Source organism: Xenopus tropicalis, chromosome 3, assembly GCF_000004195.4.
Source record: "Xenopus tropicalis strain Nigerian chromosome 3, UCB_Xtro_10.0, whole genome shotgun sequence".
Lineage (NCBI taxonomy): Eukaryota > Metazoa > Chordata > Amphibia > Anura > Pipidae > Xenopus > Xenopus tropicalis.
In genome coordinates this window covers 56431303-56503391 of record NC_030679.2, presented here as the reverse complement: position 1 = coordinate 56503391, position 72089 = coordinate 56431303, and the positions used below count along the sequence as shown (strand labels likewise).

Sequence of the window (72089 nt, the reverse complement as noted above, 5' to 3'; positions counted from 1 at the left end):
TATATCTTTATATATCTATATATATATATATAGACGGGGGCACGGCAGATATTCCAGGCGATCAGACCAAAATACAGAGAGAACTACGACAACAGCCTCAACGGAGAACACGCAACAGATAGTTTTTAATCTATCTTCTGTGGAGCTAACATCTCACCAATTACAGGTTTTGGAACGAGGTTTGAACTTCTGTCCGACATCACAGCTTGACCCTTTTCAATTACAGGTTGATTTATATCGTTTTTTTCGGACTTTGAGATTGAAGGTTCATTTTTCACAAAATCTTACACTGGACAAAGGGGATGACTCAAAATGTGGTTTTGATATTGATAATATAGGTCTTAGAAATTGCAGTCGTTTTGTTCCACCAACTACATATCCTGCTGTTGAGACTTATATTCAAAAAGTACGTTCTGAGATTGAGTCTAATGTTCAACAGTTTACTTTTAAAGGTGCATATAATATGTCTAAAATTGAAATTGCTGCTCTGGTAGAACTTCAATCAATGTCCAATATTACCATTAAACCCTCTGATAAGGGAGGGGCGATAGTGATTTTGGACACTGACAAATATATTGCAGAAATAGAACGCCAATTATGTGATCCAAGTGTATACATTAAGTTAAGGGGTGACCCTACGGAACCATTTAAACGGGAGCTTAACCTTATGTTACAGGATGCAGTTCAATCCAATATTATTACCTTTTCCACCTTACAGTATATATGGGTAGAATTTCCTTTAGTTCCTTTGATATATATACTTCCTAAGATACATAAGGATCCCATTAATCCCCCTGGTAGACCTATAGTTGCTGGTGTGGGTTCTCTTACCAGTAGAGCAGCAGAGGTTCTGGATAAAGTGATAAGCCCTTTGGTACAACAAACCCGGTCATATGTTCGAGATACTACTGATTTCTTACAGAAATTATCTGAGATAGGACAGCTTTCTGATGAGTTTTTGCTGGCGACTTTTGATGTCACCAGCTTATATACATCAATACCCCATGTGGAAGGCATAAATGCAGTTAAAAAACTTTTACTTGAGTGTGGTCAATATAGTAGTATGGAGGTTAACTTTTTTGTGCAGATTCTGAGTTTCATTTTACATAAAAATTTCTTTAAATTTCAGGACAAGTTTCATCTACAGATACGGGGGACGGCCATGGGCTCCAAGGTCGCCCCAGCCTATGCCAACTCATTCATGAGTTGGTTTGAGGAGGAGCATGTGTATTCGAATGTACTCTTCACCAGGCACTGTCGGGCATTTTGGAGGTACATCGATGACGTGTTCCTACTGTGGCGGGGCGACCTGGAGTCCTTGTCCGTCTTCCGTGACGAGATAAACATGGCCCATCAGGACATAAAATTTACTATGACAGCAGATACCCACAAAATTGTATTTTTGGATGTTGAAATTACTAAAAATATTGACCGTTTCCACACACGTATATACACGAAACCCACTGACCGTAATCAATTACTCAGATATGATAGCTTTCATCCCTCATCAGTTAAAAAATCTGTTCCTATTAGTCAATTTACTCGGGTGTGCAGAATAGCTAATGATGAGGATACTGTCAACGATGATCTAAATAAAATGGAAAAGAAATTAGGAGATCGGGGTTACCCTAAAAAAGTATTACAAGAAGGTTTGTCTAAAGTGTCAAACTGTAGTGGTCCAAATAAAATGAATAAGAATCGGGTGGGCCAACGTGTGACTTTTGTCTCACAATATCATGCACATAGCCATCAGATACAGACTGTTTTGAGTAGACATTGGCACCTTTTGAGAGAGTCATATCCCTCTATTCCAATATTTCAACAACCACCTATGATGTCCTTTCGACGGGGTGGCACTATAGGCAGTAAGTTGGTACATGCTGAGGTTCCTCCTGCTCCAAAAAGGTTTACCTTCCTTGGTCCGCCAAAAGTAGGCATGTATAAATGTAAGGGCTGTGCCCAATGTCGTTTTGTATTGGTAGGTGCCAATTTCACGCACCCTGTTTCGGGGAAAGTTTATAATATCCGTAGCCACAATACTTGTGACACTAACTTTGTAGTGTACATGTTAGTGTGTCCATGTGATCTGATCTATGTCGGTGAAACCACCCAAAAGGTTCGGGATAGGTTTTCCCAACATAGATCAACTGTTAATACAGGTAACACCACTTTGCCCGTCTCTCGACATTGTCTTGAGATGGGGCACACATCAGAAGATTTAAGATTTCGTGTTATACAATATATCCCTCCTCCTAGACGAGGTGGAGATCGTGTCTCTATTTTAAAAAGAACTGAGGTTGAATGGATACATCGATTGAATACACTTGCCCCTATGGGGTTAAATAGAGATTTTGATTTACATTTGTTTCTGTAATTTTGACTTGTTATTTTTTTGTTTAGTTAATTATGCACTATGTTTTGCTACTTTTTAAGCTTTCTCTAATATGGAGGTTGCTATATGTTCATGCACTGCTAAGCTCTTTCCCTTATGATATATATGTCATTAATGAAAAACTTTATATTAGTCTTGTTAATGTATAAGCTATTTGATGGACGGGTGTATTGACTTCCATGTAGGCTGAACGCCTTGTTGTGTTTGGTCTCCATGGTGACTCGCTACGTCACTTCCGTCTTCTCTTTAAGTATAGAATGGCAAGTTGATATGCTTTGGAAAAAGTAAGATGGCCACGCTGCTGCGCTTGAGAAAGGGGGTACAAAGTTTCCCGAAACGTTGCGCTTAAGTGGTATGTCTAATTACTATTCATATTTGCTTTACTTGATGATACCATATGGAACTTTTTAAAGATTTGCAAATAAAAGATTCTTTTTAACGAATTTGGAGTGCGACTCGGTTGGAAAATTTGTATATACACGGAAGGACTCGCTGTGAATGGAGTATAATACGCACCCATACTTTTGGACTTAAACTGAGTGCACCGCAAGTTGGATTGTTTATATATATATATAGCTTGCCCTTTAACTCATTTTGTGATGTTGGTGCGGTCCCTTAGAGATCACCTGACAGGAAATATTGTAGATGCTAAAACCAATATGTGTAGGTGTAAAATACACAGTTTTGTCCATTAATTGGCTGATGTAACCTAACATGTATGTGTACCCTTGCCTTGGTTTCTGTCTGAATAGTACTTAGTGCTATTTTTTTCTTTTTGGATTATCCAATGTCACATATGAAAATACTTTATGCAGCGGAAACTTTTTTCCATATGGGCTGTTTTGTGGGCTGTTATAGAGACCTGCAATGTTAAAGGGTACAGTTTCCCTTTAAAATGGCAGCATGTCATTTTGGGATACACATTATTGTAAACATATATTTTTTTCAATTACAAAAAGCTTTATTTTTATTAAATAAAAAGAGTTTAAAATAAGGACTGTGATTACATATATTCTGTGTTTGTATGAGAGTTGTTTCCATTTAAAAAGCCTCTACAGTTTTTAAGAATCCTTCCTACATGAAATTACTTCTATGGACGTTTGACTAGGGTTTTTTGTACCTGCCACATATGGGGCAGTGCATGGACAACCAACGGGTTATAAGTCCTTTACTTGTCCATCATTTCTGAGGTACAAGGAGTGCCTGTGGCTTGTGCCTACTTACTGTAGAGAGTCATGAAATCACACTTAAATATTTGTATGCAGAACCAATATTCAGCAGCAGGCTTTTATGCAGACGTGAGTACACTGGAACCCTAGGCTCATGGCACACAGGACATTTTCCGTCAGCTTAAAAACACCTCAGATTGCCCATACTTTCTCCTCACTTGAATGGGAATTGCCTGACATTGTAAGTAATCTTTAGTAAGCATTTTTGGGCTGACAATCGCCAGTACTTGAGCTGTCAGGTCTTCCCATTAAAGTAAGTGGCAGCCTTATTTTGTTTCTGCAGTTTTGGTGATAGTAGCTATGATTAGATTACAGCTCTTATTTAAGGGAAAACATTAAGGGAGGTGGTAGAGAAGAGTTGCATTTTAATTTGCCCATTTACATTATTTTGATGAATTATTATGGTTGTATTTTATGAAACATTTGTGCCAATTTGAAACCTTATTATAGCACAAGTGTGATTGTAATGCTACAGGGCTGGCACATCCTTCCTGTAACACTTGTTACTTAATTTTTGACATAATTGTATATATTGTATAAACAGTCTGTACTATTAATATAAAGTGAGAAATGTACAGTTCTGTATTTAACAGTAGCAAAATGTAAATAAATATATGCACCATATTAAAGCTACAGTTGCTGTTTGACAAGGAGTAACATATGCCCTCATATGAAAAATGCAGAAATCATTACTCAGCAGAGCTGGGAAAACAGATGTGCATAGCTTTCTAAGAAATTAAATTGATACATGCTAATGGTCAGACAACTGTGACTACAGGGTTTGCATTTTGAGTATAAGGGTTTTTAATAGATGTTGAGCACAGAAATTATTTCACGTACAATCACACAATCACTAAGTCTGCTTTATTTCATTCACTATCATAAAGACAAAATACAGTGATGGCTAATGTTGGATAACATACATCCTTTCTGCTGAAGCCATTGGTCTATGGATCAGTTCTTTAACCTAGGGGCCCATTCATTAAAGCACGAATTTTCGCCAACTAAAAGCACAATTAGAAAAAATTCGGAGTAACCACGATAATTTCTGATGTGTGAAAATTGCACAAAAATTATTTTCTTGGTCGTACAAAAATATTGTTGTTGCGATCCGAAAGTCACAAAATTTTAATATTCGAGCAATCGTAAATGGAGCGAAAACCTGGCTTTGAAACTTCAATGCATGATTTTGGAAGCCTCCCATAGGACTCAATGGCACTCTGCAGCTCCAACCTGGCCAAAAGAAAATCATGATACCAAAGCTTTAATGAAATTTAAATAGTCATAGTCTTTGCGAAAAATATGTTTTTTTCATGGAATTTAATGAAAACCACGAAAAAGTCATACTATTTTAACGATATTACGAAAAGTTCTAAAAATGAGAAAAAACACACATTTTTCTCATTCATGGTCAATTGTGCTTTAATGAATGGGCCCCTTAATGTCCTTTCACAGAAATAGCAACCTTCCTGTAAGGCAATTTGCCAGTGTCTCTTAGGGCTGTGGCACACAGGGAAATTAGTCACCCGCGACAAATCTCTTCGATATGACATCCCCCCGGCAAGAATGGATGGCATACGCGGCGCCGGCGATTTGCCGAAATCGCTGAAGTTGCCTCAAGAGGCAACTTCAGTGATTTCGGCAAATCGCCGGCGCCGCATATGCCATCCCAGCAGCGATCTACATTCTCGCTGTGGGATGTCATATTGAGGAGATTAGTCGCCCGTGACAAGGGCGACTTCCTGAAGATGAGATCAAGTTTCTTAAAGTATCCTTTACATACCTGCAAACAAAAAAATACAGGCACTATTGTTTTTGTCCACAGCACAAGTATATTTATGTACAGTAGTTTTGCAAGTCACTAAATATGTATCTCCACTGACATTTTAAATAGCCCCCCAGTGTAAATTTATTTACATTTAGTTTCAGTTTATTGATGTCTTTTTATTTTACTCTTGTGTTTCTCTGAATAATCATAGTCAAGCTGTGCCAAAGATTTATATAAGTAAACCATTTTTATTTATTAAGGAAATGCCGTCTAAAGGATACATACCTACAGGTCTATAAAATACAATTCATCAATATGATTTTTTAACATAATAAAAATACATCAGTGCTGTATCACTGGGAATGCTTTAGCACAGTCTATATAGTTGCTGCTGTATGTACCTATACTAGTTGATATAAACACTGAATGCAAAAAAATAGATCTTTATCAATTTATTCTGGGCTCAGCATCAGTGTTCATGCCTATAAGTACCAAACCCACTGGGCAAAATTAAATCAATTCCCACTTGTGTTGCCACACAGCAATGTACTCACATAAGTAAAGGTCCTTTGCTAGTCATTTAATGTGTATGATATGCCATGGGCTAAAAAGAGGAGAAACCCCCCATCTCTGTAAGAAACATCAGTATTTACTACTTTTCTGTACATCTTTTAGGCCGAGGTTGTTTATTTATTGCCCCACCGGCTCTTTTGTGTTCAATGGAACCTTAGACAAATTATATTCATAGTCTGCTCCATGTTCTGACTAAATACACATTAGGTGCATTAGTATTACTGTGCTGCCATCACAATATAATATACAGAGTTGGATTAAGGGAGCATTGGTCCTGAACTGTACACAATAGTTGGTGAGTCCCAGCTATGTCTACATTAAAAAAATGAGTTACTCTGAGGGAACTCTAGAATGCTCAGGAAATCAGTTGCCTGCAGCAAGATGTGTGTGGCAACCTCCTGCCTTTATCTTACACAGTTAATAAAATAAAAAGTCTGATTGATTTAAATTACTGAACAGGGTACAGGACTGCCATACTACTACACCTCGGCTATTGCATTTTATTTAACTTACATTTTTTTACTTTTACTCTCAGCCTTTTTGGTAAGTGGCTCACTTTGGTCAAGATGAAATATTATTTATTTATTTATTTTTTGCACCAAACTATACTCTACCTATACCCTCACCCTTCATTCTTCTCTTTTTACTAAAAAATATAATTACCATGCATATTTTGTGTTTATGTTAAACTTGTTTTTTTACATTGCTTTTTTTGTTATACTATTTGTAAAAGTGTATAACCACTATTTGTAAAACTACTGTAATAGTTTATATTAATAGCTAATATTTATATTTTATTTTAAAGGACAAGAAAAGGTGAATTCATGATATAAGGCATCCGTTGCAAGGCCAATCACTATGTTTTTTCCCCAAGTCGCAGCTCTTTAAAAAAAAAAACAAACTGCACCAGCCCGTGGAAATAGCCAGAAGAGCTCTGTGTAAAGTGGAGCCCTAAAAATGCAGAATTGCAACAAAGGATATTCTTGTTGCTGAATTCCAAAAATAATTTTACTTTGGGCCTGGTTAGGGTTAAAAAAAAGTTAGCAGAGAAATTGTGAGGCTCAAGCGCTTAATTAAGGGATATAATAGAGCAATAACAGTAAAGGAGAGTGAAGACAATGCTTAAAGCAGAGGAGGGTAGAATGATGTAATGGGACATTAAAAAACTAATAATATTTTTGTTAAGAAGATTCTTTTTCCTGAGCTAATATAAAGTTATGCATCATTACTACTCTCAGACACAGGTGATGGATAGAGATGTGTCCAATTAGACAAAATAACAGCTATTTGGTCTAATCTGATCCCACTAGTTAATTAGGTCCTCATTATTTTTAATGTAAAATGTCACATTTATGGCTGTATGATCAAAGGCTTTATCCTTTTAGCTGTTAGAGGTTTCTGTTGCTAATGCCATGCAGAAGCCTTTGACTCATCGCAGGCTGCGAGGGAGCTGTCAAACACTTTACCTTGTCTGGTTGCCAGGTTTAAATATTTATTTTTCATTCTAGCCCTTTACAAAACACCTTCCTTTTATAAAAAAAAAGTTATGTGGATATACATACTAATAATAATTGGAAGGAACAGTAAAATGTACAGCCTGACTCTCAGCAAACAATCAATTAACTTTAACATGAATTCATTTACATAAACGGCATGCCAACATGCAGTGACACTCTGGGCCTTTTTGCCACTTTTCTTTCTGCTGAAGGTAATGCTAAAACCCCTAGGATTAGCGACAAATGATTGCTATGGGGGCCACCAGGTGCAGCAAACAGCCTGCTTTTTTGGGTGATAATTTCAGGCCATTAGCTTTGCATAGTGACAAAAGCCCCCAAAACAAAAAAGGGTACCATATATGTTAGAATAAGAGAGATGTTAATCAGAAGTGGGAAGTGCAGGGAATACTATATCAGAAATGATACAGCACATACAAAGTATATCTCAAAGTAGCAACATAATAGCAGGATTTTACTTACTGGAAACCAGTACTTCCTGAGGTGGTTTATAAAATTCCAGCCCTACGAGAGTTAGGGAATTGTGATTTGGCTGAAAAGCTTAGTTGTGCAATTACCTTTTAATTATTCTATAGTGAACGACTTAATAGGTAGAAATTAAAGCCACAATAAATGTGTTATATGAGGTTAAAAGATAAAAATCATAATGCCTGTTATTTAAAAAATGTTTATAGTTTATAATGAACTGGTTTTCAGATTTTTTCAGTTTGAGATTACTGTTAAGGTCATTTTGTCAGGACTCCCCTAATCTTATAACAAAGTTATCCAGTAAGTGTTCTCTCCAAATCTCACTTTAAGTAACATTACATCTAAACTATTAATGATGACAAATAGGGATTCTGTTTTAATGTATAACAAGTAGGAATTCTATAACTTACCGTATATACTCGAGTATAAGCCGATCCGAATATAAGCCGAGGTACCTAATTTTACCTAAGAAAACTGGAAAAACTTATTGACTCAAGTATAAGCCTAGGGTGGGAAATGCAGCCGCTACTACTAAGTTTCAATAATCACAATAAATACCAATAAAATGACATTAAATGAGTGGGGTATGTGTTTTTAAATATTTAATTAAACAGTAAACTAGCTCTAGTGGAGAAGAGGGTCAACAAAAACAATATGGTATCAATAATGCTACCTTAAGAGTACTACCCCCTTAGCTAAATCAGCCACCAAGCCAAAACACAAAGAGTTAAAATCCTTCAAAACTATATATAGTTTATATCAAATATAAAGTGCAATGCCTAGTGCAGAATGGGGCAGGTGAGGTTGGTAGATGAATATGAATTTGGGAGCAGGTCAGGGCACTGGGGGGTCTGGTTGTGGGGGGCCTAATTTGCACACAAAGGACAGAGGGATGCTAGTCTGGAGGGACCCATGGCTCCCGACTCGAGTATAAGCCGAGGGTGACTTTTTTCAGCACATTTTGGGTGCTGAAAAACTAGGCTTATACTCGAGTATATACAGTACTATTAAGAGCAGGGATCCCTTTGCATGCTACACATGGCCTCTGAGACAAATAAATTGTGTGTACATGACCACCCATTAGAATGTGGATGTAACTTGTATCTGATTTACAAATGGGTGCAAAAGCAGCCATACATTTTGTGGTACATTTGTTACATTGTGTTAAATTCCTGTTTTGTTTGGTTAGGTGGAATGGTGGATATCCCACCAGGTATCCAGGTAGAACAATAACACAAATACTATGCATATATATACTGCAAAACCTTTTTCAGATTGGATTTGGTAGGGGCCAGTTAAGTTTTTCCAGGTTTTACTATGATTTGGTGTTGGTAGCATTAGCATTATTCTTACCAAGTGTCTATATATTCATCATTTTCTAACTTAAAAGGTACTAGGTAACTTGTTTGCTAAATTTTCTATAGAGAGAAGCTGATCAATCATTTGAAAAAGAAGCCAACTCAGCAACCTTGCATTATTCCACTGAAAAATATCACCCTTTGCATTGTACTTCTTATAATTTCTGTTTATAGATTCATTGAAATTTGTATGAAAATATGTCAAGGTCTAATAATGTGTTCAGCTAGAACAGATGAACCTTAACTAGGATAAATGCACCTTTAAAGAAAAAAGTCTTTCACGTTGTTACAAAGAGTTTTCCATTCAGAATCATGCTGTTAATTATTCAAACAATAAGTTCTGTTCCTGCAAAGAACTGAAAGAAATGAATCATATGTTAAGGCAAATTTCAGCCTCTCTCCAAAACAAAAGCAGAACATAGCTTTCTATGAATGTGCAGCCAAAGGGTAACACAAGTAGCAAAGGAAACTTATTATACTATTATTTCTCAACAAAGGGGTTTATTCGGTTTTACAATCTCAGTGTTATTGTGAGTCAGTGTAAAAGTGAACACGAAGGTCCATTTAAAAAGAATTGCATTGTGAAATGTGATAAAATGGACATAAATTGCCATGTTTTTTTACTCATAATTTAGAGCTTTCCACAAAATTCAAGAGTTGTTGCAAATGCTTTATAAATAGCACACATTACAACTTTCTTGTACGTAAGATTCTTTAATAGGCGGCTTATTAAATATAATTAGATACAAACTATCTGTTGGTTAAACATTGATTCTGGAGGTATAGTTTTCCTTCAAAGGAAAAGCCTACCATGATTCCATGTTCTTTGACAATAAACCATAGAAAGTTCTAAGGGGATGCCTTTTTATAGGCACTGTATATGAGATCTTTAAAAACATGAAAATGGAACAAATAAAATATTTTGTAGGGTACGTGGTAACAAATTTGACTGTGGGCCATTTTATGGCATTGCTAACTAATATTTTGTAGCAATAAACAAAAGCAAATTGCTAAACTTACATGATCATTTCTCAGTCGCGCAATGTATGTTATTCTTACCTTCTAAAATACAGTGTATCCTGTTTCCTGATTTCTTTTTATAAGATTCACTTTTCCATTCCCTAACTAGGATGACAGCTTTAGTTTGTAGATTATCTCCCTTTCCTACAAAGTTGTTTGTAGATGGATGTTTCACTAAATTTCCATCCTCCCTAGCCAAGAAGTCTGGTTAAAGCTTATCAGTATGAACATTTATAGCAGTTTTCTTTAAATATAGACAGAGTTGTGATATCTGCTTTATCTTTGTATTTCAGTTGTACAAATGTATAAGACAGCTAGGATCTTGCTATAGGAGCTATTGAGATGTGTGAGATTATAAACCTGTTCTACAAACTGTACTTTTCTAAATATAGGTATCTTCATGGAAATCTAGCAGTGCTAGACATATATACTTTACTAGTAGACAAAGCAACGTTTGAAGATATTATATATGTATATAACCTTATCTCTTGAAATGTAACATTGCATGGTATTTACATCACACATGATTTCTTTAGTCAACACTGGTTGCCTAAAAACAAAAATTATCTTTTATGAAAGAAAAGAGAACGTCAGCCAGCAGCCAGACTCCTGTAGACAATCTCACTGTATATTTATATAACATTACATTTATAATATAGATTTCCTCTGAGGTATACCAGAACTGTATGGTGTTGGGGATTGTTCACAGCAACTGCACAATTATGTTTGCATTTCCTGGGGCACCTCTGAATCTATTATGCCGTAACTAAGAAACACTATATAATATTAAAGTCTCTACACTATTGTCAGACTTCAGCAAACAAAACTTGTCCAATTCATTTTCTAGGATGTTCTCTCTTAATTAAATCTCAGGATGTAGATTACAAGAGCAATGCAATTGTGCTGATTATTCTCCCTTGATTATGTGGCAAAATAAGATGCATATATAGAATGAAGAACAGTTTTAGTGACTATGATTTGCTCTGCAGAAAGAGCTTAGTAGGCAACTTGGAATGTCCACTGGGAAGGATAAATATTTCATACCTGGATACAATTGTAAACCTCTAAAAAAACTGAAATCCTTTTAGGTCATTCTCCTGCATTTATCTGTACCAGATGTATCATTATGCTAAAGCAGTGGTCCTGAAACTACGGCCAGTGGGCCAGATATTGCCCCCCATGGTCATTTACCTGGCCCCCGCTCTGCTGTGTCCTCACCCCTGGCTACTACCTTTCTGCCTCAGCGTTGTTCCAGCGTCATTAGCTTTGGCCAGTGTGATATGGTGACGTGATGCGCTGGGGCCAAGGACCACGCTGAGGCAGACAGGTAGTAGCCATGGGTGAGGACGCAGTGGGGGCGGGGACCGGGCCGTAGTTTGAGGACTAACTATAGTCCAGCCCCCCAAGAGTCTGAGGGACTGTGAACTGGCCCCCTGTTTAAAAAGTTTGAGGACCCCTGTGCTAGAGTGTGTAATCACCTCAAGTTTTTAGTTTCTGTGGCCCTTTAAATATCAAGCGTTCTATACTCTAAATCAGAGTATTTGTCAGAGAGTTGCAAGACTCAGGAGCAATATTGTTTTATCTGACAGAAAAAGAAAAGAAGCTTTACTATTTAGTATTAGTATTTAGTATTACATTTGTGTGTGCATATATTTTTGTCTGTTTAAGGCCAAGCTAGAACAACAAAAAGCTAAGCTTTACTCAGATATCTCAGATTATTGCTTACATGCCTATCTTCTATCATTATTTAAAGACCAGGCTCCAACTGAATGGATATGCTGAACACAGAGAAACACCCCCAGTTAATTCAACTACAGCAGGAACATCAACCAATATTTCTGTTTAAATGCCACATAATTCAGTTACTGCCGCCTTATTACCAATGATCTATGAAGATGTCACTAGCTTACTGCAGAGAAATTCTTTACAAAGCCCATGTTAGACTCAAGAAATACAGTGGCAGCTTAAAGACATTCAATTTTGCTAGATATTTTTTGGAAAAAAAAATCACAAATTGAAAAAGTAAAATGGTGACTTCAAAAGCCTTGAAGTCTTCAAGACAATTCCTTTCTATTGGAAGATCACATCAACCTTATCTGGCAGCAGGAAAAGGTAAAAAAAAAAATCTGGCAATGGTGAAACGCGTAATTCCATGCCTAGCAAAAAATTTCACTCATTGCTAGTACTCGGGGTCAGACTGGGGGGTGAAGGGCCCACCAGGGGGCCCTGCACCCCCCAAGGTACCTCCGTCGACGCATCCCCTGCAGGGGCCCCCACCGCTCACCCCTAATTCAGAGGGGGCGGGAGGGAGGGCAGGCAGGCAACCTCATTTGTATTTCTTTTTTAATGTAACAGAGACGTCCTCCCATGAATGCGCATTTGTAAAACGCATCGGGGAGGACATCGCTGGCCAGGGGCAGCAGCAACAGGGTCGGGTCTGGGCCGCTGGGGCCCACCAGGGCCGGGGCCCACTGTGTATTTTCCCGGTGTCCCAGCGGCCCAGTCCGACCCTGCTAGTACTGAATACAAAAGACATTTCATTCTCTATCTAAAAATGTGCCTTACTTCTGTCAGAACTGGCTTGCTTAAAGATAACCTTAGCAGATAAAAGCAGTAGTAACAGAAGTATAAAAAATGCATGACTATAAGTATAATGCTTGCTAAATGTTAGATAATCCACACCCAAACAATGTTTTGTTGTGGTATTGGGTTAAACCCACTCTTATAAAGACTTTTAAGCCTGCTACACAGTAAATCTAGGCCCACTGCAAACTCAACACCTCCTATAATGAACAAGGTTATGTTGGATATGCCCCTAGCAAAGCACAGTTATTAGCAAAGCACGCTTATTGCAGGGTTGTGACTGAATGTGATCAATTAAAAGCTGGTAATTACTTTAAGAAAAAAAGTACATTAGTAAAATAAAGATTAAATTAAGAATGATAGAGCATTCTCCAACTGTCTATTAAACAGTAATGATAGACTGCCCCTGTGGAAGTGTGAACTGCTCTGTGCTGATGTGTGCAGCCTTATATTTCATTAAAAAAAGCTGGTACGATCATTAGTCCAACTGAAAAACTTATGCCACCTAAAAACTAGATATTACCTTCTGAGCAAATAATAAAATCTAGATTATAAGGCTCATTTACAAATGCAAGATCATGTGCCAAGCTTTCTAGCTACTACAAGTAAATATTTTGGCAGTTTGTATCAACATGTTTTCATAAATGAAATTTGAGTCAATTTTATCACCACTTCTAAAATCACTGTGTTGCCATTATTCTATGCAAACTGAACACTGCATCCTGGGATAGCTGCCTCCAATGATACAAAGGATCTTATTTATATCAATAGTATTAAAGCTTCTGAATCAAACACACAATATTTGTAACAGCAGAGTGATAGTTTATTGCCCTTAAATCAATATTAAGTCCATATGCCTTATTTAATTATTTATTGATTGATGTTAAGAGCTATTTATAATATGTCCTTATTGGAAGAAACAAGCAGTAGAATAAAAACTTCAAACTATTTTTTAAAAACAAATCACCTAACATAAGGCAAGCTGCTATTTATTTATTTGTTTTAAATTACCTTTTTTTCAAGCTAGCACCTGTGACAGAAAACAAAACAATAGTTATGTGAGCAATAAAAGATGCAACTGTTGATGTATGGTACTGTATATCAGGCTGCAAGCAGCATATTCACTTGTGTTAGTTTTCTTTCCACATATTTGCTCTGTGTAAATACACTGTTACATCTTCACATAGTTTAAATTATTAGAGCTAGTGATGTGTAAATCTCAGAAAAAGGTACTGCATTTACACTGCTGTGCACCCAAAGACATTTAAAAGCCAGTATTAGAAGTGTGTACATTGAGCTGTTTTAAGTAAGGAGCAAAAAGACTACCAAAGAAAAATAGCAAGCACAGTAAAAATAGTGAACAATATATGTACATTATTTAAATGGCTAGATTTTTTTTGGAACAAATCCAGGATTGAAACAACAGATCCATTAAAAAGAAATATGTAGCATTAATTAGTGAATGTTAGCTATGAAAACTCTGCATACAGAAACCTACTCCTGTCAAGAGATTAAGGTTCATTTATCAAGTTTTTGATAACAAATGCTGCTATTTCTTGATCAGTTGCAGCCTGGACTGACAACTGCTGCAATTTTTGATCAATTAACTGATATGATAATGGACTCTTTTTAATAACATTTTTAATGTGTTGAATTTTGGTATATGAACTGATGATGATGTATTAAGTTATTAGGCCTATTGGTATAGTTATATGGTTTTATGAATTGCTAATATAGGCAGGCTAGCCACAGGGTATTATTTATGATTTTTAGAATAAGTATCATTAAACTGACAAACAGTAGAATAAACAATTGACTTTAAAATTACATTTGGTTTAATCTTAAAAACAACAAAGTAATATAAAGTTCACAAACTCGTTGTTTGAGATTTGAAAATCTGTGGTTTTCTGTAGATTTGTTTTGCAAATCTACACTAGAATTTGGTTAAGTGACATGGTCTGTTACACTGAAGAAAAAAAAAAACAAAGAAGGTAACTAGCCCATGTCTTTCACATTAACCAGAAGGATCAAAATCCTCCCCCTGAGCCAAATGTTTCAAAGAAAATGGCAATATGAGTGCCTCTTTTCTATGAAGAACAGTAGCAGTATATTGGATATAGCAATAGCAATGTATTTGCTATTGTAGAGCTAAAATTGTCTTAACCACGATGTGATTTCATCTTCCTATTAACTCCACTGCATATCAGCAAAATTTTTCAGTTTTGCCAAATTTGCAGATGAAAGCAGTTCACTCACCACTTCTGTCTAGTGGTTTTATTGTATTACGTCCAACTTATATTTAGTGGGTGGCGTTTGGGTTAAGTAATACAGCCTGACTTTACCAAAGAAAAAATTGTGTCAAAACAATACTGAAACTTAGAGAAACAAAAAGGCTGTAGAAAATCAGTCATGTAATTTCCCAACAGGAATAACAATTTATATCCCTACAACAAGAGATTCATCAAAAAAGTCCACAGCCTATCCATTGATTAAGTGTTTTCCATTTTTGGTAAACTGATTGTTTAAAAACACCTATTAATTAAACCTGCAGCATTGGGTTTTCTATAGGTATTTAGTTTCAATGTAATAAAAAATACACATCCAAAGTAGCAGATACAGTAAGATATTAGTTTATCTGCATTATACATTTAAACACAGCTGTTAGAAGAAATCCAGTACAGTGTATGAAAATTATATAATAAACTGAGCAGGTCAGCCCTTGAGACTTCTTCCCTCACTATTTAATACTTCCCTTTGCAGGATAATGCTTGGAAAAAGCAAGACAATCTTATAAGCTAAAAAATAATATGCAAGTGAGAATACATTCTGTAGTTCATATCATGAATCCTATCTATTGTGACAGGACATATATTTAAAGTACCTTGCACGCCTGTTATTTATTTTCTGCAAAAAGCCTTATGCAGCTTAGAAGTAAAAATAAGTCATACCTGCCATACATAGACCTGTTTTAGCTCTAGTAACATAATGCTATGCTGTTTTTCTAGAATTTACATTATGCTGTTTATTTTGCAGCTACTGTTTATCTTTGTTTTATACTAAGGCAGAATGTATTTCAAACACATCAAAAATTAATTGTGGATCTGTATTTTTGATATACCTTCTCTGCTACAGAAAAGCATCAGAGTGGATTAAGGGAAAACAGTACCCATTATTAAACATATGATTCATATTGATTTCTTAAACAATAAAGTACAACTTTGTTTAGTGTATAGTTTAGGAACATTCCTTTAATGCATATTTCTTAATTAAAAATCCATACTCGGCTTTCAAGTATTAGGTAACTTTGCAATAAACAGAATATAGATATCATAGCATATATCCCATATGCTTTTGGGATTTACAAAGCTGATTCAACAGCAAATTAGGTTTAGATAAGGCACTGGACCATTCAAAATAAACTTTTGTTAATGCTAAAGTCAGAAGGACATAAAGGTTTATATCATATGCTTACAAAATCGAAAGAAGAAATAAGAGCAACTGAAATTTACTCTGGCGAACTGTGGCAAGACCTATTTTCACTCTTAAGTTAATATGCCCAGAGACCTTAGGCCCCTCCTACCTTAAAAATAGCGGCATGGTCGGGGCCAGAAGGTGCGGCGCGTTCAAGGCTAGGAAGGGGGTGGTGAGGAGGGACTGGTCGTGCCAGGCCCTCTCAGAAACATTTTCTGCAGGGTTTGGGCCTGGCTGTGTTTATGTGTTTGCATCACCCTTATATCTAATAAGCAGTGGTTTTATTTTGATTCTTTTATAAATGTGCACTGGGGAAATGTCAATATTCAAATTGTTAGCTCTTACGGGCAGAGACTTCATTCCCACTGTGTATCAAAACTGATTTACCAACACAGATACCAAGTTGCAGCAATGCATTTGCAGAAAGGAAGATACAGCACTTAGCCAGAAAAACCAGATATAGCTTTTGATGTGTAGGGTATATGAAAGAGTTAATGTCCCCTATAGTGTTAAGTATCATATACACCCCATGGGAGGGATGTGTGACTATTTGTCAAGAAGTAACTTTCCTGTGAAAAGGTAGGACAAGCTGCTTTATTCTCCACTCTATGGAGGTAGTAGATGATGCTGGAGAGACAGAAATAGAAGGCTGCATTAGAAACTTAGAAACCTGAGGCACAAGACAGCATTAAAGCAAGTATCATAGGGTATCAGTGTACATTGGAGAAAAGTCTTCTACTTAGTGATTGGATAGTTCATGTTACTCTAGAGCTGTGAGACGGGTAGCTAGTATGGGCTGTCCTGTTCTCCACCAAAGAGGGATTGTGCGGGATAGCGGTCCAGGCAATGAATCGCCAATGAATACTCAGCACACTGAGGCTAAGACCTTGGGGATGAGATTAACCTATTTAAAGGAACAGTCAAACACCATAATTGTGTAATTGATGAGAGTAAAGAAGCAACTTATGTTATACTTGTCAAATATATTAAAACCATCCGGTGCACGAGGTGAAGTAATTTATTGCCATGGCTTGTTCTTCAATAAATCGGTGTTTCCTGCTTAACAACCACTGGCAGACAGTTATTCCAGTATAATTATATCACCCTTTCTTCTAATACTTCAGCAAGGGCTCAGCAGGTAACACATGTTCTATTGGTAAAGCAGCTGTGGCAGATAGTTTATTGCTATAAATTATAAACTGTTAGTATTACCACAAATTTATAAAGTGCAAACATATTCTGCAGCCAAGTACAACCAAACTGAAAGAACCTTCCCACTGGATGCTATGTGTAACTGTATTTATTACAATGTAGCACCAATTATTGGATCATAACAGGGGCATATGAAGATCTGGCAGTGGAATACCTTATCAGCCCGCCAGTGTAGGTTTAACCTATCTGACAGATATCCTACCATTTATCAGAAGGCTGCTGTTTCAACCTATATTCAATAAGCAAACAACTCAGTATAGAGGGATAAAATCAAACCATGTAGTACTCTCCCTTTGCCATATGCCCAGTGTTCCATCCTGTGATCCCTAGTGGCTTTATAACATTAATATATTCATTTTGAGCTACTTTTTTATTTTACATCTTTTTCATTTGAAAGGCTAATTGAAATTTTAAGTTACAGTGAAAAAATACAATTCCAATAAATTCTCAATGATATGCCACCAGCATACCAGGAAAATGTCTGGTGGGTCCAGGTGGTAAAGGTCCCTTTTACCCCAAACCATTTGGCCTATTTATGCTCATTCCCTATTTCTGTATGGAAACAAAGAGGAGAAATTGATGGAAGGATAGATTCAACATGTTATTTATAACTGATAATAATGTGAGGGGGCTACCATATTTGTGAAGCAGAAGTCCGTTAGCATTAGAAGCTGTAACTGACAGGCTGAGAAGGGACAGTCAGGTTGGCAAAACAGTCAGATTTAGGAACTTCAAGTAACAATTACTTACAAAAGCAGCCCTATCAGCAAAAAATAGCCAACATGACATGTAGGTAACTTTTAATGTACATTCATATTTTGAGTAGTTTTTTAGTGTCAGTATGACTTTAATTGCTTTTTAATTGTCTGTATTAGTGAGAAAATATAAGTTATGGATATAAAGTACTTTGATATCTAGTGAGATTTGCTCTGTTTGTTTTTTCATTTTTATATTTGGGATGCTGGCTGCTCTCTGCAGTTTCATGTTGGATTCCTGCCAATCCCTGAAAACTGCATGCCAGCAAAACAAAACAAGTAAAGCCGAATGACATCACTCAGAGACAATGCACGACAGAATACAGTCATCTCAACAAAATGGAGAAGATAAAATCATTCTCCCAAAGAACCAGACAGAATTCTTTTTTGATTCTTCCAGGGGCATGTTGTTAGTGAACATTCATTTCATTTAATTTGCCCATAATTTTGATCCAGTGGAAATATTAAGAGGCAAAGGCATAATTACCTTAATTGTTCTGTGTTTTACATAACTTCTCTGAAGATGTTACTGATGAAAATCGCATTGTATGAAGCTCTATGATTCACTAGATTTCTAAGTACTGTCAGTCTCCCTGTAGTTTTGTAAAACTGTGTCCAGATACAAGGCTTTATTGCAGCATTCAAAAGCAATGAGGAAATCTTTAAGCTAACCTGTAGTATGATAAACAAATATCATCTGCGGAAACAGTGCAGGCAGGATTATTTTAGCAGCACTCACTTGTTGCTCAGAAAACAATGGAGTGCCAGTGTCCACTGCTGCCCTAATGCAAACACTGTACGTTAGATAAGGGATGACTGTACTGAAATATTTGCCAGTTCAGTGCATTGTAGTTAACCTTTTAAAGAGATTGTCAAGTTTTTTTTGGTGTAGTTTTTAATACTAAATTACACTGTGTACATTACAATCAGTTAATTCTACCATTTAAAATTGTATTCTTGAACCAAAAATGTATTTTTTTAGCTGTAATATTGATGTATAGGCAGCCATCTTAGTTCATTGTGCCTGATCCTGAACTTTCATAAAGAGCCAGCACTACACAGTGGAACTGCATTTAGATCAGCTATTGTTTATGCTACTTAATGTAACTGGAGGAATCATAGACTTTAATTTTTTCTACAGGTGTCAGGGGGCTGCTATTTTGCTACTTTCTCATTGTTCTTCTGATCGCCTGCTGGGGACGAAAGGGAGGAGGTGATATCGATCCAACTTGCAGTGTGACTGAAGTTAATCAGAGCACATGTCTAAGTCACATGGCTGAGGCCACCTGGAAAACTAAGAATATGGCTAGCCCCACATCACAATTTAAAATTAAATATAAAAACATCTTTTGAAAAATAGATTCAATGCAAGATTCTACTGGAGAAGCACTGTTAATTGATGCATTTTGTAAACACCATGTTTTCCCACGACAGAATCCCTTTAACTATAACAGTGATGATATCAAGGGGGCTTGCATCCTGTGCACACTAATCAGGAAGGTTTACACTGGATGAACCCTGTGCTCCTGGCCTGGCAAAGTCTCGGTAATCACCTATCCAGTGGGACCTTACTTGTGTGCTTAACTAAGAAATGCATTTCTTCCACCCAAGTGTTTTTGTATTTAAAGAATGAAAATACAGGTATAGGACCCATTATCCAGAATGCTCGGGACCAAGGGTATTCCAGATAAGGGGTCTTTCCGTAATTTGGATCTCAATACCTTAAGTCTACTAAAAAATCAATAAAACATTAATTAAACCCAATAGGATTGTTTTGCATCCAATAAGGATTATTTATATCTTAGTTGGGATCAATTACAAGGTATTGTTTTATTTCTACAGAGAAAAAATCAGTTTTAAAATTCTGAATTATTTGATTAAAATGGAGTCTATGGGAGACGGGCTTTCCGTAATTCTGAGGTTTTTGGATAATAGGTTTCCGGATAAGGGGTCCGATACCAGTATATGAGACAATCTTCCTTACAAAAAGCACAAATACTTTTGTTCAGCTTAATCAGCAAGCAATTCACTTAATTTTGTTTTTAGGGTAATAGAACAGGTGGCATTTTAAATGCACATATAACTATGGCAATTATACAAAAAAAATACACACTGTTCTTTCAGACTGTTATAATTATTTGAGTGTTGCAGATATCAAAGAGGGAGTCAAGAGTTTTGACAACACATAATTGTATTGCATTGTTGATTATTACTTGTTATTGTCTATAAAACTGCAATTGTGCAGTGTGACTATTATTTTGGTACAGTGCTGTGAAACATGCATTTTAATTATAAATATAAGTGATGATGACTCAAATCAGGTATTTGGACCCCTGCCCTTATTGTGCAGTCGCATGTTTTAATACTGAGTGATTTTAGTGGATATTTTGGTCTGTATTATTTTTTATAAAACTGTAATTACCAGTGAGATTTTCATTCATGTACATAACTTTCTGTCTCTACAATAATAAATCATCTTGATCATGATAATTATGACTTTGGATCAGGTATTTGGCCACTGATCTCACTGTGTGATGTATCTTTGTTGCTTATTTGTTTTTGCATGTTACATTTTTATGTAAAATTGTTATTGTTAATATAAAACTGTTATTTTGCGTAGTAAATTATATTTCACCTTTTAAATTCTTGAATTCCAAAGTGCATCTTATTTGTTTTACTTTGCTGCTATTAAACCGGCTTTGCCCATAAAAGCTTTTATTGCACAGTGTGACTAGCTAATCAGGAATTTACACTATAGGTCACACTCTTTATTCGATTGGTTTTAATGATTTTATTGCAGTTTAGTGATACATTGTAATTCTTTTTTTATGATTGTAATCCATAAAAGTCCAGAGAGTAACGGGGTGTTCAATCAAAGGGTAATCTTTTTTTCTGGTATTGCCTGTGGGTACAGATGGCACTATGGGGATTATGCACTGAAATGCACTAAGTTTGCCCAGGAGCAATAACCCAAAGCAACCAATCAGAAAGTAGCCTTTACCGGTCATCTGTTTAAAAACAAACATCTTATTGGGTGCTATAGGTTACTGCTCCTGGGCAAACTTAATGTCTTTTATTACATATGCAATTACTGCTCATCTGGTTTTCTTGTCTTTTACCATTAAACGTAAGCTAAATGGGCTAATGCATATAGGGATTCATTTATTAACCCGATATATTTCTGCTTTGATTGTAGCAGAATGATCAAAACTAATCATTGATTGGTGCTTTTGGTACTGTACTTGTGCAGGTGTTAGCAAAATAGCCCTATAGTGTGACTATATATTTTTTGCTGAACAGGCTTTTAAATGTGTACCTGCTGGTTCAGAATTGCACTTAGTTACTGATGATCCACAAGCTAATTATTGTGCTGGTTTTGGCACAAAGGTACCTATAGATGTTCATAAGATTGGGGTTAGAAGAACTTCTGTTTGTAAAGGGAGACTATGAGGTGAATGCCATTAAAGATTTTTCTTATGGTGTAAGACTCAAAACTCAAAATGTTTTACATTTGGGGTTTTGGCTTTGGCTTTGTAACTATTTTGAAAGTTGCTATATAAAAAGAAAAGATTTCCACTTTGCTGTTGTATTACTTGTGTGCAAGCCCATATTTATGTAAAAGGAATGGATTTGGTTGGGGTACTTTTGGGCTATTTTTTGTGCACCAAAAAAATATTTATTTGATAATAGAGTGCCCTCCATTAATCAATATTTGTATACATTTTGGGGTTCTCAGGGACAAGATAAGTTGGGTTACAATATATTTTGTAAATCAGGGTTTTACAAACAATAAGTGACTGCATTCTATGAAAGATGCTCAGATTATCAATAAATGTTACATTTTTAAAAATAATTTCACTCATCTTTTTGGTTGCAGTTAATGGAAAATTAAAAAATCAAACATGCATATAAAAAACTGCTGACCCCCCCCCCCTTCCCCCGTAGATTTACCTTTGCATGTTTTCCTTCAAAAAAACCCCAAAACATTAATATACTTATGGGCAGATTTATCAAAATGTGTCATAAAAGCTCCTTACAGAAAAATGAACCCACTTTCTATTCATTCCTATGGTATTTTTAGATACGTATTTAACCATTTGATAAATACGCTTCTAAAAATCCCATAGGAATAAATAGAAAGTGGGCAGATTTTTCTGTGGTGAGCTCTATTCTCATATATTGATAATTCTGCCCCTTAATATGGCTAATTTAATAACATTGGTGCTAGATTTCACCAATGCAATTATTAAAGGCAGAAAATAGTTTTGATTGGTTACCATGATCAATACCAATTAGTGCCTAGGTTACTAAAGTTGCTTAAAATGCTTAAAAATTGCATGGCAGTCAACATATAGGTTGAAAATAGGCTGGCAATGAAAGGATTAAATCACATGAGTGGGTGTTATCCAGAAACATCCCACAGATAAACTTTGACCAGAAATAACTTGTCTTTTAAGAAAGCATTCAGAAACGACTCTCGTAGCCTCAGGGCAAGGTGCTGTGTACTTCTGTGTGCTGTGAACTGCAGGCAGAAAACACACTTTATGGGGTTTGGTTCATGCGGAAGTTCAAATATCGTGATGTGAGTCAAACTAATTATTTTTTTACAAGCTCTTTGCAGTCACATGCCCTTCCCTGAAAAGCAACTTTATGCTGACAGCATTCCATTCTTTATGCTGTTTTAGTCTGTTTCCTTTTCTTGAGTTGGTTGGTTGGTTCTATGGTTGGATATACATCACTGTCCCATTTTACTGTTTCCTTTTCTTGGAACTTGGGAGCTGTGCTTCTTTCTATGATTGGGTGTACATCATTGTTGCATTTGTGTAATGCTTCCCCCAAAATCTACATTTTAATAAAAGATCTTGGGACACCATTTTAATAAACCAACTCACATAGTAATAGGTAGGCCCACTAAAACTCAATTAAGTGTACAATTAATTTTGGCTGCAATTATTGCCCAAAAAAGGCTATTATACTAAGAAATATAAGGCAGATGGCACTTTTGTGCAGGCTAGAGTTTGTATATAGTGGCCAAACTACTAGGGGGAGGCAGATGACTTCAGTGTGACTTCATCAGGGCCCACCCTCCTTTGCACCATGATGTAAATTGTGACACATGTAGTGATTAGTTGCCTGCAAAAAATCTCCTCTACAGCGGGCAACTAATCTCCTTCAAATGCTTTCCTATTGGCAATAATGTTTCATAGTTACATAGTCCTTTGTGCCATTGCCCTAAGGTTGGATGTGGGGAAGCTAGGTGTGGTGATCGAGAGCAATTATATGGACCCAGGACATGGGGTTATTGTTACATTACTGGCCTTACAAATCCCTCAAAAGCATGTGTTTATCCTGTGACCATTCACTCGGGCAGTACCAAAGCGTAGTGAAAGGCTAGTGTCACAATGGTTAATACTGCTTGACTAAAGTGGCAATACACATTCTTTGGCAAGGGGCAAAATTACTCTGTTCATTTGCCCATTGCTGGTCACCTGGTTAGGGACCAATGAGGAGTCCATAGACTGTAAGCCACATTACCAGAGTACTGCCAGTGAACTCTGAGCTACACAGAAAACACTGAGCACAAATTAAGAAAGTCTGTGGGATGCTTCCAGTTCCTGGTGTAGGGATCCCCAAGATTTGGGTCCCCTAGGATGGGTTCTCCTTAGACAGGCACTAGAGGGTGGCCTTAGGGAACTGGACACCTAAAGGTGGTCCTAGATGTTTTTCTGCTAAAAGCGAGTCTCCCCTGCATTTCTCACCAGCAACCACTAGATGGGGTGTTGGAATATATAAATGGAAGCAGCCATGTGCTGTTAGGCTTGTTAGTTCAGGGACTGCTCCAGTAGTGGAGTGAGTGCCCCGGGCATAGTCATAGATAGAAGTTATATAAGAGGTCGCTCTAGGAGTGACATGTAGGACACCAGAGTTTAGAATGGGCGGATATGGCCCCTCCAGGAGTGGTAGCGAGGTTAAGACCTCCCAGCGTTACATCTGCTGGAGTGCAGGGCCACAAGTGGCTAGGTAGGTGGAACAGGTCACCGCTAGTCCAGGAGGCCGGATCTGAGGGTGCCCAGTGAGAGTACCGGTGTGGGTCCCTGTGGTGTAACGTCCTACCGTGAGTACCGGGGAGAACTCTATGAGAGAGTGTCTCTGCCGAGAGTACCGGGGAGAGCACCTAGAGGGGAGCACATGAGCGTGAGTACCGTTAGGTAGCCCAACAGGAAAAGGTTCTCAATGAGAAGTATGGAGATGTACCCTGCACTGTGACTAAATGATATGCTGCTCCTGGAGAGGTGTCCGTCCAATAAACCATTTCATCGGCTTCACTCATATTACGGTGTTGTGAATATCTGCCAAGCCCAGAGGACCACTACCAAGCTGGTAAGGAATAACCCCAGGGTGGGGTACATCTGCCAGGAGTACGTGGGTCCCAAGAGGGGCATAGCAAGCTGATCGTTTCCCAGGGGGGTGGATTATAGTTCCACAACACCATCCCTGGGTGGAGGCACGCCATCAGTCGGGAGAAATCCCTGTAAACCCCCATAGTAAGCAGGGGCTCAGGACTCCTGTAGCGCCAAAGTATAGTGCTCCAATAGGTAGTGCCACAGAATCTGCAAAAGTGGGCTACACTGGTATAAGAGATACAGAATTTGGTTGCACTCCCACAATATTATTGTTACTATGCAAAGGATGTATGGTTTCCATAATAGCAATGCAATCCAGTCAATCCTTGCAGTGACACAAAGACTGCATGCCACAAACTAGAAACAGTTAGTCCTGAATGTAGTGCTGAATTTAGTTAAATGGGACACAAGTTACTAAGAAATGTGCCAGGAAAAACACACAAAATCACACCATGTGTCATTGCCTGTACTTCCCTAGAGAAGTCGCACATCCCACTTGGCAGTTATTTATTTGTAAAAAATGTTCGGAATCATGTATGATTTTCGTTCCACTTCTCACGTGTACACCACTTTGTATTGGTCTTTCACGTGGAATTCCAATAAAATTGATTCATGTTTGTGGCTGTAATGTGACAAAATGTGGAAAAGTTCAAGGGGGCCGAATACTTTTGCAAGCCACTGTAGATGAATCAAATAAAACATGTTTATTTCACTTAACTAACAGTTTTAATTGCTCTTCTTTTCTCTACAAAGGGTGTATTAGGGCAATTAAAAAAGCTGGTGAATAGGATTTTTGGAGAAATCCAGAGATTAGCAGCAGTCTTTTTTATTATGGAAGGTTTAGAACTCTCAATTCATTGTATAGTGTCTATAATAAAAGCACTTAAATCAGTTGCTCTTGAGGCTTTATGAAGGCACACCACTTTGATTTTGGTAGAAATGCAGATCTCTGGGCTTTCTGTGTGTGGAGACACCGCACGCAACCCTTCAAAGCATATGTGATTTTGATGACAAAATCACATATGTGGTTTTCTAGTAACTACAACAGTAAGATATTTCTGGTAAATCTTTATTGCTACTACCTGTATTCTTTTATGTACTGTATAAAAACCACAAGCGTATTATTTCTTTTTAAAGGGTAATCGACACAAAATATAGACACACAGTTGTGTAACTTAAAGTTACTGGTCCTAATGACTTTAGGAATATGATATTTTTCTAAACATATATTAGAACTTCCTATCAGACAGTGACCCACTGGGCCTTTCTATGCCTCTGCTTCCTTAATACTTTCTCCCCTGCAAGCACAGCATCCCAGCTTCCCAAGAGTCCTAATTAAATGAAGTCTGGAAGTTTCATGAATGCTCAGCATAATGGGTCCTGGCAATGATATAAGCATGGCAGTTTATATACTATTTAAAAGCCCTATAAATAGGTGGTGGTTAGTAATGTCACAAAAAGAACTTTGCCCTGAGCCTTCCAGTGTCTCAATGCAGAGAAAAAGATACTGATGTTATCTGGGTATAAAAAATGGCAAGACATAATGGAAGAATTAACAGCATCAATAAGGGATAAATACTATAACTATTTAAAAGTTTGGCTACCATGGACAGAAAATATCGACAAACAACAAGCATCAACGGAAATCATCAATGGAAAAGACAAATAAAACAAAGCAGCGATAAACTACAAACAAAACAAAGCAATAACCTAAGACAATAAACTGCATAGCGCAAATAAGACAAAATAAGATCACTCAGGCATACCTACCAGATCTATAAGTTACTGTTGATATGTACAAAACTTTTAAAGGAGAAGGAAAGGTAAAAACTAAGTGAGCTTTATCAGAAAGGTCTATGTAAATACAGCCATAAGCACTCACAGAAACGCTGCACTGAGTTCTCTGAAAAAAGATTAGTTGTGTCTGTAATGCCTGTGCCACAGACAGGCAGCTTCCTGTTCTCTGCTCTTTCCTGCTCCCCCTCCCTCAAGAATGCTAAGAACTCACTCCCCCCCCCTTAGGAATGTGGATCTGAGCCAATCAGCAGGAAGCTGACTCATAGGAGCAGATTTACCAAAACACGAATTCGAATCCCGAATTGGAAAAATTCGTATTGGAAATGAAAATTTCTGAAGATCGCAACTTTTTCTTTGCCGTTGTGACTTAACGTATTTTGCGTGACTATTTCGTCGCCGTCGCGACTTTTTCGTATTGAACGATTGTAAATGGCGGGAAAACCTTTCCGACTTTGCATGATTTTGGAAGCTTCCCATAGGAATAAATGGCACTCTGCAGCTCCAACCTGGCCCAAGGAAAGTCTCCCATAGGGCTCAATGGCACTCTGCAGCTCCAACCTGGCCCAAGGAAAGTCTCCCATAGGGCTCAATGGCACTCTGCAGCTCCAACCCGTCCCAAGGAAAGTCTCCCATAGGGCTCAATGGCACTCTGCAGCTCCAACCCGGCCCAAGGAAAGCCTCCCATAGGGCTCAATGGCACTCTGCAGCTCTAACCCGGCCCAAGGAAAGTCTCCCATAGGGCTCAATGGCACTCTGCAGCTCCAACCTGGCCCAAGGAAAGTCTCCCATAGGGCTCAATGGCACTCTGCAGCTCCAACCCGGCCCAAGGAAAGTCTCCCATAGGGCTCAATGGCACTCTGCAGCTCCAACCTGGCCCAAGGAAAGTCTCCCATAGGGCTCAATGGCACTCTGCAGCTCCAACCTGGCCCAAGGAAAGTCACGATACCGAAGCTTGAATGAATCAGAAACTTCCGTACTCGGCGCAACAATACGATTTTTTCGCAACGGCAATGAAAAAGTAGCAGAAAATACGTACAAGATATGAAAAAGTTGTGACGGCGACAAAAAAGTCGCAAAAATTCCGATCATTACAAAAAAATGCATCCGGAGCGTTCGTGGATCTCCCCCATAGACTTACACACTGAGCATGTACACTGGTCTGGGTGTCTGTGCAGGAGTGAGGCATTATGGGAACTTTCTTTACACAGCTCAGCGTTTTTTCTACCTGTTTGGCTGAAATGACAGAATGTATATGCATTTGATGATTGAGCAATGTGAAAATGTACCCTTTGTTATGATGTTTTATTCAAATGAAAAACCTTTGATAAAAAAATAATGGCAAAACACAAAAAATGTTCCCCCCTAATGGCCATAACCAACTATGACAAGTGATGGGAGAAACCCCTAGATTTGTCCAGAAGAAACACAACCCTGCATAAGGCTTATATTTTCTGGCTTTCTGAACGCTATATAGCCTACCTGCATTGTAAGCCAACGCTTCCCATTCTTATAAATGGCGTTAATTTGATTCATTTTTCACATGTTCATTAACTCACAATAGGCAAGTAAAATAGTATTTTGCCATAGCGCTTGCTGTAAATATGTCATTCCAGAGTCAATAGATCAATTCTAACTAGTTGTTTTAGTGTTTATTAGGGCATCATTTCATCTAAGTTCCCTTGAGGCGGAAACATATGTTTGTGCAAGCGCCCGAGGGAAGGGCTGTGATCCATTATTTTCGCGCTTCTCTTTGAAGACACAACTCAATTTCCCGGAGATGAGCCTGTGAGTCTATCTGTATACACAAGGGTGTTCCCCCTCCCAGCGGCGAAAGGGTGCGCAGCGATGGTGGGCGTGTTTCCGGCAAGCCCCTCCCAAGTACACCCGGGCGTTATACACATACTTCCCACAAGCACAGCCCAAACAGAGCGGCGGGGAGGCCGGTGTGGCTGCAGTGTGTGCACTGGGCGCTGAGCCAGTGGGAGGAAAGTTGAAGGCAGGGGAGCAGCGTTCCCCTCAGTCAATATGTGCAGACTGCGTGTGGCTGGGGGTTGCTAGAGAGCCCGGGCGGCTGCGGAACCTCCACTATTTCTTTCCGCTGCTGTCGGAGCCGCGTTGTCATTATTTGCTTGGATAACAGGAGGGCAGCAGCGGGAAAATGCCAGGCAGCGACACGGGCATAGCAGTTGACAGGACCTACTCGGATCCCGAGAGGCAGCGGAGGAGCAAGATTAGGGTAAGAGTATTGAGCCGTACAGCACTGCTGTGTTGGGCTGAACACCTTTCACTGTTGTGCCCTGTATGGCTAAATGATATACCCCAGTACCGGGTGGCAGCACCCTACCGTAGCGAGTGTATGCCAGGCGCCCACTGGTTGCTGCTGGCATCTTTGTTTGGGCATAAAGTGTGCACAGAGACCTGCCATAGGCTTTCAGTGCAATCTTTTCCATGTGGCATTTATTTGTGTGTGTGTATATGCAGGTACTGTTTACGTGTTTTAGTTCAACAACACCTGAAGGGCTGGATGTCAGACATATCTGTATGCTTCCCTCATGTACAAGCCCATGCAGGTTATTCCCTGGAGCCCATCTACAGAAATGCACGCTTACCTTTCATTCCCTGGCTAAGGATAAATGCTGTTGTGGCCACATAATGCTGTACAGACTGGCTTTATTTTAAGGCAGGAAAAGGAAACCCTGTGTTATCTCATGTCAGTGCTGTGTGAATGTATCTATGCACAAACATAGCTTCAGGCAGAAAAATAAGAGTAGTTTAAGTGCAGAAGAAAGATAAAATAACACTCCTGACCCAAGAGCTTGCCTTTTATTTCTAAGTGTTCCATGAATGTATTAAGATGCTGTTTCCATAGCACTTACATCAGTTTCTTAACTAATGCTATTGGGATATTTCACATTGTCTTTCTGAAAAAGAATTTATGATCCCTGGATTTTTGATCTGTGCTGTGTGGATAAATAAATACTGGGAATAGGAATAGCTATCAATGCTGGTGTATGCTGCGTAGCTGTGCCTATTAAACAAGTATAAGGAAAATATTATAATTGCACTGGGATCCTTAATCTGCATGATATAAATGTTATTGCCTAAAATACTTAATTGATTAATGAGTGAAGTATTTTTCATTTCTCTACACATTCCACCATTCCTTCTTATAGTTGAACTAGCAGTGTTTTTTAGTAGTATATAGCAACATCTGAGCTTCATCCTTGCTTGGGAGCATGTCAGCAGGTATCATCTGTTGAATTAAGAGTGTTATCACATACCTTAAAGTGTTGGTAGACAATGTATTATTGAACCCAGATGCTAATGCTAACAGCTATGGATGTAAACCTTTTGCTAAATGTTTCCTGTTGGACAATGTGCTTTTTTTTATTTGCAGAAATGTATGCAGCTGCATGAAGCCACAGAGGCCCCCCAAGTCATCTTTTTTTATGACTGGTTGTTATTGTATGTACTGTGATCCATTGCTTTTGTTGGGAAATGCATGGGTATGTCGGTGTTAACATTTTGTCTTGCAGCTGCAGATTCCCACCTACTGTTTTGCTTGAAGTGAGCTTTTGGTGTTTATGAAACATGGGAATCTTTTCAGTTCAAATCTGATGGCTCTGGTTGTGGCTGGCTCTCCTACTTTCAGTTATAAAGAGGGCTAATAATACAGTGAAATGTATCAGTGATTATATTTGCTATCTGGGTGAACCATGCAGTTGCCGGAGAGTAACAAGCATAATCCAGTTGCTTCTTAAAGCATAAACATACCAATATGTTAATATAAGTTACAAATATCTCTTGACTTGTGTAATGAAAGTGGCCAGTAGCAGTAAAAAAGACTTTATGCTGGCTACAGATGATATGTTTCTAGCCAGCAGCTGCATAGATTATATTCTATTTTTCTCTTCCACCTTTTTATTTCTGCTAGGTTACAGGGATTTATCCACCCCACAATGCCCAAGGAAAAAAAGTATGCTTAGAGTTGTAGTTTCACAATTTTCTTCTGAACATGGTAAACACCAAAATGCTAAAATGACACATTAATTGCTAATTAGTGAAAGTACAAAAAATTGAGGATTAACACTGAAATAAATTGCTCTTGTGGCTTTATGTTGGTACAAAACTGATTCTAGAACACAGATCTGTAGGCTTTGTGTGTGTGGGCAAAGTAGTTGCCCACAGCCCCTGACAGCCATGTGATTGCTAATTCAAATCACTTATATGGGTTGTCTAATAAGTTTGACAGAAGTTTTCTTCTATGAGAACTCATTCCTGGTATAAGAAAAATGGTCCTTATATGTATTGTATAAAACCACAGTTTAATTTTTTACTTCTAAAAGGGTATTCTGCAAAATGTGTCCAATCAATCAACTCTTTAGTTTTCTATATAGCTGGCAAGCCATATACAGATGTATTTGTTTGACCTAATAGCTGAGGGAGTGGAATATTGTACAATTTCTTAAGCTATATGGTGAGCTGTAACAAATCAGTAAAAGCCCAGATCTGTTTTTCATGGTAGCTGCTCAAATGACTAAATCATACAGGAGAGCCATGGAGCTGTACCACCAGTGCAGTTATTGACTGAAAGATTTACCAAGCATTGGAATCTGCTTAGTTTTAATCTTAAAGACTCCTCATTTATGTCCAGTTTGCCTAAATCACCCATCTGCCAGTTTCTTGCTGTTGGTTATACGATCAGCTGGACAGAGCAGAAAGTAAGGCTGGTTGTGTAACTCCCCTTAATATATTCACTGATTATTGCATCAACCAGTGTGAAGGCTCAAATGAATACAGTTAATTCAGTGAGTATCTTATAAATGCAACAAATTTTTTAATGATACAGGAGCTTTTATTTCTTTGACAGCTACCACTGTTGTCCAGAACTAAATGCAGCACAGAGTGATTTATTTCTGAACAAGGAACATTCTCTCAGTAAGTTAATATACATTGGGCACCAATATTACACAGTATTTTAAGGGGATCCAAACCAAAAAAGGGTGAATACCTATTCAAAGCAATCCCCTAAGCACTTTTTTTTAGTGGTTTTAGAGATATTACCAGTTATATACTGCCAGAAATGCTTTCGGCTTAACAGCTCACTTTTCAAAGCCAAGAGGGTACTGGGGGCTCCTCTATAAACACTAGGCAAATTTGCCCATGGGCAGTAACCCATAGCAACCAGTCAGTGATTGGCTTTTTTCAGCCACCTGCAGGTTGAACAATGAAAATGCACATTTGTTTGGCTGCCATGGGTTACTGCACAGGTGCAAATTTGCTTAGTGTTTATAAATGAGCCCAAGTGACTTTAACCTTCTATGTACTTTCTATGCATTTAGCTATCCCTCTGGTTGCTGACTTTAAGTAGAGCCCAAAGCCTGGCATTAGCAGTTAAAAAATATGAATATCTCCAAAAACCACTAAAAATAGAAAAGGAATGTAAGTTAAAACTGTTGAGTATGTTTACAGCAATTTGTTTTTGGGTCCTGTGCTGAATAAATGCCAGCTGTTCCAAGTGTGAGAGTTTTCACATTTCAGGATTCTTCTCTCCCACGCTGCATACTTTAAGTGTAACCTGAAGTTTATACCCGACCCAACAATTTGTTTTACTGCTGGATGAGGGAAGGAAGTAGGGTACATAGTCAAAATAGTTTCAGTTGATGCTTGCTCACCTTTAACTAAGTTTATCAGTATTGGTCAATCTGCTCGAAAAAAAATTGGCGTTTATCTCTCCAAATATTAATAATGTATAAACATACCCTCAATTTTTTAAGGTGTAGTTTCCAAAGATGTTTTTTTAAATTAGGTTGTGTTAAAATAGTACAGTAGAAATGTGTTAAAGATTTAGGCTAATGTATTTTTGCAGCAAAATCTGCTCTGTGTGCGCTAACATTCTGAACCCATGTTTTTCAGTGCTTTTCTTAGCTAGAGATAAGGACCTGTGTGCTATTAGCCTTAAGCTGGCCATACACGCACCGATAATATCGTACGAAATCTCGTTTCGTACGATATTCGGTGTGTGTGTATGGCAAGTCAGTGAGTCGACCAATATCGCAGGAAGCTGCTGATATCGGCCGACTCACCGATCGGGCCAGTTAAAAGATTTTGATCAGGCGCCTGAGCAAAATCTGCCGTAAGGGCTGAATCGGCAGAAGAAGGTAGAAATCCTATTGTTTCTACCTCCTTATCTGCCGTTTCAGTCCTGAACGGTTAGTGGCAGATTGTACGAAGGGGAAATCTGGCTTCTGAACTAATACAACTCAGAAACCCCTAATATAGCTATGTCTGTAATCTGTTCCTTCAAAAAGTATGAATAAATACCACTTTTATATGCTGAAATCCAGCCACAAACCGTTCTTCTCTTTCTGCATCTTTTGATATCCTGGCAGGGGAGGAGGGACTAAGAGGGACACATGTTACAAATTGTAACAACTTCTCCACATCTTGCAGACGGAATGCAGGAATGACATAACACACAATGCATTGCACTGTGATGTTCCTTACCTTATTGACATTATGTGTGGAGGGAATTGTGGGATTTGGAGGATGCAGGCTGAGGTTAGTCTACTACTGTTACATTTTGTTTAAGTTCAAAGTAGTCAGCCAAATCATCAGGAAATCAGGGGGCTAGGCTTTGGTAACTGTTCCAAACCATATTACATTAAAAATCATAAAAAGGCTGCATATTTTTAGATAGATGTATCAATATACATCTGTTTAAAAATATGCAGCCTTTTTTTGATGTTTACTTTTTAAAAAGCTTAGGTTGTTAGGGTGGAGTTCCCCTTTAAAGCTTAGCTTTATATGATTAATTTATTGGACAAATATCCTTTTAATGCTTTATAATTCAACGTCAATGATTCAGCACCACAATGGCAGATACAATCATAGGGCAGTTTGTTCCCATGGGCTTGCAAGAGTAATAACAGGAAAGTAAGTTTGAAAATGCCTACGGATGAGCCGATTCTAAAGATGTTTAAACAAGTGGAGAGTGTGTTCAAATGACACATCTTGCCAAGCCACAGGCTAACCTGATTCTCCTAGGTTTGGAGATACAATAATAGCTGCCTACTATACAGCACCATTGTCTCCATGTATAACTAATATCATGTAACTGGAACATTATGGTACATATATCTCAAACTGAAAAGGGTTCATAACAAAATACTACACAAAATTCTCCAAAAATACTCCCAGGCACAGCGTATATATCCTAATACATGATAACTGTGCGATTAACCAAGTTAATCTCAGAGTTTCAGCATTACTTATAAGGTTGAGAAATCAGTAGATTGACCTGCTACACTAGGTGGCTGCACCCTACTGTGGTTTTATATGAACTATAAGTAACTATAACTTTTTTTTTTTTTTTTACAATATTATTACAAATCCAGTTTGCTTACAAGCTTTTAGAGTATTTTGTCAGTTATTGTTTTACTCCTTTGAAAAATCATCCTGTTTAGTGATGTAGACGTTATTCCTATAGTTTAAGTATACCTAGTGCTAAATTATTGCTAGGTAAAGCAATAACCATGCTATGGTTTTTTTTTTATCATGTTTTCCACTGGTCTTTGAGGCAAGTTGCCATGCATAAGAATAAGCAAAGATATACACATAAAAAAAGACCAATGTGCAGAGTCAGTGTTGGAAATTAGAATTACATTTACAGAGACCTGTAAATTGTGCATTTAAAAAGAAGGAAAATTGCATTGGTCCTCATCAGTTTTTCCTAGAATGTGACCTTTTGAACATAATATCTTCAGTCTTCCCACACAATGAAAAACTGTTCCGATAAAGTTATATAAATGGAAAAGTTTACTGCATCTTCTGTTACACCCCAAGGTATCATTTTCATTAATTCTCAAGGGAATGGCATCTTCTCTTATATGTGAACACACCAGGTATCATTTCCTCAGTTCTCATGGGAGAGGCCGAAAAAAAGATAAGTGAGTTGCAGATAATGGATGGAATTCTAGTTATAGTGGGCTGAATGAACAAATGTCCAAAGGCACTGAGAGAACAAAGACACTGAGAACTGGCAAGTTTCCTCCGCGAGTCTCTCCCTGAAGGGATGAGAACACAAAAGTCATACTGTTATTGTATATAGATTAAGAATTTCACATTTGCTAAATGCCATGTAGAACGATGCAGACCGAACAGATTACAAGGTTTTAGACCACAGGCAGAGCTTATAAATTAGTAATTATAACAATCAGAACATGTATTGTTAATGTTGATGGAAAAAATAGTGAATGAACGTAGCATGAGTTAATGTGAAGGTAGGAAGAAGCACTTTTATAGGTAGGGTTTGGCAATGTATTCCAGATTATTTTAGGCGTTTGACTGGGCCAGATAGACCTAAACATTTTCTGTTTTGAGGTTTGACAAACATGATATTAAAATAGATAACAGAGAGACTGCTTTGTTTCAAGATGTACAACTTGTTTTCAGCATAAAATAGATTTCTGTTCTTTCATGTGTAGTGATAGAACCACTAAGGGGTGAGCAATAGTAGTAGGTTATAGTAAAAGGCTGCTTAATACATTAAAATTGATAGACTTGAATCCATAGCCCAAATTTGGTTATGCCATTCTATTTTTTTTTTTTTTCATTTGGTTTTGGGGGGGGGGGGGGGGTTCTAATCTGTATTGTATCAGAGAAACTACTTTTTAAGCCAAGCTATAGTTGGAACCCAGCAGACTGTCTTTATAGTCAGCCAGCTATAGACGTAAGACATTTTGGCTATGATCTAAGAATAAAACTCATAATTATGAAATAATTGATTTTTAAAATGTAATTTGACATACTAGTAATTGTGGTGCCTCATACAAAAGACATCAAACATGTCCTAAACAATTATACTTTAAAAGTATAATTATACATTTGTATATCAAGTCACATCAAAAATATAGTTTCTGTTAAACAAGTTCTTAAGTGGAAAACCCCAATCCATTATTTGCAGTTTTATTTATTTTTTTTTTTTTTGGATAAATTACCACCTCATGCTCCAATGTATTTATATACCGTGATCATTAAAACAATTTTAGGCTCATTTACTAACAATGGTTAAGATAAAAAGTTGAGTACAAAAGCTAGGGAAAGACACTGGCCATGAGTGGGAGGTGCGCTGCATGTTTATCTCCTAGAAAACCTCAAACTTCTTCCTAGTAACTTTTTAACTGGTCTTCATTTTTTATTTCTCACGGTTTTATGAGAAGTTTACAGGAAATTCAGTGCTCATTGACACCTTTATTCTAATGTAAGAATTGAATGTAAATGTAAGACATAAGTCCCTGCTACATGTTCTTTAGACACAGCATTTTCTGTAGATTAATATGGGAAGCAGTGACAAGTTGCAAGGGGTGTTTTGAGTGCTGCTGCCATTGGGTGGATTTTACAGCAACCATAGACATTTAACAAACATTCTGGTCAAAAGTATATCAATATTACACAAGGTAAACAACAGAGTTTTATGATAAAGGTTGTTTAAAACTCTGTTGTTTACCTTGTGTAATATTGATATTTTTAACACAGGAAGATCTGTCTTCAAATTCTTTTTTTTGTCAGCCCATTTAATGCTTTGAACAGATGTTGTTTGTGATATTTTTACCAAATAACACAGCTAAAACAACAAATACACATAAATCATGGAAGAAACTATAGCAACTGCATTGTCCCGTTTCTTTATAGAGTTCTTTGTAAAGAATTTGCCCATTAAACATTGGAGAAATTTAAGGACATATTAGTGGCCGGCTATAGATTTAATGGTTTCTCACATAATCTGATTGGTTTCTTTACCGTTTGAAAACCTGCAGCAATGCACCTGATAGGCTCCTCTTTAAGCTGACCATACAGGTAGCGGTAAAAAAGTATGAAACCTGGGGGCACATTTACTAATCCACGAACGTCCGAAAAGCGTCCGAATGCGTTTTTTTCGTAATGATCGGTATTTTGCGACTTTTTCGCGAATTGTTTTGCGAATTTTTCGAGCGCTCAATATGAAAAGGTTGCGACAATTCGCGAAAGTCATAATGGCTATGAAAATGTCGTGACAATTCGCGAAGCTCATGATGGCTATGAAAAAGTCGTGACAATTCGCGAAAGTCGTAATGGCTAAGAAAAAGTCGCGACAATTCGCGAAGCTCATGATGGCTATGAAAAAGTCGCGACAATTCCCGAAAGTCGTAATGGCTATGAAAAAGTTTCGGCAATTTACGAAAAAGTCGTAACGGCGACAAATCGCAAAAAAATACGAAAAAGTCGCAAAATGTTCGTTTTCCAATCCGAATTTTTCTCATTCGGATTCGTGGATTAGTAAATCAGCCCCCTAGTGTGTGGGCTCTGAATTAACGCCCCGATAATTTTTAACATGGCAATCGGTTGTTTAGCCAGTTGCCCAGGTTAGAACATTTCAGTCTGCTAACAAAAAAATCTGAGAATGTATTGTACAATATTGTGCGATATTTTTGGGGGACCTACAATGGAAGTTACTTTTGTACAGTTGTTGTGTGCCAACTATTTCATGTTCAGAACATCCTCCGATTTGTATTTTAAAGGAGACATATTGGATAAATGGTAACAATACTAATTTTGTAGGCAATAATGAATAATATACGGTGCTGGTTTCACTTTGTGCTAAAAATCAACCCTATCTGTAACAATGGCCCCTTTATTGGAGCTCCCTATAGATCCTATCACTTCTCTGTCCGAGTTTGAAATGGAGAGTGGGCGTGTCCTAACGGTCCCTGCCAGAAGCACAGTAGGAGGGGGAGAGCCAATCACAGCCCTGCACTCACACAAGCAAAGACAGGCTTCAGTTCCCTATCAGGTCAGCCTAGCTGCTGATTGGTTCCTATCCTACAGTGCAGGGTACGGAGGGCCGCCGGCTCCCCAGCTCATCCAGAGAATTCAGCCAGCAGGAAGTGGCACAAATGGGCGGGGCTAGTGGGGTTTTTGTGGAATTTCTCAATAAATCAGCCTGAAATACAATATTTTTAAGCACAATCCTTCTATATTTAGAGGAGTATAATTCACTGGTACATTCTTTTTTATAGGATATGTCTCCTTTAAGGGCTTTATCCTACAATTTCAGTCTGAATGTTAGTTTTAGATTGTTGCATTTAAACGTATGACCGATATCCGAACCTTCCTTAGAAGACTAAAATCTGAACGTGTATGGCCAACTTTAATGACCCAATGATTAACACTTAAGGTGGCCATACACGAGCAGATCCGCTCGCTTGGCGATGTCGCCAAGCGAGCGGATCTTCCCCCGATATCCCCACCTACGGGTGGGCGATATCGGGGACCATTTAGGTAAAAAAAATAATAATCCGATCGTTTGGCCCTGGGGCCAGACGATCGGATTATGTGAGCGGCAATGGGGCAGTCGGATCGGGGACCGCATCAACGAGCCGATGCGGTCCCCGATCCGACCAGATTTTCTAACCTGGCCGATCGAGATCTGGCTAATTTCAGGCCAGATATCGGTCGGCCAGGCCGCTCTGCTCTCCCCATACACGGGCCGATTAGCTGCCGAATCGGTCCAAGGGACCGATATCGGCAGCTATAGTCGGCCCGTGTATGGCCACCTTTAGTTGTCTATGCCCACATAAAGAAAAACGTCTAGAAATTTTGAAATGAAAGTGATGATAATAAGAGATTGTTTTAAAGAACTGATTGATATCTTCAAGTAATTTAGAGCTTGCAGAGTTTTACTAATCCCCGATTTAAAATATATAAAGGTATAAACGGCAAAATTATCAAATACCTGCAGCTTGCCATGTTTTTTTTTTTTTTTTACCAGCAATGCAGTGTTTCCACTAAGAATTTCAGTGTAATAGCAGGCCTTTGCTAATATGGATGATAATTTACCTTCTCTGGTAAATCACTTGCAACTTATGCCAGTGTGATCAAAGCCTAAAATTCTGTCTGTGCGCAAATGTATGGTCTTTATGAGGTAGATAATTAGATTGCCAGTGCCCAGATAATAATGAAATGTAAGAACATAGACTTCCTTATAGGAAGTGATGTATCACTCCTACTAGCTCTTACAAGCATTCATTAGAAAAGTACTCTGTGTACTTGCACAAACTGAATTTAGGAGGTGACTTTATAGATAAATCATTCCTGTTCTGTAATTGGTGGTTAACTGGCTACAAATCTGCATTTGTCTTTCTGTAGTCCTAAATCAATAACAACGGAAATAGCATGTTTTTCCCCACAATTTTCTTGAACTACAGCAAAACAATCACTCAAATGTTAATAAATCACCTTCATGATTGGATTAAGTTTGACTAAGCAATAAGGCCGAATCCAAAACTTGTTTCATGGAAAGTTTTAATGTAAAAATCAGGTAAATCTCTTTTTGTGTAGATAAATGTTAGCATTAGTTTTCTTCTCCAGTGATACTTATTTACCATTGGCTTCCAAGACAAACATGAATACAGTACTGGCTGTAGTATGCACATTCCATTATTAAACATTTTAATGTTTGGACACTATTCTAACTTTCCACCAACAAGTCAGCTTAAAAACAATTTCTGCCCACTCAGTAGGAAATTTGTCCTTCATTTAGTTATACAAAGAGTTTCATAAAATAACCACTGGTTCTTTTTCTGAAACCATTTTTAGCCCTGAAAGCAGAACTGTTCAGAGTTATATGGAGGTTAAGAAGATACAACTGCACTCTTGATCAGTCATTTAAAATAAGAAGAATATTTTTAGCTCATTTTTCACACGACTAGTTCCATATGTCATAAAGCTTGGCGCAACATTATTCCTCTTTCATTCTTGCTGTCTCTTTTTCTTGCTGATAAGGAAAATTTAACCTGCAGGCAGATTCAGCTTTGTAACATTTATGTAAGAAAATACACGGAGCAGGGCCAAGTAATATTATCGTCCAAAGCATCTCTGCACAATCCCAGCTTCATATCACTAGCATTTGCCACAGGTAGGGTTTTTTTTATTCTTTCTTATGAAATGTAGGTAAGGGCAATTTGAGCGCCATGGTTCTCCCTGACAGCACTACCCCATGTTTTATAGGCCGAAGTCCTATTCAGCCAGTGTAACTCCAGCAGTGGAATTACCATGCCTCTTGGCTGATGCTGAGTCAGATACCTTGGTATATAATGTACAGCAAAGAAGGTTCAAAACAAAGCCGTGTAGCTCTTTAAAGATCATTTGCCATATCTGCAGGCACACCCATAGGACCATAGTTGTACAAGTTAAAACTTGTTTAGAAAAGTTTTACATATTTATACATCCTAGTGTAGTGTTCTTAAACTTGGGTTTCTTTTTAAGATGCACTGGCCAATAGCATAGTGACATGTAGGGTCCCATTTTTTGTTTTAGAAAAATTATATTATTTTTAATTTATAGAACTTTTGTAATGACCACGATAGTATCATTAAAATTGCTCAACTTTATTGTGGTTTTCGTTAACTTCCACAAAAAAGTCAGTTTTCGCAAAGCCTACAACCATTTTGGAATTCATTCAAGCTTTGGTATCATGACTTGGTATCTTTTGACCAGGTTGGATCTGTACAGTGCCATTGAGTCCTATGGAAGGTTTCCAACATCATGCATTAAAGTTTACAGAACCAGAAAAGTTTTTGCGCCGTTTATGATCGTTTGGATCCGAAAATTTTTTGACTTTCAGATTGTGATAATATTTTTATACGACCGCAAAAAAAAATTTTGTGACATTTTTGAACATTAGAAATTATCGTGGTTACTCCGAATTTTTTCCAATCGTGCTTTTAACCAGCAAAAATTTGTGCTTTAATGAATGGACCCCTGGGTGTTCATTTCAGGACTAACATATAGCATAATTAAGAAAGCGTAACTGATCATTTTAAAGTTCAAAGTGTATGGTTTAAATTAGGGTGTTGTAGTATTATTTTAAAGTTTATCATTTCACAGAATTGCTTCCAGTGTGATTAAAACACTTCAGCTCAGGTTTAAGTGGCATGCAAATAGTTAAGGGCTCTGGCACATGGGGAGATTAGTCGCCCGCAACAAATCTCCCTTGTCACGGGCGACTAATCTCCCCGAACTACCATCCCACCGGCGAAAATGTAAGTCGCCGGTGGGATGGCACACGCTGCGCAGGCGATTTACCAGTCTAGCAATATTTTTCATCACATCTACCTCCATACTCTCTTTACTGTTCTGCTATCTTCAGGTCACTGGTAAACACAGCAGGATATGGCTTTTGTTATTAATGATACCCATGGTAGAAGCTTAGCTGGCTTATGATGTTGTACTGGCGCAGCCCTTCACCTGCTGCTTCTCTGTGGCTAAGTGCACAAGCAACCTACCACCCAGTAGTGTAGCATATATGTTTGTATGTGTAGCAAGAACCCTGTGCCCTAAATCAGCATATGGCAAAAAAGGAGGGCAACCATGCGCATATAATCTTGAAAAGAAAGTAAAGCAGTTTACAGGGCTCTTTCTTGTGGTATGTGGACTTTATTTTTATTTTTAAAGGTTTTTTATTTTTGTAACTCTGGGTTTTGTTTTGTATTTTTTTAAATGAATATTTTTGTAGCATTATTAGTGATGGGTAGATAGAATGGACCAAATTATTATTTATCAACATTGTAAATGGAGATTGCTGGTCAAAATCAAAATCCTAGATGGCACCTGTAATAATAGACTTGTATTAGACCACATGGCTGTGCTTCAGTGTAGGTCTGAAAGTATTTGCTTTACTGCTGGATTTGAATTTAAAAATACAGGTATGGGATCCCTTATCCGGAAACCCGTTATCCAGAAAGTTCCGAATTACGGAAAGGCCATCTCCCATAGACTCCATTATAAGCAAATAATCCTAATTTTTTAAAATGATTTCCTTTTTCTCTGTAATTATAAAACAGTACCTTGTACTTGATCCCAACTAAGATATAATTATTCCTTATGGGAGACAAAACAAGCCTATTGTTTTATTTAATATTTAAATGAATTTTAGCAGACTTATGTTTTGGAGATCCAAGTTATGGAAAGATCCCTTATCCGGAAAACCCCAGGTCCCGAACATTCTGGATAACAGGTCCCATACCTGTAATACCTTGAAGGACTATGGCACACAGGAAGGAAACATTAGTAATTATTTGACCACATAAAATATATATAATGTTTATATATAATGATTCAGATCCTTATTGTTGTTGTTATTAATTAATTATAGTCTGTTGGTAAATATGGAATTGAATCAGGAGTTTTTCTAATTAAACCAAAGCAAATGGATTGTTCCACGTTTTTTTTAATGGACAGTTGAAATAAAGAGAAAGTAATTGCATTTTTTGGAATGATACATTTTTACTTTGCTTTAAACTTCAGTGAAATCAAAATGTCTGACTCAAAATAACACTTAAGTGTCGACTTCTTGTCTGCTTCAAACAATGGAATGGACACTAACACCAAAACAGTGACTGTTAAATGACAAGTTTGTTGCCATTAAATACATTTTAACACAATGGGCTTCCATGTATTGTAATGTAAGAGGCAGAAAAGCAATTTACTGTTGGCAGAACTACGCATTATGTATGGAGAGAAATGGACTTCCAATCTGCCAACTAAGAAAAATGATAAGCATGTTCTAATGACACATTGATTATAACTGCAGATTTGTTCGGGCCAGCCTGCTCATGCACAAAATACAGAAATGGTTTTTACTTAGGGGCTTTTTGCAAATGTCTTTAAATAGCATTTGCAAACATGGTCTGCTTTTTCTGGTAAGATGCACACAATGTAGTCTGTTTTTACAAAGTGAAACTGTTTCAGTATAATACCAATATAGTAACATACAATTACAATAGTACCAATCCACCAGAAGAATGTAACTTGTAACCTACTGGGCAAGGAACAGAAAGCAGGGGGAAACTCTTGACTATTAGAAGAGGTCGCAGTGGATTTCTGGTAAATATCATGAAAATCTATGAAGTACTTTGAGAAAGGCAATTGCATTGGCCCTTGTCAATAAATATTATTTTGTTTTGTGTTAAAGGATAAGGAAAGGTAAAAAAGTGAGCTTTATCAGAAAGGTCTAGGTAAATACAGCCATAAGCACTCACAGAAACGCTGCACTGAGTACTCTGTCAAACGAAACAGGATTTGTTGTCTCTTTGTTTTCCTGTGCCAGAGACCGCTCTCTCCTCTCTCCCCTTTCCTGCTCCCCCCTCCCTCAAGAATGCTAAGAACTCACTCTCCCCCCCCCTTAGGAATGTGTGATCTGAGGCAATCGGCAGGAGCTTTCTCATAGTCTTACATACTATGTGCACCTTGGTCTTGGTGCAGGAGCAAGGCATTATGGGAACTTTCTTTACAGAGCTCAGCATTTTTTTTCCTATGAGGCTTCTGATCATCTGAATGAAGAAATATGGGTAGACTTAAGGGCACTATTGAGACAACTGAAGGTATGCCTGCAGCTTGAGATTAATTCTTTATTAGCCTTTCCTTCTCCTTTTAAAGGGGATCCGTCACCTTAAGAAATAATTCCAAATTGTTTTCTATTGTGTTTGTCAAGCAAAATAAACTTTACTTACACTATATAAATTATTTGAATCTTATTTTCTTCAGCCTTGGAATTCACAATTGCAGCAAGCAGGCAGGTGCCATTTTGTGGACACTGTTATCAAAGCAGGCATTGCATCTTGCCAAAATCTTGTTTCTGTGCCAGTATGGGGGGACCTGATACAAATGCCAATGCACTGGTTACAAAATGACATGGTGAGGAGGGAGGGGGAATGTGAGGAGAGCAGCAACATCTAAGAAGCTCTGAATTGAAAGTGAAAGTAACTGTCTGCTCCACCTCTGCCTAAGGCATAAAGGCGGGGCAGGCAATATATGATTGACAGCTGGGATTTTTAAATGCTTTTATAATAGGATGTGGTAATGAAAAAATGATTTTGAGTTTGATGTTTAATTTGAAAAGGGCTTTTATTATACAGCTTTTTATGTCTGGGTGACAGGTCCACTTTAAGACCTGTGTGCACAGATCTAACTACTTCTAGATATGCTATGGAAAAAATTAGATATCCGTGGAATAATAATCTACCCTTTTAAACTGCATATAGTATTTCCAGTTAAATTATTTATTTTAATTTAGCTGGCTAAATCAAATATAGCATGATTAAAAGATCAGTTCAGTGCCTAAAAAGTGTACAGAACAATCTATTGTAAAAATATCAATCATTATTTTTATCCTTTTATTCATAGACCTCACCAATGAATCACACCTTATTACCTCTCTTTGATAGATTTGATATTTCCTTATGTTAACTGCCCTATCAAAATAGTTTTCTGAGAGAAGGGATGTTTGTTCTTTTTTTCTCTGCTTCCTGGTCTTCACAATTCTTTTGAATAACATACAGGAAACAAGCATTGCAATTTTTTTTTTTTTTTACGTTTGTGTGAATTAAAACAATATTATTACAGATCTCCAGTATTGTGGAGCTGTGCTCCTAGAAGCCTTATTTTAAGGGGAGAGACGGCACACAAGCTAAATAATTATAATTCACCTGTTAATAATTCCACAGAAAATGTAAAAAGAGAAGTGGCAAAATAGGGGCTAGTGGTTTAATTAAAGGACCTATAACATTTTTATTTTTCAATCTTTATCACTTTGACAGGCACAGCTGTCTTGGGTTGATAATGCAGTAGTGTTGTGCATGATATATAATTTTAATTCATACAGAACTATAAATCCAGCACAAAGCCATATGCAATACAAAATTTCCAACAAAATTTGGTTATGTTGGTCTCGTATAGGAGGAGAGGATCAGAGGGAGAGAGAGGGCCAAGCAATGTGCAGGCACAAGGTATGTGTAGAGTTAATGGAGTGCTAATCCGCCATTTTTTTTTCATTTTACTGGTTTATGTGAAATTAACGGAGAGCTTATTGCCATTTCTACAGTGATTTTACTGGCATAACTTTGGTTAATAGTCTCATCCATTTTCTGTAGTAATGATATATTTTTGTAAAATAGGTGTGTTATCTAGGGGTGTGGCCACAAATTGGGCATGGTCAAAAAATTTGCCATGTGTGGCACAAAAGGGGGGGGGGACAACCAACCGTATCTTTGCCCTGGGCCCACCGAGGCCTTAAACAGCCCTGTTGTGACATTTAAAGGAGGGAGACTGCTCAGGCCAGCAACGATTTTTAAAGGCATAAGACCAGCATTTAAAGGGACGGGTGTGTGGGTGCTACAGCCGCATGAAAGCTCGGCTATTCTGCCTGCAGAATAACTCTTCTTAAGGAAAAAATACACAAAATGGGGGACTGTGGGAGGACTCCAAGGCTAAGTAAAAATATAGAAGTACAATGAAAGTATAACTGATCTGGCCAAATTAGCTACTACCATACAGAAGAGGAGACTGCATATTTCCTTGTCACCTGTTTCGGTGGTATTTAGTATCTGTGCATGTAGTTTCAAAAACAGGGGTTTCTAGTTACAAAGTTATGATAAATGATAAAAAATATTATTTATGATAAATCTGAGTTCAGATCCAAGAAGGGGTCGTGGGTCTCTGGGCCCATGGTATGGACCTATAAAGTTTTAAAGTTTGTATCTGTTCAAATACAGTAATACCTACATGTAATAAATAAAAGGCAGTAAATAAGCAGGCATAGAGTTAAGGAAAGCGGAAATCTTCATGGACATATTTACTGATGACCTGTTCCTTGGCATTTACTTGTAAACTCCGGCACAAAGACTGGCTTGAATACCATGGGAAGTAGCCTTCCTGTGTTCTGTTCTTGAAATTGCCAAATGTGATGTTTGAATCAGCCATGGAATTTTCCAGGAACTGTGTTATCAGCAAGGCTCAAAGACTACTTTTAAAGTATACACTAGATAGTTGCACTAGCACCTTCATATAACATGCAGTTCATTATCATTTTTGTATATAGATAGCTTATGCCAATGACAATTTTTTTTAAACAGCAGAAAGAAGATCCCTGACCAGTTCCCTTATTATATAATTTTATTAATTTCTCTGTGATATTTTTATTGGAAAGCAGTGGAAATTAACATTATTTTTTACATTGTTTTATGTTTAGTATTATAAAACATTTTTAAGTACTATAATCTGTTATTTGCCTATACATTCAGTCCCCACAATTTCCTTGTTAGTAAAGTCATCTTTTTCAGATAAAAGCTTTCGGTCAGAATATTCTCGGATGCATTTTTTGTGGAAAAGTACTTGCACACAAGTGAGAGTGACATTGTTCCATTAATTTTTAATGAGGATAAAAATACAAATGTTTTAATAAACTAGGAAAATATTAAAGTTGTTAAAGAATTTTAACCCCTATTTGGCTATAAAATAGTCAAAACCCAGGCTAGTGTGGGTTAGAGAATGGGTTACATGTGACTCTCTTAGACAGGATGGGCCTTCGCTATATGGAAGAGACCATGCGGAACAAGGGTGTAGTTAAACTACAACTCACTGTAGCAATGTGCAGTGCAATTTAGCAAAGATGGACGCCAGAAGGTCCTTGCAGTTGAACTATAGATCTATAGATTTATTGTCATAGACAAGTAGCAATGCAGGGTTATACTCACAATGCAGATACAGATGTTAAATATGATAGGTGTACTCTGAGGACAAAAAAGAGAGGATGCACACTGGTTTATCCCACCTCTTTTGGGAGTCTGGGCAGGATAAATGCACCTGGTCAGCTTGGCACCCCTTTGGAAGCAGTCAGGATAGATACCTCAGTCCTCTCGTTGATAACCCCTAGCTTGAGAGTTCTACAGCCGACTGTGGAACAGGGTTGAGATACTGCCTGTCTCCTATGTCTTAAACCGTGGCCCTATGCTGAGGCAACATTGCCTGTATATAAGGATACTTCCAGCTACTTGCCTTGGTGGAGCCAAGCTGCTCTTGCTTCGTACCCCCTTTATCTCACGCTCCTAGTGAGTGCTCTTACAAGAGTAACTATCTAACTGGTCCTCATTAATGGGGTCACTGTCCCTGATTTCACCAGAGTAGGTATTAATCTCTGGGGCAATAAGGCTTTACTAAGGCCTATTCTGATCCCAGGCTCAGTGACCTGTTCCTTGAGAGTCAGAGGCAGCCAAAGAGGAAGCCACACCTCCTTGCTAAACACTATATTATTTTGCAAGAGGTGTAGTCAACCCATATAAACCAATAAATATCCTGAGTATTCATAGTTTCAGAAAATACTAATGCCAATTCAATTTTGGTTAAATCCACCACAAACACAGACTGACCTGTATGGTAGTGGTTTATATAGCTTTGTGTCCTGTTGGACTGATGTATGTTTGTAAAGCAAAGTACCACATATAGAGAGCACAGGAAGAACCATGGATGTGCTATCAGATCAGCTCTTAAAGGAACAGTAACACCAAAAAATGAAAGTGTTTTAAAGTAATTAAAATATAATGTACAGTTGCCATGCGCTGGTAAAACCTGGTAAGTTTGCAACAGAAACCCTACTATAACAGATAAGCTTTGTAGAATATAATGGGGTTTTATCTGCTAAGTAACCTGTGCCTTTTCTCCTGTAAATGGCTGCCCCCGTGGCTACACAGAAGCTTTATTATATAAACTATAGTAGTCTTTCTAAGGAAAACACACCAGTTGTACTAGTACAGGGAGGGCAGCAGTACATTATATAGTAATTACTTTTATACACTTTCATTTTTTGGTGTTACTGTCCCTTTAACACTGGTAAAGCTGGCCAAACTTTCTTTTAAAAGCACTCCATCGGCTCTCCCAGTTAAAATGCATGATTATTGACTGTTTTAGTGTAGCCGACTGGTGTTTGTAACATCTTGATATGCATCAATTTAACTGACTAGGAAAGGAGTGAGCAGGTACAAAGAGTGCCAGTTGGATGTGTAATGCAGTGTTCTTTTATACATTTTGGCAGTTGTGCGATATGGATACCATACTAATTTAAGCAGTATAGCCCCATACGCTTGCTATCTCCATGTCTTTTTATACACTTTGTTTTGCTTCTATTATTGGTATTGCTGCTGTTTCTTACCTTTTACTATCTAGTTTACTGCTATTTTGCACAGTGGTGGGCATTAAGACTTTTCTTATGCTTTGATTACTCTGTTTGCCAGGTTACCATGGTATGCATGTACCACGTGCAGTATGTAACAGATACGCTGGATTCTTTGCAATAAGCCTTTTCTTTTGCACAAGTCATTTTTCATGAGTGCAGCAAAATTCTCTTTATCTAGGTGATGTTGTTTCTTAGGAGACAACTGGCAAAATATTACATGAAAAAAAAAAAAAAAAAACCTGACCACCAATCACACCTACTGTATACAGCAAACTACTCATGGGGCCTCATACCTAAACTATATGGAATTCTTAAACACAAAAGCTGCTACATACAAATTAAAGTCAACAATCTAGATCATCTCATCAATGAACTCTCAGAAAAAATAAATCGATTTTATAGAAGAGGTGTTTTTTGCCACCTACTGATGTAAAAATATACCAGCCAGCTCCCCTATTAAAGAACATGTAAACCCCACACACAAAAATGTAATCAGTGAACGCCTCTTTGAAATGTTTCAATACCTGCCACACTGGTTGTCCAGAGGTTAATAGTAAGGCTGCAACATCTCCTTAATTACTTAGATTTCCTTCTCCTCCTGTAACCTACTCGGCCCCCTCCCTCAGGAATTTGCTTTGGCTGTTGGCTTGTGGGCATGCTCATTTGTTCTAAGCCGAGAGGGCATTGCTGGTTCCCATAGAAACTCAGCTCTAGCTGTCTGCTTCAGTTTATTTCTCCTGAGCTCAGCTTTACCTACAGTGCTCAAACAAAGCAGAACTTTTATCAGAGACAGTGCCTGTGTGTGCCTGTATTCTTGATGAAATGTATGCTGTCTGCGTGTATGTTGTTTGCAGATTAAATTGTATCTGATTATGTATCAGAGATAAAATGGCCACTGGTTGAAAGCTGCTATTTGCTTTAGGAAACTGTGATGGTGCTAGCAAATGGAGGGGATATATGCAGTAAAAATGATGCCATTTGGGTGGGGGAGACGTGCCCAACTGATATACATTGTAGGCAAATGTAGGCTTTACATGTCCTTTAAAGGGCCACAAACAGAAACAACTAAAAACATTTAAACATATATAAAAGGAAAGGGTTTCAATACAGTGTATGTGTGCATCATGTGTAGCACAGAATGAACTTTAAGTTGCCTTTATGAGTGAACTGTAAAAGAAGGGAAAATGAACTAGAATCTGTGTCATTGTACTTTATTGTACTGTACATTAGCACTCTCTGCACTAGTGATGAGGCCCCACCTGGACCCATACCATTGTTAAAGTTGTAAGCGCCAAGTGGGAGCCCCAGAATTGCCACTGTAACAGAGAAAGGCCATCTCAGATGGACTTCTTTTTCTGTAATTTGGAGCTTTCTGGATAACAGATTTCCAGATAATGGATCCCATACCTGTACTTGAAAACTGCAAGTTGAATAATGAGCTGCTGGGGAAAACTTGCATGCAAAACCTGTCTGTTGTTGTTATTGTTTAAGGACATGATAATACTCAATGAAATGTTTGTGCAAATACTTTAATTAGATGTAAACATTAATGTGGCAAAAAAGATTACTCAAAATAAGTATGTTTGACACCCTCATGTTAGCAAGGGTTCAAAAACTGCAAGTGGAACACCAATTGTTTATGTAACTGTTTGCAGCATCATATCTGTATTTATAATTTTTTTTTTTTTTAGACTGAGCTCATTGCTTAACATAGTGCTCTGTTGTTCTGTAACAAAAAGAAAAAATGCTGACATAAGCAAATTTCACTTCTTGAAATGAAACATCCAGGGGGATGTGTTCCTCCTATTATTTCAGCTCCAAACAAAATGAATTCCATTGTGGAAATCATATTGTGAGAAATACATTTTCTGTTCAAGGACATGAATGCCTGAGCCCAGAGAATAAATGTTCTTAACTGGGTATAGGCTGTCACAATAAAATGCAACTCTCTGTATATTGAGAAAAGCTACAGAGAACTTGTTAGTTCAAGTGAGTTTTAGGCTGATGTCAGACGTGGCGTATTCTCGGCAATCCGAAAAATGCTTGCCGAGAATACGCCCCGGTACTGTAAACACGTCCTACCTGTGCCTGCACCCGAATGAATGAGATAAGCTTGGGTGCAGGCACATGTAGCCGAAATACACATAAAAGCGTGAGAGAATGCAAAGTCTGGCGTTTTTATGCGTATTTCGGCTACATGTGCCTGCACCGGAGCGTATCTCATTCATTCCGGTGCAGGCACAGGTAGGACGCGGAGGGCGTATTCTCGTCAAGCGTTTTTCGGGCTGACATCAGCCTTAGACAGCATGCAGGGAGTGTCGCACATTATTAATTAATTACACGCAAAGTTTGTGCTATGTTCACAGTGTTTTACCTGCCAGTTGTGAGCTAGGAGGGCAGAGATGCACTTCACAGGCATCATTTATGGTTATTTGTGGCTCAGGAGCCTCATTCTGTTTTGTTAAAACAGAATAGAAATAAATGTAATAGATACTGCTGCTTGAATGTTTCATGCTGGTTTTAAAATCTGTTACTATGGCTGTTGAAGATTTGCAAGCACATTTTATGGTGAGTGGAGAGCTAATTCAGGTTCTGTGTATACCTTTTGTATGAGTGCAGGATGTAAAGCTGGCTACATGTAGTACAGTTTTCACAATCAGCTTGGGAACCAGACTGTAATGTGGTCCAATATGCAGCAGTCAAGCATATACGGTTATGGATTAGCTAGTAACCACCAACCACATTACAAATACGTAATTGGGCTGCTCAGTTACTTTATATAATGAGCTAATGCCAAGCCCACCATCCATGCTATTTTTTACTACCCCCATTTTGGGTGACTCTTAACTTGCAATATAAAAGACTAGATATATTTATGAAGTAGATTACTCATATAGTATGATAGTTTTGCTTGTAGGAGAATATTACATTAATGGAGTTTCTCTCTTTCACTTTACAATGCAGTGTAAAGGTCAATACGTGAGTATGAGTGGGAACTCCCTTATTGCTACACTATCTTTAGAAATTGATGGCAAGGGTGAGGTCTGCAAAGAATACCTTATTATGATAATTCCTGGTGGTTTTCATGAATGCTTATATGGAGCTAAAGAGCTCTACACCTCATATTTTCCTTTTCGGCTAAATGAAATAAATTGATTATATATAGGAACTATGTAAATAGCAGTGGACCTTATTCTACTTTTATACTTTTTTAATGAAGATATATAATTTAATATATGGATGTTTAATGAATATATATATATATTATGTAAGTCTGACTGACTGCAGATATTTTGGAAAAAATAATTGATAATGGCATCTACCCACTTAAAATCTTCCAATGAAACTATAAACAGAAACTACTAGATTTGGCCTGTTCTTTTCCAAATCCAGTTCCTCTTTTGTTTCCAATATTTATATTTGATTGAATTAAAAAAAAAAACCCATTGTCCAAATTGTTTGACCAATGAAAGTTGATTGAAATGTCAGGTGGAATTGGCTTATTGTAACTGACTGTCTCTCATTTGACATGTAAGCACTGAAATGCTTTTATAGCTACCTGTATCTGGGTAATTGTATGTATCTAAGATCATAAGTGAATGTGTCAGCTGGTGTGTGTGTGTGTGTGCAAAAAAAAAAGTGTGTGTGTGTGGACCCAAAATATGCAGCTTAAGAACAGAAAAAAACACTATTTTAAATTGATGTAAACAATGTGTACACCGGCTACCAGTATTCTTGCCCCTTACATGCATGATACTGAAGGTGCAAAGAGCTATGTCTGACTGTTATGGGAGCAAAACAGGTTGGCAAGGTGCATTGCTGGCAAAAAAATGTTACTTTCCACCTTGCCCTCCCCCACATAATAAATGACCCCTAAAACCTAAACGAGCTGACAGCAACTATAGAACAATGAACGAAGTGTGAATACTAATAAAGGCATCAAAGAGAAAAAAGCCTGTTGTTAAGTTATTGTCACTGACATTTTACACATTAGTGCGATTGTGCCTTCTAACTGCAAATGGTGTATAATGTTAATGTACAGTAAATTTGTGTGAAAAGTTTCAGGAGAAGGACAAATGCCATTTGTCTGCTAAAGGCTAAGTAGCACTCATTAACCAAACAGAACCTGCTTAAGGTACCTCCATAAAATGGAGAAACCCATTTTGGTTTTGCTTTGGATTTCTATGAATGTATGATAATGCTTTTCTAATTTCTCCCACTACAATTTACATTCCACTTGGGACAGATGACTGCAACTGGCAAATGACAGAATAATAATCACAACAAACTGCTTTTTAAATGTGTCTAGCAAAATTGCATTCCGGCAGGCAGCAATTACTGTATTATTTCCTTGGGCCCGGATTTCTACTAGGAAATGACAGGCCACAAAAATACAATTTTGGTAGGTTTTCTTCTGTATCTTGATTTTAATTCACTTCATGACTGTTCCTATAATTTGCTACACATCAACATTTGTTTTTGTGTTTTTTTTTCTTTCAGTTGTTCTGTTTCATGTTTTATTTAGGTTCCAGTATTAAAATGACACCTAAAATGCCCAGAATTGCCACATTCACAATAGCTGATGATTCAAAACAAATATGAAGATATATGGTATTTAAGCAAAACGTAAAAATATATATATATATATTTTTTTTTTCTCCTCCTCAGACAGTCAAACCACTCTGTGTTTGTGGGTGCTTTATAAGTTTGTGATTTTATCTGTTTCTTGAAAATCTGGAGTGTGAGCACAAGTGAAATTAGGTACAGGTATCTGACCCTTATCCGGAAACCCGTTATCCAGAAAGTTCCGAATTACGGAAAGGCCATCTCCCATAGACTCCATTTTAATCAAATAATTCACATTTTTAAAAATGGTTCCCTTTTTCTCTGTAATAATAAAACAGTACCTTGTACTTGATCCCAACTAAGATGTACTTGATCCCAACTAAGATATAATTAATCCTTATTGGAGCCAAAACAATCCTATTGGGTTTAATTACTGTTTAAATATTTTTTTTAGTAGACTTAAGGTATGAGATCCAAATTAAGGAAAGATCCCTTATCCGGAAAACCCCAGGTCCCGAGCATTCTGGATACTGTACTAGTATTGCTCTGATGACGGTCCCCAGTGCTGGAACTACTGGGGGCTTTGGGTGCAACTGTAACATTTGAACATAGGCTAAAATGTTTAACCTATGTCCCTTATCTATTGTGCACCTGAGCTGATGGGATATAGCTTTTAGCAGACTCTTCACTTTGCTGTCTTAAAATTCCATATTTTGTTCCTTGTTGTTGTCTCTACCCTTTAGGGGTATATTTATCATGCTGTGTAAAAAGTGGAGTAAAACATCACTGGTGATTGTTGTTTATAGCAGCCAATCAGATGCTTTGCTTTGATTTTCTAACTGTTGATCTGATTGGCTGCTATGAGCAACGTCACTGGTAATGTTTCACTCCGCTTTTTACACAGCATGATAAATGTACCCCTAGTGTAATACTGATTGTATTGCTAGCCTCTAACCTAATCAGAGGGACATAATGATTCATTTTTAAATTTTGAGTTTTTCATATTGACATACTCATGCTTGAGAGATTACCAAGAAAATAAATGAAAGAAATAAACCCCTAAAATATAAAATGCCCCTGGAAAGAACCCAAATTACACATTATGCATTTTATCCATCCTAATAAGTTTTATGATGACGTCTAGTTGATCCAAATACTTTGCCTTAGTGACATAAGTCAGCTTGCTTAGCTTTCCTTGGAGAGTGTCCATTCTTATCAGCAAAATGCTTGTGGCACAGCTGGACCTTCAGCTCTGATCCGTGAGCCATGTGGGACCTGTGTGTCCCCACTGAATGTAAACTGCTGTGTTCACCTGAATTCTTTAAGATGAAACAAATGCATTTTAGGAGGCAGCGGGGATCCATGTGTTAGAAAATCCTTTGTGCTTGACTTAAACAGCTGGACAAGCTCTACAAATATTATGATCCAATGTGTAGTTTTGAACAGGCTTTAAAAATGCTTTATTATCTGTTATGTGAGATGGCCAGAGAAATTTGATTTCAAACATTCATTGTTCTTTATTGCTCTGCCTCAGCCAAGGCTTTTTGCTTCTCCCGCTATTACTAAATCAAAGACCTTTCAATGCAGTGGTTCAGTATGTGTGAATAAGCCTGTGAGAGTAATGTTTCTGTGTGCCTATCCGTGTGTATGAGAGACTCTTGCCTCAATTGAGACAGGATCACCTGTTAGAATGAAAGCTGAGACAGTAACAGGAGTACCTATAATAGGAAACACTTTCCCATGCAAGTCCACATATGATAATAAAATGTTTAAGGGTAAGCTAAATTGTAAATTTGTAAATACCTTTTTCTTTTGAGACAATCTTTTAAAGGAACAGTAACACCAAAAAATGAAAGCGTATAAAAGTAATTGCAATATAATGTACTGTTGCCCTGCATTGCTGCAACTGGTGTGTTTGCCTCAGAAAGACTACTATAGTTTATATAAGTAAGCTGCTGTGTAGCCATGGGGGCAGCCATTCAAGCTGGAAAAAAGGAGAAAAGGTACAGGTTACATAGCAGATAACAGATAAACCCTCATTATATGGGGCTTATCTACTAGTTATCTGCTGTGTAACCTGTGCCTTTTCTCCTTTTTTCCAGCTTGAATGGCTGCCCCCATGGCTACACAGCAGCTTATTTATATAGTAGCTTTTCTGTAGCAAAAACACCAGTTTTTTGCAGAGCAAGAGCACATTACATTTTAATTACTTTAAAACACTTTCATTTTTTGATGTTACTGTTCCTTTAATAATACTGTACAGTCTGTGCTTTTTGTATAGGTTAAGCAATTCTAAAATCCTTCCATCTGCCGCTAATCATACTGCACTCTGAAAGGAAAGAATTGGCTTAGGCTGCTGTGTCATATTCTAAAGGAGTGATTTTAAGGCATTATCTTTAGGTCAACCCCCTGCATAGCATCTGTAAAAGGAATTGTTGTTAGGGGAAGTTGTTACTAAGAAATAAAATATGATATTCCATAGTGGATCATTTAGTCTCATTCCAAGATTTAGAGTTTAGAAAGGAAATGTCACAAGAAACATCTTTGGAAATAAAGAGCACGGTGCAACAAATTGTCAGTTTAGTGTATTATGTGTATATACAGGCTGACCCATGTATAATAGTGCTTCATGTACAGGTATGGGACCCGTTATCCAGAATGCTCGGGACTTGGGATTTTCCAGGTAAAGGGGTCTTTCCGTAATTCCGATCTCCTACCTTAAGTCTACTAAAAAAAATTATTTAAATAGTAATTAAACCCAAAAGGATTGTTTTGGCTCCAATAAGGATTAATTATATCTTAGCTGGAATCAAGTACAAGGCACAATTATTATTACAGAGAAAAAGGAAACCATTTTAAAAATGGGAATTATTTGATTAAAATAGAGTCTATTGGAGATGACCTTTCCGTAGTTCGGAACTTTCTGGATAATGGGTTTCCGGATAGGGGGTCCGATACCTGTACTGCCCAAGATGGCCAGATGCTTGTTGTGATTCATATGAGCTGAGGGGTATTTGAGGTCAGGCCTTTTACGGAAATTTCATTACAGTGCTGCTATCAGGATGTCTTGGTTGACTAACTTTTTAGTACGCAAAGCTGACATTTCAAGTTAATATTTAAGGAGAAATAAAGCTGGCACCTAAAATAAAAACTCTGCTTTGAGCATGATTATTTAAACCACAGATTGGTGACCTATTTTTTTTTTTTTTTAATTTAATTTGGCATATACATAAACATAAAAATCTTTTACCTTGTGCCACCATTTTGAGATTTTCTGTGTTTTCCTCACTTATCACCTGACAGGAGATAACGCAGGTTCTTAGTGTAACAGGAAGAAGTGTGAAGTAAAATACACAGCTTTGTCCATTCACCTAGCATGCATGTGTGCCCTTGGTTTGTGTGTGTCAACACAGTGCCTTGTAGGAGTCAGAGGGACTTACTTAAAATGGCAGTTTATCTACATGGGATTATACAATAGCACATACCGGGTATTACTATAAAAGTATATTTTTCAACAGTGTGTGCCCAATTCATGTTTGCTGCATCAGTTGACACAGGCTGCTATGGGAACTCTGGAGCTATGTACTGCAAATTATGTGTGACCTCCAAATGCACTTGCGGTAAGTGAATGACCCCTATATTGTATGGGATAGGGCATAGCAGAGTTCTATTTGCTCTGTACATTTTTAATCTCAGAACTATATTGTGCAATGTGTGTTATGTTTTGCAGAAGTTGTTGGTATCTCATAGGACTGTGACATTGCTAAATCTTTGTGCACAAGTTATCAAATGCTGTTCCCGATCAGCCTGGTAACCAGTCTTCTGTACTGTTAGTAACTAGTGGGTTTTGGCTGCTAGCTGCAACATCTTTGGTCTGACTCTGTGCCTAATGCACAAGGCTTGAGGGCATTCTATGAATGGAACATTTCTGGTATACCCACAGTGACACTTTTCACCTGGTATCTCATACACAACAAAGATTAAGTAGCAATTTCCATGCGTGTTATCTGCCTGCCCAAGAAGTAAGCAGAACACATTTTTGTCAGTGTTTTGTCAGCAATTCTTTTTTTTTTTTTAGTTTTTATTACTAAATTACATTGCAAATAATTTATTCTACCATTAAAAAAATTATTCTTGAACCAATAAATGTAATTTTTTGTTGTTGTAACATTGGTGCATAGACGGCCATCTCTGGTCAAACTGTGCTTTCAGATAAGCTTTAGTTTCTACTACTCGGTGTAACAGAAGTTATTATCTGACTTGGGTGTTTTACAACTCAGTCCTATTCTCATATCTACCACTATGTGGGGCATGGGAGAATTTGTAGCAATGCCTTCCCAATGTTCTGCTGATTGGCTTCTGTGGGGGAAAGGGAAGGGGGGTGATATCACTTCAACTTGCAGCAGTAAAGTGTGACTGTGGGCACCTGGGAAACTAAGAACATGTCTAGCCCCACATCAAATTTAAATTTTCAATGCAGGATTCTGCTAGAGCAGCGCTATTTTGTAAAAAAAAAAAAAAAAAAACACCTTTCCCATTTAATTGTATGGCTTTTTCCTAAACACACTTATACAATCATGTTCCTAGTGATCACCATTTTTTGTTTATTTTGTTTTAGTTAGAACTGGTCTATTTAACTTAACTTGTAACCTGCATGTGGTGCTTTTTTTCCTCCTTTCTATTTAATAAGATGTTTTTACTTGGGCTATGGGACCCCTAAATTGTAAGTACTCCATTGCCTTAAGTAAGTAATGCTACTGTCTCCATAAGCACTTAGGTGGATTGTTGTTTTAGACTGAAGGTTCCAGAGCCGATTGATTGTTCTAGAATGGAATGATGGAATCTAAAATGCCAGATATGGATATAAAGGTAAAATATAAAAGCGATAATTATGTTTGCTTAATTCTTAGAGATTAGTTCTGTCAGGATCTTATAGAAGTTTATTTTATTATAAGCAGTGAGTTATATATTACTTCACTTGTGTTACAAGAAAGCAATTTAGGAATCCATTTTTGTAGGCCCTCTAACATTTCTATTTTTTCTTTCCTTTTGCCTTTGTACTGTACTGTGCTGGATCAGCAATTCTGTAACCTGATAATTTGGCCACTAATCCCCAGGGACTCTTGTTGTGAGTTGCTGTACCCAGAGTCAGCTGTAAATGCTATTTATATCATTTGCTGTAATTGCTAGATTAAGACGTGTTGCCTTGCTATGACTCAGTTAATAATCCCCATGCTGCTGTTATGAACAGGATTCACTAAAACAGGAGACCTGACAAGAACAGAGCAGTATTCAGCTTTACCCGCAGTATATAATGACTAATGTACCTCTAACGGCTTACTACTTATGGAACAGAGTTCACCAGGGGGATTTTTTTCTAATGGGGATAATGTAAGATATTGAAATGGGATCATATTAGCTTGTTTGTCTTCAATGTAACCAATGAGCACACCTTTTTATAGACCTATAAATGAGTCAGCTCCTTGTCACATTTCCTGCATGTGTTCATCTTTATGAATATTGCTTTTTTACCATAACTGTCTTGAAGGGTTAAACAATTGGCTTAAATTGTGTTTAAACAGATCTGATATGCTTTGTAGGCCACGTAGGAGCCCTAAAGCCATGTTTAATGTTTTAAATAAGCGTGCTGAGCTTTTTTTCATTATATTCTTGGATGGCAGGGGGGATTTTCATGTTACAGTGGTTTTTAATATTAATGTCATTGGACCTTCGTTCTGATCACTATTTTGTGTTATCTCCAGCACTCCAGTAAAAATGATTGTAAATAAAAACATTGAGTTGAACATGTGTGGGGTTTAACCTTATGGGGATTTTTCCTTTAGAGCAATGAGAAGAAACTGGGACAGTATAACTATTAAAGAGTTGCTATTAATAAAAGCAAAATGCCTCAGGGCAAAACAGTAGACAGTCCAGAGTTTTCATAAAGGAAAAAAAAATAGGTCAGACTTGCCAAAAGGTTTATCTTTTAAAGTACAGATCTTTTTTTGACCTTTAAGAATTACTAAGTATTTTCAGATAACTGTCAGGCGGATTGTACTATAGCAGCTCCATGCTGAGTGCTTTTGGACACAGTTGATGATTCACTAAGCAAGAGACTTGAGCATGGCATGGCAAATAAAAGTGGGATATTGAACATATAAGAAAAGAGAACTTATCTCTTACTTGTACAGGTATGAGACCCATTATCCAGAATGCTTAGGACCAAGGGTATTCCGGATAAGGGTTTTTTTTCCGTAATTTGGATCCTCTTACCTTAAGTCTACTAAAAAATCAATAAAAAATTCATTAAACCCAATAGGTTTGTTTTGCATCCAATAAGGATAAATTATATCTTAGTTGGGATCAGTTACAAGGTACTGTTTTATTATTATAGAGAAAAGGGAAATCAATTTTAAAATTTTTATTATTTGATTAAAATGGGGTCTATGGGAGACGGGCTTTCAGTAATTCAGAGCTTTCTGGATAACTGGGGTCCGGATAACGGATCCCATACCTGTTCAATATTCCACTTTAGTTGCCATATCATGTACTGGTTTTGTTTTCAAAAGGTAGGTTGTTCTCTTTTATACATTGTGATTGCAAGCTAAAATATTTAAGAACTATGCTGACACTGGAGCCAGAAATCTGCACTTTCTGCTCAAAGTTGGGTACTGTAAATTCTATTGCGCTGGTTAATGTCAGTTAGCTTTAAATGAACAATGCTTGTTTGCTGTCATCATGGTCCATACTGTTGTTCAATTTTTAAAATATATTACATAGGGTTGGGCATATTTATATAAGAAACTGAAGTTAGCAACCTCCTGGAAAATTCAGTCCCTGCCACGCTGTGCATATTCATCAGAAGTTAAGTATACACCGGTAGCTGTTACTTCAAATTTGGTGTTTTCCAACTGAAAAGAACCATCGGTTTCTGAAATATAGGTGGGCCCATCTGTTACTAAACCTTTTTTTTTTTTGTTTTTTTTTCTTCCTTAGAATATGTTCATTTGATTTGGTAATTACTGCTGTTCTGTTGAGCCATAAGTGATTTATGTACTAGATTTCTGTGACTTGCGACTTGTAAGAGTTTTACCCTGAATCCCTCTTTGACTGTATTATGATTCTGCTCATCTGAGACTAAAATATGTTTAACAAACCGTAATTGCTCCTCTGTGAGTAAAGGGTTAAGTTACGTGTAGCTTTGGTAAATTCTTTGTTGTGGCAAATATGAACTTTTATCCACAAAAGAGGATAAAGTATCTCTTTGTATATATTCTGGGATAAACGGATAATGGTTTTAATTGCATATATATTTGCAAATAACTTCAAAACCAAAAAATGTTAAATGCATATTGCAAAACACCGTTTTGGGTGGACACCCTCTTTAGCAAATCTAAAACTGTATGACCTCATGTACATCTATGCTTGGCTTCCAAATAGTCAGTTAAAATCATATGTAACATGCTTTAAGGACAATGAACTGAATACTCTGATTTCAGTCTAGATAGTTTTGAGCTCAGTCTCAAAAGAACCACACACATATTCCCAACCAAGATTAGCAATTGGCTTTCAGTGCATTAGGGCCAAGTTAAGGAAGACAGTGGATTTTTGCTTCCATTTTTAAAGGAACAGTAACATCTTAAAGCAATGACAATATAATATACTGTTGCCCTGAACTGGTTAAACTGATGTGTTTGCTTCAAAAACGTAACTATAGTTAGGCTGCTGTGTAGTCATAGGGGCATCCATTCAAGCACAGGATACATAATAATTAACAAATAAGTTCAGTTGTATACAAGGGATTTCTATACAGCTTATCTGTTATCTTTTGTGTAACCTGGGCCTTTTCTACTTTTTCAGCTTTAAATGGCTGCCCCTATGGCTACATAGCAGCTTGTTTATATAAACTATAGTAGTATTCTAAAGTAAACACACCAGTTGTACCAATGTAGGGTAACAGTAGATCATATTTTAAATACTTTAAAACACTCTCATTTTTGTTGTTACTGTTCTTTTAAAAGCTTAGGAGGCAACGATGGGGGGCACACAACAGCACTGCACATGTGCCTAGGGCACCTGGTTGGCTTGGCCCGCCCCTGATTACAACAAAGTTATCATGCTGACTTTTTGTTTTGGGTGAATTCTGTCCATGTTCCTGATCATTCCCCAGCTCTGCTCAATGCCACCTATATCTGAGGTTTCAGGAGTGTTTGGGGCTGTTTCAATTGTGAAGCAGAAGACTCGGCAGTTAATGCAGGGGACTGTAATACAAACCTGGGTGTCTCCTGAAAAAGCTGAATTGATATGTCTCTTACAGTTATAGTAAATAGCAGGGTTTGGTATTTAATTCCTGATGCTTTTATTAGACAGAGACATCTCCAGTCTAGTGATTCTATAAAAGTATACTAATACTAGGTGTGTTCTACAATGTACAAGCTGCTCTCTCCCTATTTCTCTTTATCTAGCGAGTATTCCTCTTTTTAAGTGCAAGCAAGTGGCAGCACTGCCTTATTCTTTTGATCTCATTGGCAGAAAAAGACCAGCCCATAGTTGTAATTAGCAAGTAGCCTATAATCATGTGCAAAAATCAAAGCTCTTCTGATCCTTTAAGCTGGGAACAATTCAATTGTCTGTTTAATTAATTTTGCACTGAATGCATACAAACTCATCATGTATTCAGAATAAAATCATGCCCTATCCTCATTCGCAAAAGAAAGAAAATGTATGAATATGCTAATGCTTCGGAAATGTATGATTTCACATCACACAGTCTGAGGTACATTGTACAAAGTATTTTGCATTTCCATGAGTAAGTCAAGCCTTATGCACATTAGTGTCTTTTCTCCAGTCTTGTCGGGTCTGTTCAGGTAAATAATTCAATTCTAATTTGGCACAAATACACCCTTTTCTCAAGTAGTCAGATGTGAGCCCAATCTGAAGTAAAAATATGTTGTTACCTTTTGCTTTTATTCATCACAGTATTATCTCTCCTAGGTGGACAGATCTGAAATGAACACCCTCAGCTTGCCTCTCAACATAAGACGTGGAGGATCAGACACCAACCTTAACTTTGATCTACCGGATGGCATTCTAGATTTCCACAAAGTCAAACTCACTGCAGACAGCTTGAAGCAAAAAATCCTCAAAGTCACCGAACAGATAAAGATTGAACAAACTGCACGTGATGGCAATGTGGCTGAGTATTTAAAGCTGGTAAACAGTGCTGACAAGCAGCAGGCTGGACGTATCAAACAGGTATTTGAAAAAAAGAACCAGAAATCTGCTCATTCCATAGCTCAGCTGCAGAAAAAACTAGAGCAGTATCACAAAAAACTAAAGGAAATTGAGCAGAACGGGTCTGCTAGTAAAAGCTCTAAGGACATTTCTAAAGACCTCCAACATTCTTTAAAAGATGTGACGAACGGTAGCCGCCCTGCTGGCCAAGGAGAGACCAGTAAAATGGGAGTGCCTGGTGTATCACTGACACCACCAATGTTCGTGTTCAACAAGTCGAGGGAGTTTGCAAATCTGATCCGTAACAAGTTTGGAAGTGCCGATAACATTGCTCATCTAAAAAACACTCTAGATGACTTTCACCCAGAAACCAATTCCAGAAACTTGAGTGGGAGTGCAACGATAGTCACCAAGCCAAAGTATGCAAGTGACGATGAATGTTCCAGTGGGACCTCAGCTTCTGCAGACAGCAATGGTAACCAGACATTTGACACCGGAAGGACAAATGCCAGTGATAGCCATGGCAATCTCTCAGTTTTTCTGGAAGAGCTGAGAGAAATTAAAGATGCCCAGTCACAACTAGCTGAAGATATTGAGACTTTGAAAGTACATTTCAAAAGAGACTATAGTTTGATTTCCCAAACATTACAAGAAGAAAGATACAGGTAATGACTGGCTGTGCTGAAATTAAATATTCGATTTATTTTTAATATTAAATACTGTATTTGTTAATTTTTTCTAAACAGAAAGTAAATTACAAGGAAGTTGATTTTATCTATATCAGTTTTCAGACCTATGAGTTGGAGCTGCCACATCTCCTGTCTCAGATGAGACATTCTACATAAACAACAACTGTTGTAATAGATGTTGATGGACATTTAATAGGTTAAAGGAGAACTAAGAGTGAGGTCACACCAGTATATTGTCAGCCTGTGGATAAATCGCAATATGCTTAAAAAAATATTCTCATTGTGCCTGCACCCAGAAGCATTCAGTGCTTATGGGCACAGGCACAACTATACAATTTTTAAGCGTACAGGCGTGTTTTCAGCCTGCACTTATCTGCAGTCTGACCGTTCACCTCATGTTGCCTTGCCCTAAAGCTTAACTAAAAATTAGGGCAGAAATGTTGTACGTTGTGTTTTGGGGTTCTGTACCAGCCCAAGGCCACCACAGCCCTTTAGCAAGGATGATCGGTGCCTCCAAAGATGCCCCCAGTAGCTCCTCATAGGCGGAGGGGTGACACTTTTGTTTCAGGAGACTAAAGATGGGCCACACATAGGCTGACCTAAAGCTAATGTAAGACTTAGTGGATTCACTGCTGGCGTAAAAAAAAAATGAACCTTCTTAACTACCTCTTGTGGTTCCCACTGACTTCCAGGGATCTGTGCAAAAGTGTGGGTGGGAGTGCTTTTTTCACCCTAAAATGCTTAGGATCTAAAAGTATTCATCCATGCACTTCTGTAAGGGTTTTTCCATCCATTTGTGTTAGTGATCAGTTATCTTAAATGTGTTTTAGTTTTATAGAGAGAGATGGCGTGGGTACTGACATCCCAGGCACATTATATACAGTGAAATGCAGTCTATATTTACAAAACCAAAACATTGTATGCAGTGAGATGCAGTGCATACTAATGCTAGATATACAGGCCGTGCACTATAACTTTAGCACTGATACACAACATTGTTTTGTTTCCCAGCTATGCAGTCTCATCAGAGCTTCATTGTAACTAACTAGAATTGAACAAAACAATGACAAAAGTAAGAAACAAAGTAAGTGCAAAAAAACCAATAAACATATAAAAGTACAATTAGCTTTTTCAGGGGGAAAGAGTTACAGCCTGCAGATCCTTCTTATCAGTCTTACAAACTGAAGGCACTGCAGAAATTAATATCTCCCCAGCCCTACCTGTGCCATTACTGGGAAGCTACCTGCAGTGGTCCACAGTGGTTTAATCACTGCTGCTGCTTAAAGTGGGCATCAAAATAATTGGTAGGCCATAGACCTTTAACTTGGCCCATTAAGGGTTACTCCAGACCACTTAGCAGTTTGAAGGTATTTGTGGGTCACAGCTGGGCTCCGCTCCTGTGCAATGCAAATTATTTCTAGTTAATGCTGACCAGCATTTTTTTTCTATTTGCCCATCTTATATTTCCTTTACTGTTAACAGAGCATGAAGCACAGCACATTTCCATATCTTGATAGAAGTTAAAACATATGATGGTGCAAGCACTATTTTTAAGATGATGTGGGAAAGCAATTTCAGTTTGCTTCTCTATTTTGCCAGAGCAGATTACAGCCTCTTGGCAGAGAAATAGGGAGTGCAAGGGAAAACTGCTTCAGGATACAGGCAATTTTATACTGTTTATCTTTTCTCCGTTCTACACCATGCACTTTTATGCAAGAGTGACATCTGTTTTAATTGCACTGTAATGCACAGATGTAATGAGCTTATCTGCCATTTTATTTTGCCTTAAAGGACATGTAAACCCCACACACAAAAATGTAATCAGTGAACAGCCTCTTTGAAATCTTTCAATACCTGCCAATCTGGTTGTGCAGAGGTTAATAGTAAAGCTGCAACATCCCCTCAATTACTTAGATTTCTGTCTCCTCCTGTAACCCACTCTCCCCCCTCCCTCAGGAATTTGCTTTGGCTGTTTGCTTGTGGGCATGCTCAGTTTTTCTAAGCTCAGATTACTAAACACGCCCCCAGTCTAGCAGCCAGTGAAGAGATGGCATTGCTGGTTCCCCTAGAAACTCAGCTCTAGCTGTCTGCTTCAATTTTTTTCTCCCGACCAACTCTCCTGTGCTCAGCTTTACCATTACAGTGCTCAAACAAAGCAGAACTTTTATCAAAGACAGTTGTGCCTGTGTGCACCTGTATTCTTGATGAAATGTAAGCTGAATAAGGGTCTGTGTGTGTGTGTATGCTGTTTGCAGATTTTAATGTATCTGATAATGTATCAGAGGAAAAATGGCCACCAGGTGAAAGCTGTTATTTGCTTTAGGAAAATGTGATGGTGCTGGCAAACGAAGGGGATATATACAGTACACATGATGCCATTTGGGTGGGGGAGATGTGCCCAACTGATATACATTGTAGGCAAATGTAGGCTTTACATGTCCTTTAAATAGGAATTATAGTAGGAACCACCATTTGCACATTGCACACAATGAGATTGCATGTGGTTTTGTAACACTTGATTTTCTGTACAGCTAGTACCTTAAATGAGCTTAGAATTGTTGCATATCTCTTCCCAATGTGACCAAAATGAATAGTTATGTGGTTGGCACACCCATGTGATTCTTGCCTGTCATTTCAACCATTTTACATCTGGCATTTTTGGCTGGCACATACAGATTCACCATATCTGTAACAATTCCTATTGCCTGCTTTGGGAAGTGATCTGCAACATTTGCCAGCAGTACTATCAGCAAGAAGTCTCCAGGGCAAAATGTCAATCTTTTTATTGTAGTACTGACATTTTCCATGGCTTGTGTACAAAAAAAGATCCAGGAAGAACCTTAGGTGGTCTTTGGGGGCCATACTGCCCTAACAGAAAATGAGATATACATGTATATAAATGGGTAACTTTTGGTTTACAGCTCTGCAACCTTAGGAGGTAATAAAAGGTAATGACCATCTTACCATATAAACATTTTTTATTAATCGTTTTAATTATTAATACATATAGTAGTCACGTTTTCTGTTCCTCGGCAGACCATTAAGATGCATTTTAACAACCAGACATTTGCTCAGGTAGAATTCCCCAGGTGGAGAAATTCTGGCTCATTTTGGGCAGCCTGCCATAGCCTTTAATGGCAACTGTCGTGGTTTGTCTGGCAGTGGAAGCATCCTGAAAGAGTAACTACCTGGTGTGCCATGGGTCTAAAAGTTCTGTGAATTCTTTCTGTATTTTTTTTGCTTTATCTTGTTATTGTTGTAAGAAACTCCCATGAAAATTGCATGCTGTATAGAATAATACTGAAATGTATTTCTCCACTGTATTCTGCAAGACTACCAAATATTTGCCCAAATTGGCCACTCAAATGGATTGCCAAATCTCATCCAATAATTTTGCCCCTGAATTGGATCACGTAGGGTCATCTGCAAACCTGTAAAGAGAGGAAACATCCGCAGTGTGGGCAAATGTGCATAAAAACATGGCCATGTATTTCTAGAAGTGCACTTGGGACACATCACTTACTCATTCATCCATCTCCCAGTGTCTGTAAGGAAAATCATGAATTTTCTAATTGAGGACTTAAGAGCACAGTAGGGAATGTTATCAGTGAAAGATTTGCACAGATGCTACAGGACCCTTGTTTTTATGCTGAGGGTAGCTATGTTAGGAATGTAACATATGATTTTAATTATAATGTTCATGCAGCATTCCATTCAGTGGGAAGTAGCATGACATTTCTCTGGAAGTGTTCATCCCAGATCAAAGCTTAAGCTCATGAATTAATAACAATAATTATAGGTTCCCAAAGCTCAAATGGAGTATATATCAAAAAGGTTCATGTGAAAGAGGATAATGATTTATTTGATTCACTACATAACTGGGCAATACTGTAAATGATTAAATATTGTTTATCTGTTGTAAAGTAGGGCCAAGACAGTAAGGGCTCTGGCACATGGGGAGATTAGTCGCCCGCAACACATCTCCCCGTGTGCCAGAGCCCTAATGAGTATGCCATAGTGTTTTTGGGTGTATGCCCCTTGTTAGAATCCTGTAACGTTTGTGCTGGCACACTCGCAATAGCAATGTTTTATACTTTCACTCAAAAACGTATATATTATAAAACTTATATTCTGCCCCAAATCATTTCCTTCTGTGCTGGGTGAACAGTAAATATTTGCCTAGCCATGTATTTACTGTTATTAAACCTGGAGATCCACCAGATTCGGTAATGCCAGCAATCCAAAACTGATTTGATTACTCTCGGACAGGGAAAGCCATGTTTGCATTGCCAAACTGATTCAGGACACTAAAGCTTAGGGACTGTTATATTCACTTGAGAGAGAGGTGCTTTTCAACAAACCTTTGCTGACTTCACTTTAGAAGCGCTTTTTTTTTTTTGCTACCTAGAAAGCTATTTATTCATTCATGAATTAGTGTAGCTGTATTTTTGCTTCATAGATTTCCCTTGATTCTGACCCAGCTTCATATAGCTTTTTGCAAACCTGACAGATTATTTCAATTTCTTCAATGGTAGGGGGTGTAAGTTTTAATAATTTAAATTGAAAAGTTTACGAGCACACTCCAAAAACATACAGGCAGGTTAATTGGCTCCTAATGCAACATTGTGTAATGTGTGTTGTGTGAATGTGACATAGAAAGTAAGATCCACTGGGACAGAGACTGTTATCAGTAGTGAATTGTCTCCGTAACGTGTTGTGAATGAACAATCAATGTTTAAAAAAATAACTGTTTTCTTTACAAAGGTATGAAAGGCTTGAAGACCAACTCAATGATTTAACAGACCTCCATCAACATGAGACAACCAATCTGAAACAGGACTTGGCTAGCATTGAAGAAAAGGTTGCTTATCAGGCTTACGAACGTTCTCGGGATATTCAGGTATCCAACCAATCAAAATCAGATTTTTAAAGGATTATTGCTCGTGTATGTCAGTACACACTTATTAGCCACATTTTCTTAATTAGTTAAACTTGTTGACTCAGAAGGCCCTATCAAATATAGTTTAACTTTTATTTTGCATTTCTTTCCTTTGTAAATGTGTGGTATGTATATAGTGAAAAGTGCAGGGAACTGTCTGTCGAAATAAGAATGAAATGAAAATATTTAAGCTTTCATTGTTTTTCACAAGAGTCGAACATTTTAAATTGTGTTCTGGAAGAATATCCAGCAATCATGATTCAAAACACTGAAAAAGCTATATTGCATTTCCTTAGGTATTCAGCAAGCATGTAACAATCATATTAGAGCCAATTTACTTTATTGTACTACAGGTGGTCACATTGATGGGATCAGCCCAGACTATTTCTGTACGTAATAGGTTTTTTGGTCGTTGCATCCAGACCCCAATGAAATAATGCTTTACTAAAACTATAAAATCTAAAAAAAATAAACAATCCTGCACTGCCCTCTAGTGCTTAGCAATAATCTATGCCCATCTATGGACAAATTGTGTACACTGAGGTTGTTGTTTTGATTTCTGAGGTCTTTTTTTTTTAGAATATAATCAGCCTGAAGATAACAAAATAAATATAACACCCTAAATACCACAATTTTCTTTTTGCTTATTAAAACTCTTTTAAAGAAATCTACACTGTTGAATTTAGGTTGATTTCTTTATATAACACAATTTGGCATTGGCCACATTCATTTCTCCATTTAGAGGTGTCTAAAAGGCTGTAATGCTTACATATACAGGTTTAGGATCTATTTTCCAGAAGGCTTGGGCTCAGTGGTTTTCGAATTTAGAGATCATTCTGTAATTTTAATCTTCACACCTTAACTCTGCTCAAAATCATTTTAACATTAAGTAACCCCAATAGGATTGTTTTGCCACCAATATGAATTTATGCTTAGTTACCATCAAGTACAAGCTACTGTTTTAATATTACAGAGAAAAAGGAAATAATTTTTTAAAAATTACAATTATTTGCTTAAAATGTGGGAGATGGCCTTCCTATAATTCTATATTAAGTTAATATTAATTCTATATGAGTTAATATAATATAATATACCAGCCATCTGCAAGAAGGGAGTATGTTCTCCCCGTGCTTGGTTTCTTCTGGGTACTTTTCTCCCACACTCCAAAAACTAGACATTCCAGTGAGGCAGAGACTGATATAAATAATGTATAGTCTTTGCAAAGTACTGCAGAATATGTTGACAAAAGAAAACTAAAGAATAACTATGTGTTTGCTATAGATCCAATTTTTTTTTTTTTTTTATTACTGTGGGGAAAAATATATTATTTGCACTATGTGTATTGGTTATTAAAGGAATGAGAAAAGATTGTAGCAAATGAGAGAGCTGCCGCTAAAGCAGCATGAAGCATATTAGAATAGGCATGATCAGAGTACAGAACATTATGCAGGCAACAATCTGCGCAGATGTAAATACCCTATCCATCTCAAATGTCCAGAACTGCACCAAGCTTATCTAGGAAAACCCAATTTTATCTAAATGGAAACATTTGCAAGCATAGCAATGATTCCTGTGTTCATTGTCAGTGAATCAAGGCTGCCCCCCAGTGGCAAGCTCCTGTTACCCTTCCCCCCCCCCCCCCGCGCTGTGTACCCCTCCACCTTCCTTTACGAATGGGGTAGGAGCATAGGTGCATGCAGTTGCGGACAGAGGGAGCGGGTTAAGTCGTGAGGGTCCCGCTGGCCCAGTTTCACCCTGTTCATTGTCATTAGTAAAATGATTTTCTGCCCTTTAAATACTATTGTAGTACCTTGTCAGTGTGTTGCTGCTTTGCTCCTGTCAAATATAATGCTCTGTGTAGATTAAGATGTACACCAGTTTACCTTCTGTTTATTTTCCTCTTTGTGTGTCTCTTAGGAAGCGCTGGAATCCTGCCAGACACGAGTTTCTAAACTAGAGCTCCACCAGCAAGAACAGCTCGCTATACAGTCGGAAACTGTGAATGCCAAAGTACTCTTGGGCAAATGTATAAACATACTTCTCGCCTTAATCACTGTCATACTGGTGTGTGTCTCCACTATTGCAAAGTTTGTAGCTCCCATGATGAAAAGCCGCCTCCACATAATCTTTACCTTCTTTGCAGTGACTTTGCTTGCTGTTGTTTGCAAAAACTGGGACCATATAGTATGTGCTGTTGAAAGGACCATCATGCCAAGATGAACTCTGTACATTCACCACTTTAAGTCACAAATTGTTATTTCTGTGTGTCAATTTTTAGCAGTCAGGAATTTTGCTGCCTGTTGGTTAGTATACTTTTATGCTTCATTATTTGTTGGCATGCAGATGCAGGGCCTACCAAATTGCCTTAACATAACTAAAATCCATTATTTTCTGGAGTTTAAAATCTTTTGTGGCTAAAGTTATTTTTTATTCTAAAATTAGTCAGGTTTCAAAAAACATTTTTATCTGTAAATTCTTGACTGTGTTCTTGAAACAATTTATGTTTATAATTTTATGTCTCTGTTCAAAGAAAACATCCTACAGCTATAAAAGGATAAATCTGTATGCCACTCGAACAAAAAACAGAAAATCTTTATATTTCCATTTTGATGGACACTACTAAAATGCTAGTTTATTTGCAGCCCCTTGACCCACTCCAACTTTGAAAAGGTAAGCACAGAGCGGGTAAAGGGCGGTGACATCAGGGCTGTTTTAGGCAGCAGTAGCCATAGAAATGGAACTGTTATTTTGCCACTGTGCAGGATAGGGCTGTAAACATTTTCACAAGATATACATGCTGTTTTCTGATATTACCTGGAATTCATTTTTATTTTGCTTTCATTACTTCCTAATTTGGAGGATAATTTACAGCGACAATAATAAAACTGCTGCAAAGTAACCTTGGTGTGCTAAAATAAATGTCATTCACATACCAAAAAAATAACCTTTTAAGTTATAACAGTTTATGGGAAACTTGACTTAAATGTGTTTTATTTCAAATGTTTTTCCCCCTTTATTTACACAAAAGTTAAGTAAAGGCAATTATTTATTATGGAAGTAAACCAAAAACCTCATTCCTTTTAGATTGATGCCCCATGGAGTGAGTTAGCAGAAATCTATTGTGGACAACTAACCATTCCGAAATTCCTTTCCACCGGCAAACAGGATTTGCCGATAGAAAGGCCTATACATCGCTTTCCAAAGTCACACAAAGTTGCCTGCAGGAGAAAACTGCACGACTTCAGAAAGCCAAAGCGATGTATACCACCGCCAACTCCTATTGCTGCTGGTGGACAGGCATTTCTTAGCTATAGCAGAGATCTGTCATTTGCAACTAACTCGCTCCGTGGGGCATCAGCCTTCAACCTGTCTCCCAAAAATACTGACATTCCACCACTGCAGTGTTCTGTAGACCAGCGCACTATTGAGCCACTTTGTTCCTATACTATGCTTGTGAATGCTCATGACCATAAACTCATTCTGGAGAAAATGCTGCATAGGCATTGATACGTCATGATTAATTTACCTAAGCTCAAACTGATATCTCTTGCCTGGTTTAAATGTGCTAGGCTTTAGGCATACACACTGAATTTGAATGCAATCTATTATGCAGAAATTGGTTAGCCAGAAATCTCCACATTAAATAAACCTTCATTTTCTCAAATTTACTCTTTGTTATAATAGAATAACATCTTATGCCTGATGTTAATTAAGCTGGTTTAAATCCACACTGACACCACAAGAACTCCCCTCCTTTTTTATTTTTTAGATTTTTTTTAATTGTTTTTACTAGACATATATTATGCAAATACCCGTTATCCATAAATCCCTAGGTCCTTATATACATTTTTGAAATGTGCCTTGGGGTAATAGGAAATATAAAGATTTAAAAAAAAAAAAAAAGTGGTGGTATATGATAATCTAAGAAAACAGTGTACAATAAATTTTTAATTTAATATAAGTTAATCATTATACTGGTACCAAGATTATTGTCTCGTTGTATACTGTACTATATGAAGAGTCAAGGGAATAGCTCTCCCAGTGCTCAATACCATTGTTTTTGGGAATCTGCAGGTTGTCCTATTATATAAGCATCATTTTAATGTAATGTTTGTGTTTTCCTGTTAAACTTTTACTATGGTGGAAACTATGTAGGGTTACACAGAGAAATGCTGATTTTCTTTTTTCTTTTTATATTCATTCAATAATTCCAAATATTAATTAGTTTACTGATTTATTAATTTTAAGACACTAATTTCAGAAGATAACATTGTTTTTATATACAAGTCTGTATGCATGAAACCTCATGCTACGCCTCCAAATGTTTATCATTTGTAACATTCTTGTTCTGTCTCTAAACTATTTTTTTATTGTTTCCTCATGATACCCTGTCAGACATAAAGGATTGCACTAATGTACAGTTAGCCTGCAAAATGCTTAGAAGCTGAATAATATCCCAGCACTTGAAAAGGAGAATCATGTTGTCTATTTTCATTAAAAACCACAAATTGCACATTTTTAAGCTGTGAAAAAGTAGAGCTTTTTTCCGTTATGCAGCAGCTTTTATGCAAAATTAAATGCTTTATTTTTCTTCTATATTTTGAGAAAGAAAACGTTTAAACTTGTTGTGACTCTCTTTCGACAAAAGGGACCATTTGCAATTCGAGCAGTAACACTGCTGAAGACTATGTACTATAAATACTGTATGTAATGTTGTACTGTAAATGTCATGACTACTTGGGGGTCTGTGTAGATTCATGTATTTTTTTTTTTATAATGATGACAGTCTTGCTGGCAATGTTACCTCCTCTGTCCCCATCACACTTCGTTACATGGTCTTAAACATATATATTAAGCTGCTGTAGTAATGCAGAATATTTCACTCATCCAAATGTATAAATACAAGTTGTCCACTATTATATTTATATGCTATTGCAAAACATCTTGTCTTTTTTTTTCTAAATATACAGGTTAAATATTAAAGCATCAACTTGTCATGTTGGTAGTTATCATTAATGCTGCATTTACATTTACTCAGTTCTAACTGGTTTAAGATTTCTAGACTTCTAAC

At 37.5% G+C, this 72089-nt stretch overlaps 1 protein-coding gene across 1 annotated transcript; it reads left to right on the top strand.

Moving 5' to 3' along the window:
* Positions 1-28482: 28482 nt before the first annotated feature.
* On the top strand, positions 28483-70892 carry tmcc3 (transmembrane and coiled-coil domain family 3). Its single transcript, NM_001078793.1, is given in 4 exon segments — positions 28483-28780; positions 61151-62055; positions 66844-66979; positions 68936-70892. Coding segments are annotated over 4 exon segments (1422 nt in total). The 5' UTR covers positions 28483-28702; the 3' UTR covers positions 69239-70892.
* Positions 70893-72089: the final 1197 nt, after the last annotated feature.